Source organism: Pistacia vera, unplaced genomic scaffold (assembly GCF_008641045.1).
Source record: "Pistacia vera cultivar Batoury unplaced genomic scaffold, PisVer_v2 Contig570, whole genome shotgun sequence".
Taxonomy (NCBI): domain Eukaryota; kingdom Viridiplantae; phylum Streptophyta; class Magnoliopsida; order Sapindales; family Anacardiaceae; genus Pistacia; species Pistacia vera.
In genome coordinates, this window is record NW_022196413.1 from 2,269,058 (window position 1) to 2,341,146 (window position 72,089).

Consider the following 72,089-nt stretch of genomic DNA (forward strand, 5'->3'; position numbering starts at 1 on the left):
TGGGATTTGCTTCTTTCAAAATTGGCATATGTACCTGCACAGTATTTATCAAGTGATTTTATTGCATCTCCATCTAGGTGGAAGCCTGACAGTTCAGCTCTTTGGATCGTCATCTCCCTCAGACTCCATTGAAGATGAAGAGAGAAGTAAGAAAGGTGATCAAGTAGAAAAGGGTTTATCCACCTCTCCAGTTGTCATCAGCCCCAGAGAAGATGTTCCTAAGCTATGAAAAAAGTAAGCCACATTTTTAGTAATTCCTTCCCTCCTGTTTCCAGAAGTCAATTTTGTATGCCTGAAGGCTTTCAGCCGTATATATGTATATATGTGTGTATATTCACAAAATGGAGCAATCAAAGAACTTCAGCATCCATTGTCGTCTTTACTTAATTTCTTACATAATCTTCATCCTTATCATCAATTGCTGAATAATCACAATTTGAATCACTATACATCTACAGTGAGAGTGGCGTAATAATCACTATTTATTCATCAATGACACTAAAACTTACTTAAAATCTGGGGTTACCATTAAAATTAATTTAAAAAAGATGATCTGGCATGATTCAAACCTAATTTTTATTTTTTTATTTTTTTATTTTTATTTTGAATCGTTTCATCTTTTAATCTTGATAATTTCACAGTTTTTTCTTATAAAATCTAATTTTAACCCATATTATAAGAAACTCATAGCTTATATTGAAGCATTCCAGCTCAGCTCAATTCAGCAGACTTCAGCAGCGTCAATATTCTAGCTCAGCATATCAGTCCGATATTGACTGAATGGTCAAAGAAGATAGTTAGCTATTTTGACTATTGTAACTATGGTTAGTTGAAGTTAGTTAAGATTGTTACTTGAGTTAGTACTACAGTTGAATTAGTACAAAAGTTGCATGTAAAGTAGTCGACTGCAATTTTTTCACAATCTAATAAAATCAACTTTCCCAAAATTCTCTCTCCAAAATCTAATATGATATTAGAGCTACAGGATTATTTCTTGAATATGCAGCAGGAGATTCAAACTAGGAATGTTTGACAGTTTGCTTGACTGATAATTAGCTAACTCAGCTATTCGAAGGTTTGTTCGATCTGCTAGCTCAAGTTGATAGATGTTTAATTGTTTGTTTTTGCTTGATCTAGGTCAGTTCAACAAATTAACTCCAACTTAGTTTACAAGTTTGGCTACAAGATTTGTTTCTTTTGCGCTATTGTAGAAGAAATTACACGAAATAATGAACCCTAGTAGTGAGATGACAATGAATCCTATAGATTCAAACTCTCCACTATAGATCCACTCATCGGATACTCCAAGATCAGTATTAGTGACAGAGCAACTCACAGGAACTACAAATTATGGCATCTGGAGTAGGGCCATGACAGTATCACTTCGAGCCAAGAATAAATTGGGATTTGTCAATGGTTCATGTAAAAAACCAACAGATTTAACCCTTGGTGTGCAATGGGAAAGATGTAACTCACTAGTATTAGCTTGGATTTTCAACACGGTGTCGAAAGAGATTTTCAATGGAATAGTTTATCCCATTAGTACACATCAAGTGTGGCAGGATCTTCAAGAGTAGTACTACAAAATCAGTGGAACTAGAATTTATGGAATACAGAGGGAGATAGTTAATCTGACACAAGGAACCATGTCAGTGGCAATCTATTATAATAAGCTGAAATCCTTGTCGGATGAGTTGAGTTCATTGATAAGCTTACCACCTCCAGACAGTATAGCTGCCAAGGCTTATCTTGATCACTTGAATCAACAAAAATTGTTGCAGTTCTTGATGGGGCTAAATGACACTTACTCTATGGTAAGTAGCCAAATATTATTGATGTCACCATTGCCTTCAGTGAAGCAAGCTTACTCGGTTGTTAACCAAGATGAAATCCAAAGGATTTTAACAAGGGCCAACAATGTTGGTCCAGATGTGACTACTACCTTATATGCTCAGAACACGCAGAAGGCGCAAAATCATAATCCAAAATATAAAGGCAAGAAGCCTTACATAGAATGTGACTTTTGTCATTTGCCAGGGCATAAACGTGATACTTGTTACACAGTCCATGGCTATCCAACATGTAACAAAGGGAAAATGAATGGATCCAAGAACAAATCATTAGCAAATCAGGTGCAATTTGCTGTTCAAGGAACTCTTGTTTCGAATACTCCTATAGATTCATCAAAAAGATCTTTTGGAGCCATTCTCTCAGCTAAAAAATACTCTCAACTTCTCCAGTTACTTGGCAAAGAAAATATGCCAGCCTTAGCAAACATAGCAGGTAATACAACTTCACTTTTGTCCTGCTTAAATGAAACTGATAGTTAGATAATAGACTCAAGGGCAACTGACCATATGACCAGTAGATTATATAGTCTAAACTCTCCTATTGATATGGAATCCAACCCAAATGTCTATGTTGGCCTACCCAATGGAACCAAAACTAGGATTAGGCACACTGGTTCTGTTAAATTGGATGACAAAATTAGTCTTGATCATGTTTTGCATTTACCTAATTTTAAATATAACAATTTTTCAGTTTTGAAATTTACTTCATCCAATAATTGTGTTGTCACATTTTACCCTGGTTTCTGCTTAATCTAGGACCTCTGGAGTGGCAAGTTGAAGGGGATTGGTAAAAAATTCTAAGGCTTGTACTCCATGTTCCTCTTACACAACATTTATCACACACTCTGGATGTTCATGCACTTGCAAAAATACTTTCCTCAAATGTAGTTTGTAATGCAGTAGTAAATAAAGGTTTAAGTCCTAGCACAAAATCTATTTTTTCTAGTTCACAAACTATACCACATCCCCTTAATGAACCTAAAGCATTAAGCCCATCTAATCTTATTGAACCCAAACCCTTAGTGCAATCTAATCTTGCACCCTTAAGAAAATCAACCAGGCCTACAAAACCACCTATTTGGACTACTGATTTTCATTGTCCAACCATTTCCTCTACCTCACAAACTCATTGTGTACAATACCCAAGTATCAAGTATGTCTTAGCAAAATATCCTCCTTAACTGAACCTACCAGTTTTTACCAAGCTTCTAAAGATCCAAAATGGGTTAAAGCTATGTCAAAGGAGATAAAGGCTTTAGAGGACAATCACACTTGTTCTTTGGTTACTTTGGCTCCTGGAAAAAGTCCAATTGGATGTAAATGGGTGTACAAGTTGAAATTCAATGCTGACGATACTTTAGAAAGGTATAAAGCCAGGTTGGTGGCTAAGGGTTACACACAACAAGCAGGCATTGATTATGAGGAAACATTTTCCCCTGTGGTTAAGATGGTGATAGTGAGAACCATATTGTCCATAGCCTCAATTCATGATTGGCCTTTATACCATCTTGATGTTGACAATGCTTTTTGCAAGGTGATTTAACTAAAGAAATCTATATGTCTTTGGCTCAAGGTTTCCATAAACCAGCAAGACAACATATTGTGTGCAGACTCAACAAATCCTTATATGGTTTAAAATAGGCCTTTATGGCTTGGAATTTCAAACTGACTTCTGCATTGATTAAAGGTGGTTTTATTAAATCAAAATCAGATTATTCTTTGTTAACAAAGATCATCGCTAACCATCAACACCAAATTGGTACAATTTTCATACCAAATTGGTATGACTTTTAGTGTATTTTACTATTGCATCTCCAATCCATTGCACCAAATATTATACTAAAAAGAATATTCTATTTTTTTCTATTAATAATCAACAATTAATTTATTTCACTAATTATTTGTGTATATATTAATTAAATATTGGGAATGATATTTTTATTAAATAATAATAACTTTGAAAATTATACTAATTTAATAAAATTAAGCATTTATTTAATCAAATAAACATTATAATTAATGTAAAAAAAATTACATCTAACACAAAAAAAAAAAAAAAAAAAAACCACAAATTGGTGTGGATTCCACACCAATTTAGTGTGATACTATTCATTCACACCAATTTGGTGTTGGATTGGAGCAAAATTTCTACACCATTTTGGTATTTTACACCAAAATGGTGTTGGGTTGGAGATGCCCTAATAGACATTGTACTCAAATTGTGGTGGTCCTAGTATATGTTGATGACATAGTCATCACTAGTAGTAATTTAGCCTTGATTAATGCTGCTAAGCAGTTGCTTCAGTCCAATTTCAAGCTCAAAGATTTAGGACTACTTAGGTATTTTCTTGGTCTAGAGGTTGCCAGGTCAATCAAAGATATAACTCTTTCCCAACATAAATATACTTTGGAATTGATTTCTACTACAGGTTTATCTAGTGCTAGACCTTCCATCATTCCTCTTGACCAACATGTGAAGTTTACTTCATTAGATTATGATAAACAGTTTGACATTTTTGGAGACCCTTTGTTGGCAGATGCTTCCATTTATCAGTAACTCATAGGCAAGCTTCTTTACCTATGCATGACTCGACCATATTTGAGTTATTCAATAAACTTACTAAGTTAGTTTATGCATGCACCTAAGGAATCTCATATGCAAGCAGCCTTAAAGATTGTGAAGTATATAAAATCTGCTCTCGGTTTAGGTTTGTTCTTTCCATCTGATAGTTCTTTATATCTCACTGCTTATTTTGATTCAGATTGGGCCTCTTGTTTACTTACTAGAAGATCTGTTATTGGTTTTTGTGTATTTTTGGGGAATTCACTTTTGTCCAGGAAATCTAAGAAACAGGTCACTGTTTCTTGGTCTTCTTCAGAAGCTGAATACAGGGCACTGACCTCTGTAGTTTATGAAATTGTATGGATAGTGTAATTACTTTTAGAACTGGGTTATCCTCCTTCTTCCGCTGTTCCCCTGTTTTGTGACAACCAATTTGCATTTCATATTGCTTCCAATCCAATGTTCCATGAGCGTACCAAGCACATTGACATTGATTGTCATCTCTTTCAAGAGAAACTTCAAGTTGGTCTTATTACTACCAAATATGTTCCCAGTAATGAGCAACAGACAGAGCTTCTCACCAAAGCCCTGGGCAGTCATCTACATCATCATTTTTTGTCTAAGTTGTGCTTAATCTTTATCACTCACCAACATGAGGGGGGTATTGAAGCATTCCAGCTCAGCTCAGTTCAATAGACTTCAGCAACGTCAATATTCCAGTTCAGCATATTAGTCTAATATTGATTGAATGGTCAAAGAAGATAGTTAGCTATTTTGACTATTGTAACTATGGTTAGCTGAAGTTAGTTAGGACTATTACTTGAGTTACTTACTACAGTTGAGTTAGTACAAAAGCTGGATGTAAAGGCAATTTTTTCACAATCTAATAAAATCTACTTTCCCAAAATTCTCTCCCTCCAAAATCTAATAGCTTATATTTTACTTTTAAGTACAAATTGATGAAATATTTTAGACAATAAAAGAAAATGAGTGAAGATGGATACTAGGAGATCAACGAAGTGGTGAAATTAATTGATGGACGGAGGTAATCAATGGGGAAGAGATTTAGATCGATATAGATGAGTTCGTAGTTTTGATTCTTATTGATAGAGATAGTTTATCGTTTTGATTAGAAACTTACGGCCATAGCAGTGGAGTTCCTCTTGGAGCATAATATGCTTGAAACATCTCCTGTTAATTGTTAGTTAATTAGTTGAAGTTTGTTATTTTAGCTGTACATCAAGTTAGTTTTAGTTTGTGACATTGATAAGTTGGATTCTAACGGATTTCAGTATATAAACCATAACTTCTCTGTTTTTCTTCATAAGTTCAATAAAAGAATTTATCCAAGATCTATTTTTCTCATGGTATCAGAGTGCTTCTGCTCCCTTGTCTTCTTCTTCTTTGTTCTACTATGAATTCAATGGCGAATTCAGATCCTACACAGAATTCGTCAAGCCATTATTATCTTCATCCAAATGAAAATCCTGCAGTTGTCTTGGTTACACCTGTTCTTAATGGCACCAACTATCATTCTTGGGCATGCGCCATGAAAATGGCTTTACTTTCCAAGAACAAGCTGAAATTTGTTGATGGAACACTCCGAGCACCTTTGACTACTGATCCAATGTTTTTAGCTTGGGAAGGATGTAATACAATGGTAATTTGTTGGCTTAATCATTCTCTTGCACCTTCAATAACTAGTACCATGTTGTGGATTGATAAAACATATGAAGTTTGGGAAGATCTTAGGAAAAGGTTTTCACAGGGAGATATTTTCAGAATTTCAGATCTCCAAGAAGAGATCTATACTTTCAAACAAGAAGATCGAAATGTAACAAATTACTTTACTGAGCTTAAAATTCTCTGGGATGAGTTACTAAATCTTAGGCCAATTCCTTGCTGTTCTTGCACGAATCTGTGTTCTTGTGGTGCTTTAACTAAGATCAAGACTTATCAAAGCAATGATTATGTGATCAGATTTCTCAAGGGCTTGGGTGATCAATTTGCCATAGTAAGATCCCAAATTATGCTCATGGAACCATTTCCTTCCATAAACAAGGTATTTTCTTTGGTTGTGCAACAAGAGAGACAAATGGTCTCAGGTGCATCCAAAGTGTTTGTAAGCAAGACTACACGAGAAGAAGTGCAGAGTTCCTCTAAGCAACGAATCAAAAAATCAAATCAATCACAGCACAATGGGGATAATAGGTTCTGTACATTTTGTGGCAAACTAAGACATACAATCGAGACATGCTATAAAAAGCATGGTTATCCATCTGGGTACAAGCCAAGAAATCAAAACTATACTGCTCATAATGTCATTTCTGGAGAGGATACTGAAAGACCTGATGAATCTTATCAAAATACTGCCACGCCAGAAGGGATTCTTGAACCTGGTGATTCTTTTACTCAAGAGCAATATCAATAATTGCTTGCCTTAATTCAGCATTCTGGTGTTGATAAGTCATTGCACATTACCAATCAAGTTACTGCTCAACCTGTTCTTGCTGCTAATTTTTCTTCTTCAACAGGTAACCATTTTTCTTTGCATTGTTCATCCAGTTCACAACTATGGGTTGTGGACACGGGAGCTACCGATCATAAAACCCACTCTTTATCATTTTTCACATCTTATAAACAAATCAAACCAATCTTTGTCACTTTACCAAATGGCACCAAGGTCAAAACACAATACTCAGGCACTGTCCATCTCACTGAAAATTTAGTTCTCACATATGTTCTCTTTATCCCTGAATTTTCTTTTAATCTGATCTCTGTGACCAAACTTACCTCACTTCTTCCATGTTGCCTCATTTTTAAAGATTCATGTTGCATTATACAGGACATGAATTCGTGGAAGATGATTGGTTTAGCTAAGGTGGAGAATGGTCTTTTCTTAATGAGAAAATTAGCAGTCAAAGTTCCTTTGGCCTTTTCAAAAATTTTAGCATCTACTACCAATATAAGCTTGGATCTTTGGCACTATAGGCTTGGTCACCTTTATGATTCCAGACTTAAACTCCTTGCACCATACATTCTGATCTTAAGTTTTTGGATAACTCAACTTGTACTATTTGCCATTTAGCCAAACAAAAACATTTGCCCTTTCCTGTAAGTGTTACAAAATCCAATAATTGTTTTGATATTGTACATGCTGGCATTTGGGGGCCTTTCTCTACACCTTCTGTTCATGGCCATAGATATTTTCTAACAATTGTTGATGATCATTCGAGATATACATTGATTTTTCTATTCAAACATAAGTTTGAAGTGAGACCTATTATACAGTCCTTTTTTACACTCATTGAAACTCAATTCTCTACTAAGATTAAAATCCTTCGTAGTGACAATGGTCTTAAGTTTAATCTTCCAAGTTTTTACGCCTCTGAGGGAACAATACACCAAACATCTTGTGTAGACATCACATCAAAACAGTGTGGTGAAGCATAAGCATCAACATATATTAAACGTAGCTTGATCACTATTATTTCAATCTAATCTTCCTAAGATGTTTTGGAATTATGCCACTTTACATGCTATGTATCTCATAAATAGGCTTCTTTCTCCTCTTATTGAGCACAAATTTGCCTTTGAAATTCTACACAAATGTATACCTGATTATGCCACCTTAAAGGTATTTGGTTCCCTTTGTTTTGCCTCTACTTTGTCTGTTCATTGCACTAAATTTGATCCTTGTGCCAGAATGTGTATCTTCCTTGGATTCAAATCTGGTACGAAAGGGCTTTGTTCTCTTGGACATCTATTCTAGGGAGATATTTGTTTCACGTAATATTGTTTTCCATGAACATATTTTCCCTTTTGCATCTTTAAAAAATGATTATGTTCCTCTTGTTCGTGAATCTTCGTTACAATCCTCTGATTTTTCTCCTGTTACACCATCATCTACATCTTTTTTACCTTTGGTTAATCAACCTTCTATACCACTTATACCAGGTCAATCTACAAGAGTGTCTAAACCTCCTTCATACTTGGCTGATTATCATTGCCATTCTGCTACTATAGCTACAACTAGTGATCTGCACTCAGGTACTCCTCATCCTTTGTCCTATGTTCTCTCTTATTCAAACTTATCTCCTTCTTATTTATATTTTACACTTGCTGTCTCTGCTTCCTTTAAACCAAAATCTTATCAACAAGCTGTAAAATTTCAATGTTGGTGAGAGGCAATGCAAACTGAAATCAATGCACTTGAGCAAAACAAAACTTGGGTTCTAGTTGATCTTCCTATTGGCAAAACTCCCATCGGATGTAAGTGGGTGTATCAAGTTAAACACAAGGCCGATGGTAGTATTGAGCGCTATAAGGCGCGTTTGGTTGCCAAAGGATACACACAAACTGAAGGCATCGATTACTTCGATACTTTTTCTCTTGTTGCTAAACTCACAACTGTTAGATTGTTACTTGTTTTAGCAGCCATACATCATTGGCACCTTAAGCAGCTCGACGTCAACAATGTTTTTCTTCATGGTGATCTCTATGAAGAAGTTTACATGGTGTTGCCTCTTGGATTCCATTCTTCTCATTCTCATAAGGTTTGCAAGCTTCAAAAGTCCCTCGATGGGCTTAAACAAGCTAGTTGCCAATGGTTCTCAAAACTCACCTTTGCCTTGCTCGCATTGGGTTATGTTCAGTCCTCTTTTTATTATTCTCCTTTCAACAAGCACCATGATAGTTCCATCACTGTCTTGCTAGTCTATGTTGACGATATAATTTTAGCAGGCAATAATCTTGGTGAAATTGATCTTGTAAAGAGGTATTTGGATGTTGCTTTCAAGATAAAGGACTTGGGCGATTTAAAATTTTTCCTTGGCTTAGAAGTCGCTCGTACAGCTGCTGGTATTGCATTATGTCAACGTAAATATGCTCTTGATATCTTATTTGATGCAAGGTTCTTGGATTCTAAACCTGACAAGTCTCCAATGGATTGCTCCTATAAGCTTAGTCAATCTCATGGTAACACCTTGCCTGATGTTTTTCCTATCGTCGACTGATTGGCCGTTTACTTTACCTTACTTCAACTCATCCTGACATCTCTTTTGCCATCCAACAATTGAGCCAATACTTAGACAAGCCTACCTCTTAGCACCTTCAACCATCCCATCGAGTTCTTGGCTACATCAAAGGTTGTCCAGCTTATGGTCTTCTTTTTTTCCTACTAGATCCTCTTTAGCTCTTCAAGCCTTTAGTGATTCTGATTGGGCGAGATGCATTGACAGAAGGTGCTCGGTGACTGGTTTTTGTGTCTTTCTCGTATCATCCTTGATCAGCTAGAAGGCTAAGAAGCAGCCTACTGTATCATGTTCCTCTTCAGAAGCTGAGTATCGTGCTCTCGCTTCCACAACTTGTGAGTTACAGTGGCTGCATTATCTTCTTCAAGATCTCCATGTTGATCACCCTCAACCTGCTTTGATTTTTTGTGACAATAAATTGGCTCTCCAGATTGTTACCAATCCGATGTTTCATGAACGCATAAAGCATATCGAAATAGATTGCCATCTGGTTCGTGAGAAAGTGCGCAATGGTCTCTTTCACCTCATGCCTTGTTCCTCAACTGATCAGCTAGCTGATTTTTTTACAAAGCCGCTTGTTGTCGCTCCTTTTGATGCAATTATTTCCAAGCTAGGCATGTCAAGCATACATTCTCCAGCTTGCGGGGGGGTCTTGGAGCATAATAAGCTTGAAACATCTTCTGTTAATAGTTAGTTAATTAGTTGAAGTTTGTTATTTTAGTTGTACATCAAGTTAGTTTTAGTTTGTTAAATTGATGAGCTGGAGTCTAACGGATTTCAGTATATAAACCATAACTTCTCTATTTTTCTTCATAAGTTCAATAAAAATTTATCCAAGATCTATTTTGCTCAGTTTCCGCTATAGACTTCCGGTTGTAGAGAAACGTAAAAACTAAAGAGAGTTGTGAGTTTTGAGTTTCAACAAAACATTTTTATTTTTAAAATTAATTTTAATGTCACTTCAGATTTTAAGTTTTAATGATATGTCAGCAGTCATCCTAATCAAAACTTAACTTAGATTTGAGTAATCTTATGAAAATTGACCCTTTTTTTTTTTTTTTTTTGTGTCAATAAGTGAGAATTTAATTTGAAATCGGTGATAAACTAATGGGAATTTTTGTATAATGATAAAAAAAATTCACAATCTGGAAATGACGATAAATATTTATTAAAAATTATTGAAAGTTATCTGAATGAGAAAAAAATTGATTTGGTTGACAATTGAACTTTTATAACTGAAAGAACAAAAAAAATACTAGAAATAATTATAGTTATTAACTGTTATGCCTAAAGAATGCAGGCCTAACGTAAGGTCCAGTTAGCGTGCAAAAAGTCAGAACATGGGTACACCCGCAGTCGAGTCGCGTGGGAAAAGGAGCAGCATGCTTTTGTCAGAATAGTGGGTGCGTGCTAGACCAGCCAGAAGTTGTGGTGCTCCCACATGTCCAATCCCTACTCCAAATCTTGTAAATCACTCTAGAAGGTGGGCAATGTGACATAAAGAGGGATTTGCACGGATAATCCCACCAACTCACAGATTCAGTAATGATAACTTTAATCTATCCCACTATAAATTGAGAGCTCCTCTCTCATTGAGGGGGATTCGCTATTCTCTCCCAAGAATATATAGTATTCTCTCTCTTGTATTATCATTTGTAAGTCATTTGTAAGTCAGTCTGCTAACGTGACCTGACCTCTATCATTAATACAAACATCAGTGGACGTAGGATTTGCTTCCTTAGCATTCGAACCACTTTAAAAGCTGTTCCCATTGCATTTATTCTCATTTTTCTTGCATTCACGTGTATCTTCTGGGCCAGCTCAGCATTGCACACGTGCGTTTAGTTGGTGTAAAAATCACGCATCAACAGTTTAGCGCTAGAAGGAGGGCCTGATTTAGTGTTCATCCTTCATCAAGAGAATCTCTAACTTACCGGTCCTACAATAGTAAATGGCCCGCCAACCTAAACTTGAGCGAACCAACCAGAGTGCTGAAGGGATCCCCCAAGTCCAGGGAGACACCTCTTCCAAAATACCTCCAGTTTCGTAAAATGCTGTGGGGGATATCCCATCAAGTTCATAACTTGACCCTGCCATTAGAAGCTACTTGGAGAGGTTCGACAATACTCTCCAGATGGTCAACCGAAGGTTAGACCGTTTAGACCAAGGCGTGCCAACCAAATCAGCTTGGGCGGTGCAACCGCCAAAAACGCTTGCAGGTTATGCGAAAGCGCAGCAAAGGGAGATAACCTGTGTCGTAAGCACTGCAGCGCGTTGACGAAAGGGTAAGCAAGTGGCAAAAAATGGGCATACGGGCTCCAAAGGGCCAGCGAACTCTGACCATGTCCCGAGCAGAATACTAGTGACGTTAAGACTCAGTGAAAGGACGTAGCTCGAGCTGTCCCATGCCACATCGCAGGTACACCCCCGTAAAAGTGCTGGGCAGGGTGATTCTTATCACCGCCAGCAAAACCATTTTGATCCTCATCAGGCGGGAGGTTCCCACACTTCGCGGGGTGGTTCGTACCACTGCGAAGGTCGTGAAAATACCCCGAATTATCCATCGCCATCACATGCCTCTAGCCAGCGTGTGTCGAGAGCGGCCGGGGCTGCCAGCTGAGGCAAAGAGGAATTCGACCTCTGGACTTTCCTCAACCATAATCACGAGGGTCGAACTCGCATGGGTGAAAGTAATCCCCAAGTGACTCCATTGCCTCAGATTGAAGAACTGCAACGAGCTCTAGACCGATTAAGAGCTTAGCAAAATGAGCAAAGGCAGGTCGTGACCGCGTCCCCCTTCTCTGCCAAAGTGCTAGCCGCTCCACTCCCACTGGGATTCAGGATGCCTGACATGGGGGCGTTTGATAGAAATTCTGATTCGCAGGATCATTTATATGAATTCAACGACCTGATGGAGCTTTACCAGGTCTCGGATTTAGCAAAATGCCGTTGCTTGGCAGTAACATTAACCTCCCATGCCAAACGGTGGTTCAGGTCACTCCCAGCGGGATCGATCAATTCGTGGCCTCAGATGAGCGCCACATTCCTAAGGCACTTCCAAGCGAATCGAAAGTTCTCAATGCTTTTGAGCTACCTCAACAATATAAGGCAAGAAAGGGACAAATCCCTCTAGTCTTACATTGACCGATTCCACAGAGAACTCAACAAGGTAACTCATACTCCAGAAGAGTCTGTTCGGACTCTCATCATAGCGGGAGTTCATCCACAAACCGACTTGTGGAAAGAGCTACAGGCTGAGGATGATGTTTCCCTCACCCAATTCTATAACTTCGGATCACATAGCGCATCTCGCTGAGCTGTTTGATATCCTCCGACTATATAGAATGAAGCTGAATCCCCTCAAGTGCTCGTTCGGAGTATTCTCAGGAAAGTTCCTAGGATACATGGTTAACCAGTGGGGAATAGAGATCAACCCCGAGAAAATTCAAGCTCTCCTCGATATGGAAAGCCCGACCAGCAAAAAGCAGGTCATGAGCCTTAATAGGTGAATAGCGACGCTAACTCGCTTTATATCGAGGCTAACAGATCGCTATTTTCCATTCTTCAATGTTCTGAAGGCTAATAAAAAGTTCGAGTGGACTCTCAAGTGCGAACAGGCATTCCAAAGTATTAAAGAGCACATTGGGAAGCCACCTCTCTTGTCCAAGCCTCTCCCGCAAGAGATCTTCCTCTTGTACCTGTTCGCCTCTCAGTTCGTGGTTAGTGCAGCCTTAGTTTGGGAAGAGGAAAAGGTCCAATGGCCAGTATACTATGCGAGCAAGCATCTATTGGATGCTGAGATGCGGTATCCGAAAATGGAACGATTAGCCTATGCCCTGTTGATCACTTCCAGAAAGCTACGACCTTACTTCCACGCCTATACAATCCATGTTATGACTAATTATTTGCTTAGGCAGGTCCTCTAGAAGCCAGAGGCATTGGGTAAATTGCTTAAATGGGCCATGGAATTGAGTCAGTTCGATCTAAAGTACAAACCAAGATCGACTATCAAAGGGTAGGCTGTTGCCGACTTCATATCAGAATTTTCATATCTTCCAAGTGAGTCAAAACAACAGCCCAGCGAAACCATTCAAGAAATTGCTCAGAATCTGTCGACTTGGAGCCTCTACGTCGATGGATCATCGAACAGAAAGAGGGCCGGCGTAGGTCTTCTCCTTTTGAGTTTTGAAGGGGCTCGCGTTCATGGCATTCTCCGGTTCAGGTTTAAGGCAACCAACAATGAGGCCGAGTATGAAGCTTTGCTTGCTGGATTTCAGTATGCTAGAGAAATGGGCACAACCGCGATCAGTATCCACAGTGACTCCATGCTGGTCGTCAACCAGATTTTAGGAGAGTACCAAGTCAAGGAAGAAAATATGATCTGTTATTTGAAAGAAGCTAAGGCCACACTCGAGCCATTCAAACACTTCGAGATCACGCAGATTCCTAGAGATAGCAACTCTGTGCCGGACGCCCTGGCAAGGATAGTCTCATCGTTGGACTCAGAAGCACCAGATAGCATTCCTGTTCTATTCATCAAGGCCCCTAGTATTAGCCCGATCGAACAGGCCATAAACGTAGCAAAATCTGATTCCTGGATGACTCATATCTTCCAATACCTCAAGGATGGGACCTTGCCTGACGACAAGGTCGAGGCAAGGGTCCTACGAACAAGATTTGCTCGTTACGTCCTCATCGGAGACCAGCTGTACAGGCAAGGATTTAGCGCCCCTCTTTTCCGATGTGTAACCAACGAAGAAGCAGATTACATCATGAGAGAAATACATGAAGGGATCTACGGTAATCACATCGTCGCACGATCTCTTGCGAACAAGATTGTTCGTCAAGGGTACTATTGGCCCCGAATCCAAGAAGACACCTACAACTTTGTCAAGAGGTGTGACAAGTGTCAGTGGTTCGCGAACATACCGCGAGCTCCTTCCCACCAACTGATAACAATAACCAGCCCCTGGCCATTCTTCATGTGGGGAATCAATCTCATTGGCCTCACGTCAGTCGGTAAAGGGGGAGTCAAATATACTATGGTCGTAGTAGATTACTTCACCAAATGGGTAGAAGTCGAGCAGCTAGCCGCGATCACATCCAAAAAGCTCAAGGACTTTGTTTTCAAGAATATTGTGTGTCGCTACGGGATTCCTCATACCCTCATCTTAGATAATGGGAAACAGTTCGACAACGTGGAGTTCAAGAAGTTTTGTGATGAGCTGGGCATCCATAAAAGATTCGCCTTAGTCGCAAGATCGCAAGCAAATGGCCAAGTTGAAGCTGTCAACAAAACCATCAAGTACACTCTAAAGGCCAAACTTGGCGCAGCCAAGGGGAATGGGGTCGACGACCTCCCCGAAGTCCTATGGGCGTACAGAATAACTTTGAGAACCTCTACTTCAGAAACCTCTTTTTCGCTAGCATACGGTTGCGAAGCGATGATCCTTGTAGAGGTAGGGACTGGTTCGCTACGGAGGGACTTGTACAATGAAGCCGACAACGAAGCACTTATGCGAGCAAGCCGGACCTTGTTGAAGAACATTGCAGCAAGGCTTCACTAAGAATAGCAGCCTATCAGCAACGCGCTGAAAGGTTCTTCAATCTAAAGTCAGACGAAGAGACTTCCAGGTCGGCGACCTTGTATTAAAGGAAGTTCTCCTTGGTACTAGAGAACCAAGTGCGAGAGTGTTGGGATCGAACTGGGAAGGCCCATACTACATCACCAAAGTAATAAGGCTAGAGACTTACCACCTAAAAAGGCATAATGGTTCCATAGTGCCACGAGCTTGGAATGCTAAACACCTTCGACCTTATTATCAGTAATTCCGAACTCACTTTTCCTTGTAAAGAATATTTTTTGATCTTTGTAAATGTAAATCAGTATTATTTTGTTCACTTGTAATAGTCTTTACATGTAATTTTGTTCGTAAAAACGTGTTATTATGTTTGCAAAGACTTGTCCCAATGTTATGAGCACTTAGAATGTAAACTCATGTATAATAAAGCGAACATAAATTTTAAAAGCAAAATATATTTTATTAATGAAAAGAGTATAGCAGGTAAGACGGTACGACTGTTAGCCCTACTCTAACTCCTAGAGGACCGACCTCATCATCCTAAGGCTGGTCGGCTGAAGGCTTCTCCGAGGCATGTCCCGAACCCTCTGTCTGATCAGATTTTTGAGCGGCCGCTGCTTTATCATCCTACCGCACCATGGACATGAGAGTTTCATGCCAGTCCTCTAGGAGGTCAGACATATCAAGGCACGGATTCTTCGGCTGCAAGGCATTGACAGATTCGATCGCCCATTCGGCAGCCTTCTCCTCGACCTCTGCTGCCTGATTCTGTATCTCTTCGATCAGGGAACCAACTTTTTCCTGACTTGCTTGGAGTTTGGCCTCGAGAGCTTGCCTTTACTTCTCGGAGGCATCCCTCTCTTGTTCTGCTCGTGAGGCCCGCAGAGAGGTCGTTTTCAGCTCCTAGTCCCTATCTCTGACCTCCTTGGAGAGTCTGGCTATAGTCCTTTGGAGCTCTTTTACTTCCTCCGCATGCTTCTCGAGCTCAACTTTTTGGAAGTCCACTGTGCGAAGAGCCGCGTCCCTTTCGCTTAGATACTGATTTGTTGATTCAGAAGATAGGTTTTTTTCTACCTCGGCGGCTTCCAGGCCTTGCTTAAGCATTGCGTTCTCCTCCTTCAGTGCGACCTCCCCCTTTGCAACTCCCAACCGAACCTTCTCTAAGGACAGTTGCATGGAAAGTAAGGCTTGCGAACATGAAAAGATATCAAGTTAGCTTATCAAAAGGAACTAAGGGAAGTCCTCGTCGAGGACAGTTCGTTTACCTTGCTTAAGTGCTAGAGCGATGTGGACATTAGGTCCACGTTGCTGGAACCTACAAACTGCTCGAATGCTTCCGAGAGTCTGCACTCCAGCAAAGCGTAGACTATCGGCTGCAGGTACTTCGGCAGGTTCCCCAGCGAGTCTAGCATGGAGTTTCCTTCTTCGCGCCTTCCGCAAGGGTCGTGTCGCCCTCCGATTCCTTACTCGACGTCTTCCCGATGTCTGGCTGCGACCTCCCAGGTTGATTGCCCTCGGATTCGGGCTCTGACTCTTCGACCTGAATTTGCCTTTTCTTCTTCTTCGCTCGCTGAGCCGTTGTCTTTAGCTTTGGGCGAACAGCTGATTGCTGGGAAGTTTTCGTAGGTCGGATTGGTGCATCTTCCGAAGGCTGATGCTGAGAAGTTCCAGTAGGTTGCACCAAGGGGCCCGATATGGCACCTTCCGTCGAGGGATCAGTAGGAGCAGCATCGGTTGCCTTGGCAGTCCTTGTTCGCGGAAAGTTGAATTACCTTTGTAGCAGCGGCTCTGACTTCTTCGAAGGCATGGTCACTGTATGCAAGCATCGTTAGCAAAAGTATTTCATTTCACGACCAGAAAAGAACCAGTTAGCAAGACTTACTCAATAGGGGCTCTAAAGACGCGTTTGCATTGAAGAAACTATATTTTCGTAGATTCGCGATCATCACGAGCTTCTTCGCATCGCGACTGGCTTTAGGCAGGAAGCCAAAAGATACGATCCTATCCGGGTCGAAGAGCAGCCTTAAGTCGGTCGTCTTGTTAACTGCCAGAAAAGAAACAGGTCGTTAGAAAGAAAACGCATTCCAAATTTAATGAGTTCGCCAAGGGAAAAGAGCTTAGGCGGGTCCTGAAAGTGGCAATGGCCGTCGTAATGAAAGAAGAAAAACTTCGTTTCGTAGGCCCCCGCGTTGCTAGGGTAGTTGTGTATCCCCTCGGCTATGGTAGGTCGCTTGGACAAGTAATAAGAATCCTTGTCCTTGCTCTTTTTCAAGAAATACGAGCAGCCGAGCTCCGTCGCGGTTAGCTTGCCCAGCCCGTTCTCACGACACGCGATGTACATGGTAACAACAATAACATAAGCGTTCGGAGTGAGCTGCATTAGCGCTATCCCGAAGTGATCCAAGATCGACCTGAAAAAAGGGTCGAAGGGGATCAACCCCCCACCCTTGATGATCTCCTCGGAGATTGCAGCCATCCCACTTGATGGGTATCGCAATGAGTGGGCCACATCGTAGAAAACTTCCACCTCGATACCATACTATTTTATTACCCTCTCGAGCTTTTCCCCGGTAAGTATCAAGTAGACCTCAGGAGTGAAACTCGGAGCACCCTACAATGATGAACCGGTTCCTTCCTTGGATCTGGTCGTTAAGAGGTCTATTCTACTGGTTTGCAAAAGCGACAAGCAGGGGGGTCATTTAGCCATTATACGCTACTCCGTACAATGACGTGGAAGGAAACAAACTCCCTAAAACCTAGAGAAAACCCTAACAGAATGATTCGAGCCGCCATTCATGGCTCGAACCCGACATGAGCGTCTTGTCTCCGATTAGCTACTGGAAGACTAACGCCATTTACCAACCACGGGAATAAGAAAATAAAAGCAGAGACAGATTCTTACCTCTCGGAACACGAAAATGGCTCATTCTGCCTCAAATATTAGAAACACGCTGGTTTGGAAGGCAAGGGTTCCAAGCTTGCGAAAGTCTCCTGTTCTCTCTGAAAGAGACAAGTTTGGTGACATTGCCTGAGATGAGTCTTGAGTTTTTATAACGCATGAAACGACACTTGTTTTTCTCGGAATCAAAATGACGTCTGGGCGGCAAAAATTTCTCACCGTTGATCACAACCACGTGTCGCAGATCAGTGAGAAAGAGTGAGCGTCACGATTAGAGAAAACCAAACCGTTATCCTTTTCTGTTGAAAAACTCAAGCGACGGCACTCTCTCCCTCAGCATTAATTGCACCCCAACCTGCATTCAATGCTCTGATAAGGGGTGTCGATTCAGCATGCCATGCATTTAATGTTTTGATAAAGGATATCGTGTCAGCATATCACGCATTTAATGCGCCTGGCTGGCACTTATTACACACATGACACGTCTGTTAGAGCATGAGCTGTTTCATTAAATGCATCCATATTGAAAATGCAACAGGCAACGCTTGACGAAGTTAGGTCGCTCATCCTTAACAAGCAATAACCATGCGAGGTCGCGTTCATAAAGGGCACTACCCCAACCAATTTTCAGGCAGGTCGTAGTCACCAGAATTTCCCAAAAGAATATAGTCGCGGCATGAATTATAGTTTCCAAGGTCAATCCTCAAACCATAAAAACTAGGAGACTTTTGTTATGCCTAAAGAATGCAGGGCTGAAGTAAGGTCTAGTCAGCGTGCAAAAAGTCAGAGCATGGGTGCACCCGCAATCGAGTCACGTGGGAAAAGGAGCAGCATGCTTTTGTTAGAATAGTGCGTGCGTGCCAGACTAACTAGAAGTTATGGTGCTCTCATGTGTCCAATCCCTGCTCCAAATCTCGTAAATCACTCTAAAAGGTGGGCAATGTGACATAAAGAGGGATTTGCACGAATAATCCCACCAACTCACAGATTCAATAATGATAACCTTAATCCATCCCACTATAAATTGAGAGCTTCTCTCTCATTGAGGGGATTCGCTATTCTCTCCCAAGAATATATAGCATTCTCTCTCTTGTAATATCATTTGTAAGTCAGTCCGCTAACGCAACCTGACCTCTATCATTAATACAAACATCAGTGGACGTAGGATTTGCTTCCTTAGCATCCGAACCACTGTAAAAGTTGTTCCCATTGCATTTATTCTCATTTTTCTTGCATTCACGTGTGTCTTCTAAGCCAACTCAGCATTGCACACGTGCGTTTAGTTGGTGTAAAAATCATGCATCAACATTATCATTATTATTATTAAATATTAATCATAGGAGAGCCACCCAAATCTAATTTCTAATATTTTGACCGAAATGAAAATGGGGGTGAATAACCACCAATGAGTGGCCGAGTGGTCAACTTAGACTCGTGGGTGTATTATTCTAGAAGTCTTGAATTTGATTAGCCTCGGCCACTAATTGGGGTAGCTATTAGACCTGACCGGTTGTTCTAGGGTCTTGAAGAATTAGTTAAGGTGTGTGCAAGCTGACTCTGACACCCTTGGTCATTAAAAAAAAAAAAAAAAAAGGGCAAATTATGTTAGTTCTAGGTAGGGGTGGGTAGGTCTAGGTACCCACCCTTTTTTAAGGACGGTTTCGGTTCCTAGAAACTTGGAACTAGAACCTGAAACATAGGTTCTAGTTCCATGTACTCGGATCTTGGTTCCGATTTTGGTTCCGGGTACTCGGGTTAATTTTAATTACCTTCATACTTTTTAAAAATTACAAATATACCCAATAGTTTATAAAAATTATAATTTAGTCACGGTTCCTACCTGAGTACTAGGACCTTGGTTCCAGTTCCGGTTATGGTTCTCAGTTCCTGCATGGGTGGAACCAGAATCGGAACAGCATAGTGCCGATTCCAATTTTTTAGAACTGAAACTGACCCTGTGAGAGCCGGTTCTAGGTAGGAACCGAAACTAAAACCCTAGATCCCCGCCGATTTCGATTTTATCCTAATTTTTTGTTTACCCCTAATTCCATATTGTCGGAGGATTAGTTGAGGTGTGCGCACGCTGGTCTGAACACCCCAGCCATAAAAAGGAAAAAAAAAGGGGGCGAATTATTTTATCAAGTGTTAGAAACTAAAATATATTATCTTCTTTCTTATTTATGATGTTGTTATAAAAAATATTATCTCAGACAGAGCTAATTAATTGTAATTAATTGCATCTGACATCTAACACAATAAATTCTTTTTAATTCCATGTTTTTTGAAAACATGCAATTATTATTGACATGGGCAGCGATTAATTGAGCAGGCTTTGATTGAATTAAAATCCTATATATAGGAGGGCAAATTTTCTTCTTGAAGCACAGCCTCTTGTGTAATCTTTTTAATTAAAGCTTTGTTAATTAGTGTGTGAGATCGAAGTGAAATCAACAATGGCAGGTCTTACTGGTAAGGTGGAGAAGGAAGTTGAAATCCATGCTCCTGCTGAGAAGTTCTACAAGCTCTGGAAATCTGAATGCTTTCATCTCCCCACGGCCTCCCCTTCCAACATTCAAGGTGTTGAGGTCCATGAAGGTGACTGGGAGAGTGCCGGCTCCATCAAAATATGGAAGTATACCGTCGGTAAGACCAGTACATAATCTTATATTATACATATAAAGTTATATTTACAGTTTGTTTCTTTTGTGAATGTCTGTATTTTCTTAAAATACCAACCTCATTTACCTAAACTGCGAATATCAGTCTGCATTTTCTTTTAATTCAAACTTCATTTCAGACAGGTTTTTTGTATTGAAAATTGTGAAAATTAGAGTTCAAATCTACTATTGAGAGCTTACATTTGAAAAGAAGTTAAAAGGACATAACCCTTCGAGGTTTGATTAAATAACAAAAATATCCCTACCATTAATTAGATGTCAAGAATTACACTATTATGACTTAATGAATATTTACATAATTATTTTTGGACTGTTTATTATATCGCTTTAAATTTAATGGAAAGGAAAGGGAAGGAGATTTTTGTTATTTTAACTCCATAAAAAATGCTGATGTTTGCCGGCAGAAAAGCTTGTTAAAATGCCAAATTAAGAGCTGCATGCATGATTCTATATATATTAGCATATTATAAACATATATACCCTCATTTACTTATGGTATTTGTGAGATACTGAACTCAAAACCCTACTTTATAATCATAATACTGTATTATTTTTCGTGTATGGAATATTTAACTAACAGAAGGGAGAGCCGAGACTTTCAAGGAGAAAATTGAAGCAGATGATGAGCATATGACAGTAACTCTCCACGGCATTGAGGGAGATATCTTCAAGAACTTCAAGTTCTGGAAACCCGTCTTTAAAGTTGCACCAAAACAGCAAGGCAGTGGCAGCGTTGCGACGGTGAGCATCGAATACGAGAAGCGAAACAAGGACGTTCCTGATCCAGTAGCCTATGTCGATTTCATGGCGAGCATGACCAGAGACGTTGCCTCTCATATTATGAAGGCATAAAATCAAGGGCCAGCAAGCTCTGTTCAATCTCTCTAGCTTACTATACAATAATAAGCTGGAGAATTTGAGTGGGTTTAATTCTATGTGTGGTGTGTGTTGTGATGTGGGATGTGTTGTGTGAGATAAATGGTAATAAATATGAATAAAACTACCAGCTCCTTATGTGGTAGCTGTTTCCTTTCTTCTTAATCATGGCTCTCTCTTTTAATTGTTATTATTCAAGCTTTAAAGAGATGCAAGCCATACAATTAATCAAGTCCTTGAACATTTATAATTTATTTGTAAATTTAAACAGCAAAAGAGATTAATTTAGTATTTAACTCTAAGGTTATAATCCCGGACCGAAACAAAGATTGAAGGCAAAAGTCAAGAGTATATTTCTTCTTTGTGAATTGAGTCTGGTAATATAATATTGTGTATGATAAATAGAAAAATCACTGAATATGAACTTTGGTATGTGATAAAACAAATTTTTCCTTTTATATATATATGTGTGCTGCTCTTGTGCTAGGTAAAACTATTTTTATTTTTCTCTTAGTTTTAAATAAATATTTCAGACTGCAAAATGAGAAATGGCTTTGGAATTGACATAACTACAATGTTAAATGGAATAAGTATATAAACAAAAGTGGAAACAGCAGAAATACTATCTTTTAAATTTGATTTGCAGATATTTTTGTGGGCATGCATGGGCTCTTTCCAAACTTACCTCTTTATGTTCCAATATTTATTTTTCTCTACATTAAATTGTGGTTGGTTTTAATGACTTTCTTCTATGGTTTGCTTGCGGCACAAGGACACTTATGCACACATGTGCTCACTCACAGACACCCAAAACTGTTAGACTAGGAAGCTCAAGACTTCGCGTTTAAATCAATTGCTGATGCGGATGTGCCTGAAAAGATTTGGAGAGATTTTCTAAGGAAACAAACAGAAAATTTCAGAGAAAACGGAGAACAAGAGAATTCTGGAATTTAGATTTTCCTTAAAATGAATTTATTCAATTACAAAATACATCACTTTGCTCTTATATAGACCTTGACAGGCCAGAATTAACAGAATGTGTAAATCATGGTAGAAACGACAACATTAGTAGCATCCAGTTGCACAAGTTGGAGGCTGAGACTCACGCACAGAGAGTGGAATATCTTCAAGTTGTGAATCTGTAAGTTTCAAAGGTAGAAAACCCTTCTTTCAGTTTTAAAGAACTCAAATTAACTTCCATCCAAAAATCCTTCTTTTACAAACTTTCCATTAGAATCTGTTAACTTACTAACGGAACTCCAGGAAAGTTTGACTTGGATGCGTTTGGTTTATTATTTTGGATAGGATTTTAGGGATAATATTGGATAATTGAATATGGGAGTATTACGAGGTAAAATTTAAAAATTTATAAAAAAACCCCCCAAGTTTGTTAATTTAATAAATACCCCAATATATATAAATATGTAAAATGACAAAAAGACCCCCACCACCTGCAGTGCCAGATTCCGGCCACCACCATCGGAATCTGGCCGAAAAATTGCATAAGCACACAGACTGGCCGGATCTGGTCGGTATGGTGTCGCTATGGCCTTTTTCGGCTAAATCCACCACGAATCTGGCCGGAAAAGGCCAGATCTATGACCATATATGGCCGTCGATGGCCAGAAAAGGCCAAACAAGACCATCTTTAGCCGTCAATTAGATATGGCCGTCGTTGTCGGTCAACGACGACCATTTCTTTAATCTGGCCTTTTCCGGCCCACTGTGGATCTGACTGGAAAAGGCCAGATTGGTGAATTACCAGCCAGTTCTGGTATGTAATTCACCGTTATGGCAGATTCTGGCTACTACCAACGATGGTTGCTGGAATCTGGCAAGTATGGGTCATGGGGGTGTTTTTGTTAATTTTTAAACTTTTTTTCAGGGGGTATTTAATGAAATTAATAACCTTATGGAGTCTAAAAGTAATTAAAAAAATAGGGTAATATTTCTGGAATAATGTGTCAAACATTATTTGGAGAATAGGATTGAGAATATGGGCAGAAATAATACGCCAAATGCACTCGACTGTTTTTCATTTTTATTTCCAACATAGCCTATTAGTACATTTTAGGTTCAGTATATTATCTGACTTCTCAGTCTTTGTAATTCATTCTGCCAAATTAATAAAACAGAAATTCTGTTTCGACTTCCGTAGAAATTTGTCTCTTCATCATAATGAAACTTGGAAATTAGTTCTTAAAGCACCTGGCATGAAAATTGTTGGCCGTAAGTGGGTTTTTATGGTGACATATGAAGCACAAAGCCAGATTGATTGTCAAAGGTTTTCTTTAGATAACAAGTATTGCCTTTTTTCAAAACTTAGAATTAGTTGTTAAAGCTATTAGAATGATGATTATTATAAGTCTGTCTGTCAAGTGTGGCTGGGATAATAAACAGGTAGATGTGGATAGTGCCTTTCTTAATGGCACACTCAGGCTATTTTCATGGAATAAGCTGAAGGTTTTGCTGATTTTAGGTTTCTTAACCATGTATGCAAATTTGATAAAGCCTTATATGGCTTGAAGCAGGCGCCTAAAATCTGGTTAAGAAACTACGAGAAGCTTTTATTGAATGGGGATTTTAGAATGTTAAATCATATATATCTCTGTTTATTTTTAAGAAAAAAGCTCATATTGTTATATATCTTGTACATGTGAATGAAATTTTCTTACCAGAATTAATAAGGGTACAATTTTTCAGTAGTTTTTTTTTATCTTATAATCTTTTAAAGCCGGTTAAATCTATGGTTTTCCCTTACAGAGTTTGAGTCTCCTTGTGTCTATATAATCAAATATTATTGTTTTCCTCACAACTTTAGTTTCGAATTAGGATTTTCAAAAAAGGTCGGCAGATCTCTAAATTATGAAAATAAAATAAAATAAAAGCTTATAAGAATGAAATTACTTCCAAACTTTTGACAGAGGTGTCCAGACTAGCTTGTGCTGTTGTGCACACCTCAATTAATCCCTCAGGACCTTGAAGTGGACAACTGAGTAAATCTTCTTAGTGGCTACCCTATTAGCAACTTAGGTAAATCAAACTCAAGACCTCTTGAATAATACATCCAAGAGTCATAATTAATCGCTGAACTATCTAGTGGTGGTTATCCTAACTTAAATTGTTCTTATCTAAACTTTGTTGAGAAATCAATTATTGCATAATTATAATTAAGAAAACTTGTCACTATCTGTGTAGCCCTCTTATGATTAACTGGAGACAAGGTCTGAATCATTGTACATCTACAATGAGGGCCATCATCTTTTATGATTAATTTTATTTACTAATTTCGTTGATTAATTAAATTTTATACTGGACGTGGTTATACAATTAAACCACAACACCGGAGTTGGTGATGACTTCTACCGATTACAACATATTTATTAAAAGGGAAGTTGGAAATTATTGCCAACTGAAAAAATTTAATAAAAGAAAATTGTCATTTCAACTGGTAGTTTTTCTCTTAAATTAATGCAAATCAAAACCTAAAAAAGATTTGGCTAATCTCATGAAAATTGACGTCTTTTTTTGGCCAGTTATTGAGAATTCGAATTTAGAAGTCGGTTATAATTATAAACCAATGGGATTTATTTGGTGTTAACATAATTTGTAAGAGATCGATGACAATAATCATCCGATTGAAGATAAGAAGTCACGTGTTAAAAAAAAAAAATGTTATCTTCTTTCTTTTTTTGTAGTTCTTATAAAAATATATATCAGATAGAGCTAATTAATTGTTATTAATTGCAACTAACATCTAACTACAATAAATTCTTCTTTATAATTTGTTTCATAAAATATTTTCATAAGGGTACCCGTTAACATGACCTGTTCTTTAATTTAATTTTTATAATTATAATAAGATATTTTCTTCGATTGTAGTCTGTCTTCCCTCACTGAAAATTAATGAACGTGAAACATGTGTTAACATATAGATACATTCTCCTGCTGCTAATGATAAGAACATGGAATTACTATTGACAAAGAGGGCGATTTGGCAGGATTTGATTGAATTGAATTTCTATATAAAGGGAGGCCAAATTATCTTCTTGAAGCACAGCCTCTTGTGTAATCTTTTTAATTAAAGCTTTGTTAATTAGTGTTTGAGATCGAAGTGAAATCAACAATGGCGGGTCTTACTGGTAAGGTGGAGAAGGAAGTTGAAATCGATGCTCCTGCTGAGAAGTTCTACAAGCTCTGGAAGTCTGAATGCTTTCATCTCCCCACTGCCTCACCTTCCAACATTCAGGGTGTTGAGGTTCATGAAGGTGACTGGGAGACCGGCGGCTCCATCAAAATATGGAAGTACACCGTGGGTAAGACTATAATCGATCTCATATTATATATACGAAATTATATTTATTAACGTCCGATCTCTTTTGTGAATATCTGTATTTATAAACAGATTTTTTATTTTATCGAAAACTGTTAAAAATTTGTCATTTAAAGTTTAGTACTGCCATCTTTTTATATACACCATAGTCCATAGATCATCTGTTAAAATTGTTTCCTAGCTCCCCTCCGCGACGCGGGACTGTGTCGTAGTTGGTAATCAGAGGGACGCCGTTCTGCGTCATCCTGTTTGAGATGAGATTAAGATGCAACGTCGTAATCTCATTCCAAAATGCTGAGGCAATGTTGGTGTCGGAATAGATAGCGTATTACGTCAGTTGTTGCGCCGGGAAAGGCGACGCTAGTATAAATAAATTTTTAGTGGTGTGAACTTAAGGTCCTAATTTATAATCAAGATATATATTACAATGAGCTTAATAATATATTACTTCTCATGCATATATATACAGAAGGGAGAGCCGAGATTTTCAAGGAGAAATTTGAAGCAGATGATGAGCATATGACAGTAACTCTCCATGGCATTGAAGGAGATATCTACAAGACCTTCAAGTTCTGGAAACCAGTCTTCAAAGTTGCACCAAAACAGCGGGGCAGCGGCAGCGTTGCGACAGTGAGCATCGAATACGAGAAACGGAACAAGGACGTTCCTGATCCAGTTGCCTATCTCGATTTCATGGCCAGCATGAGTAGAGACGTTGCTTCTCACATTATGAAGGCATAAAATCAAGGGTCATCGAATTTGTTCAATCTCTCCAGGCTCCAGCTACTATGCTATACAATAATAATTAAGCTTGAGAGTTTAATTCTGTGGGTTTAATTTTAAGTTTGGTTCTATGTTGTGTAAGAATTAATGTAGTATAAAATTGTGCTTGGAATTACGCATGCTTTTTCTGTATGTAAATTAAGTTGTTCTTCGTGTTGTGTGCTAAAATTAATATGAATAAAACTAGCTGCTCCTTATGTGGTAGCTGTTTGCTTTCTTCTTAATTATATGCTTTCTCAGTCTATAGTTAATTAATTCTTGTTATGCAAGCCTTATAATAAATAAATTCCTTGAACATTTAAAATTTATTTGTAATTTTAAACAACAAAATGGATTAATCTAATATTGACTCTAATGATGATATACTCCCACACCGAAAGCAAGATCGAAGGCACAACTTAATTTGAGAATTTTTCGTCATATAATATTGTATACAGACATTTCCAAAGCTCAATTTTAATGCACATTTTTTTTTTATATATATATAAATGTTTTTATTAAGAGTTTATGGTAGGTATCACAAATTAATATATGTAAATAAAATAAATATTCGGTTCAATAATTATAAATCATATTAATCGTAAATATGGGCAGAGGCAGAACATAGCTTAATCCTCCTAAAATATTTTGGAATTTTAAATATAAATAAAACACTTTCATTCCTAGTAGTTTAATTTGTTATCTTTGGTCTTCCTTATTCGTTAAACTTTATACTTTGACCTTCTTAAATGTAATTTTTTGGATACGTTTTTCATATTTTGACCTCTCCTTTGAACATTATATTTTATCCCTCAAATGCAATTTCCAAGGTTTTGCTAGCTGTTGATGGGAGAATATCATGGACTATCCTCAAGGTTTCCAAAATTATCAATTGGATGACAACTTTCGCATTTTTAAAATGGACCCTCAAAATTTGAAAAATGTATTATGGATACCCCTTTGCTTTAACTCTGTTATATTGTCGTTAGCTTAGTTAATAAATACTGGTAAGCAAAAAAAAGGTATGAGAATTTTACAAGTATGATATGGTAATTGGCACAAAATACGTTTGTGAAAATTTGGTCATAAATTTTGGATGCGAGAAAAATATGATACTAATATATACGTGTTTAATACGATACATTATCAATAATATATTTTAAACAAATACGGTAATTAGGAAAGAACATTTCATTAGCATATTAACAAAAAATCCATGATTTAATTTTTTTAAAAGAATAAAATTATGACAACACCTCTAGTCACGGGGTGGGTGTTACTTTCTCAAATATTTTTTTGAAAAGAAAAAATAATTAGAATGGTAAAAAAATACGTGGACTTAAAATTGTGGTTAAATTATGGTTGAGCGGCTTGAGCCTTTGTATACTTGTTTATTTACTTATTTTCCTGATGGGTAAAAATGAAACGGGGAGTAGAGTAGGGACACGTGAAGGAATGTTCAAATTGACAGTGACCATGCAGGATAATGTGTTGATTTCATCCCATCATCCCGCCAACACGTGAACACCATTGGCATTTTGAATCTGGATATTATTTCCAAGTGTATGAATGAAATTGGTGCATGAAGGAGCATCTTATTAATTAATTTTATGAAACTAAAAGAGGTGAGAGAAAATAACTCTTCTATATACTAAACACATAAAAACCATTGGAGTGATTGATATAACAAATAATTACACTACACAGAATAAGTACAAGCAGCATTTTTTATTTTTTGGCTGATTATACGCGAACATATAATTCGCGGATGAATCAACTGCACTGATAAGATATGGGAATTCATAAATTATATACAAATTATACGATTGGACGGATAATTCAGGTATAAAATGTGAATTTACTAACTAAGACCTTTAGTAATAGATGAGTCAAATGGTAACTACGGTCTTGCAAGAAAATATTGTGGAAAATAGTAACCTTTGTCATATAAGAAAGTGTTTTATAAACCTAACGACAATGTAATTAAGTTAAGACAAAAAGGTATCTTTGATATAAGTTTTTAAACTTTAACGGTTCATTTAATACAAGTATATCAGTGATATATTTTTTTTCAAACTTTGAGAATCCATTTGATAAAATGTTTAAAGGTTATCATGCCAGTGATCTCTTCGAAAACCCTTAGTTAGCATTTTGTTCAGGGAATATTATATTATTGAGAATGTTATATTAATAGGAAGATAAATTACCTTCAAGATTACTAGAAGTGTTATATTAAATGTGTTTGATTAGATTGGTGGGTATAAATAATTAATATATTTGGTTGGAAGGAATAAAATATTATTGAGAGAGACTTTTATTGAATTGTCCTTCCTTTTTAATATTATTATTATTATTTAGAGTATTTTTTACCCCTTATATTTGAGAACTTAGCTAAAACACCCCAGCCACAACAGCAAGTTTAAAATTTAACAAAACACCCCCAACCACAGAAGATGACTCATGGATGTTGCCCACCACTGCCGGTCGTCGTTGGTAGTCATCAGAATGGTGCACGATCGACCAGATCTCGTTGGTTGTGCATCGATCTGACAATTTTCGGTTAGATCCATGATCGAAAATAAACGGTCGATCCATGGATCTTGCTAAAAACGACCATGGATCTAGCTGTTGTTTTCGACCATGGATCTAGTCGAAAACAACTAGATTGGCGCACGGTTGTGTATTATTCCAACGACTGTCTACAATAGTCGGTAGTCGTCTTCGGTGGCCGACTTATTTTGGGTGGTATTCATGTAAATAGTGAGGGGTATTTCTATCCAAAAAAATTAATTTATAAGGTTATAGAAGTCATTTCGTATATTTGGGCTAATTGTTATTTGATAGACATATCAGGACACTAGTGTTCAAAATATTTATTAATTAAGGATAAAATAGGAACAAAATTTGGATTACCCTAGTAATAAAAAAATAACACCCTTTTACTCAGAAATTGAATTACCCCTATATTATTTATAATAATTATTATTGATATTGAAAGATTATCAAATTTTTTTATAACTTGACGACCAATGATAATGGCCGGTTTAAAAGACAGATACCGAAAGTATCTTTTATTATCCTGAAAGAGACCCAGCAAAGATATCTTCCATCTTAGTCTTCGTTAAGAAAATCATCTCTAAATTGCTCTGGTACCTATAAGACAAGACATCAAACCTCCATCACATCAAAGATCTAATTAAATTATTCAATAATATCTTTGGATAATCCTCCACAAATTCTAAACTCATCTGACAAATACCAAATCCGCCACACATTTATAATTAATTATATGCTCTCTCAGTCTATTGTTAATTAATTCTTGTTATTGAAGCTTTAAAGAGATGCAAATCTTATAATAAATAAAGTCCTTTGAACATTTATAATTTATTTGTAATTTTAAACAACAAAATGGATTAATCTAATATTGACTCTAATGATGATATACTCCCACACCGAAAGCAAGATCGAAGGCACAACTTAATTTGAGAATTTTTTATCATATAATATTGTATACAGACATTTCCAAAGCTTAATTCTAATGCACATTTTTTTTTATATAAATATTTTTATCAAGAGTTTATGGTAGGTATCACAAATCAATATATGAAAATAAAATAAATATCCAGTTCAATAATTATTAATCATATTAATTGTAAATATAGGCAGAGGCAGAACATAGCTTAGCCCTCCTAAAATATTTCGGAATTTTAAATATAAATAAAACACCTTCATTCCTTGTAGTTTATTTTGTTATCTTTGGTCTTCCTTATTCATTAAACTTTAGACTTTGACCTTCTTAAATGTAATTTTTTGAATACGTTATTCATATTTTGACTAGGGGTGTAAACGAGCCGAGCCGAGTCGAGCTTTTGGCTTATCGAGCTCGGCTCGTTTACAACAGTGTCGAGCTCGAGCTCGAGCTCGAGCCTAGCGAGCCTCAAAATTGAGACTCGAGCTCGAGCCGGCTCGTGAGCCGGCTCGATATCGAGCTCGCGAGACTTGTCGAGCTTGACCGAGCTCGAGCTCGAGTCTCAATTTTGAGGCTCGCCAGGGTCGATCAAACCACCATTTATCCGGGTTTGATCGAGCCAAGTTCCCCTTTTTTATAACAATCTGCTTGCGTACAGCATTTCATATTTACATCCAATGTTGAATTAATCATGATAGTTTTGAACATTACAAAATGTCTATTACCTTACAAAATCAAAAAATAGTTCTGAATATATACAAATAACATTCCTAGGAGATTATCGATTTTAGAGTGTCTAGTTCGCGATTTGAGATTTAGGGGTCTTTGATTGCGATTTGGGATTTAGGGCAACTGGGATGGGAAACTGAAATTGAGTAATTGACACTCTGTTTTGGTGTATCATGTTATTTCAAATTTGCACTTTAGGGGGGGAAACTGTCATTTTTTAAAACTTTTTTCACTGAAAAATATCAGTTTAATACCTAATAGTTTAAAAAATCACCAAAATACCCTATTAAGTGTACAGTGCTTAATCGAGCCGAGCCGAGCCGAGCCGAGCCAGGCTCACGAGCCCACGAGCCGAGCCAGGCTCGCGAGCCCACGAGCCGAGCCAAGCTCGCGAGCCCACGAGCCGAGCCAAGCTCGCGAGCCCACGAGCCGAGCTTCACTGTGTTCGAACTCGACTCAGTAAACGAACCGAGTTCGAGTCGAGTCGAACCGAGCCTTATCGAGCCGAGCTCTAAACGAGCTTTTATCGAGCCGAGCCGAGCCGGCTCGGCTCGTTTACAGTCCTAATTTTGACCTCTCCTTCCTTGAACATTATATTTTACCCCTCAAATACAATTTCCAAGGTTTTGCTAGTTGCTGATGGGAGAATATCATGGACTATCCTCAAGGTTTCTAGAATTATCAACTGGATGACAACTGTTGCATTTTTAAAATGGACCCTCAAAATTTGAAAAATGTATTATGGATACCCCTTTGCTTTAACTCTGTTATGTTGCTGTTAGTGATAGATGAGTCAAATGGTAACTTTGGTCTTGTAACAAAGTATTGTGGAAAAATAGTAACCTTTGTCATATAAGAAAGTGTTTTGTAAACCTAAAGAATATGTAAATAAGTTAAGACAAAAAGGTATCTGTGATATAAGTTTTTAAACTTTAAGGGTTCATTTATTAAAAGTATATCAGTGATATATTTTTTTCAAACTTTTAGAACCCATTTGATAAAATGTGTAAAGGTTATCATGCCAGTGATCACTTCGAAAACCCTTAAGGTAGCGTTTGGTTCAAGAAATATTGTATTACTGAGAATGTTATATTAATTGGAAGATAGATTACCTTAAAGATTATTGGGAATGTTATATTAAATGTGTTTGGTTAGATTGGTGGGTATAAATAATTAATATATTTGGTTGGAAGGAATAAAATATTATCGGGAGAGGCTTTTACTGAATTGTCCTTCCTTTTTAATAATAATAATATTATTATTTAGAGTATTACATTTAACCCCCTACATTTAAGAACTTCTAAAACACCCCAGCCAAAACAAAAGTTAAAATTTAACAAAATACCCCCAGCCATCAAAGACGACTGTCGGACGCTGGCCACCACCGCCGACATCGTCGGTAGTCATCGAAACGGTGCATGGCCGATTGGATCTGGCCAACCGTGCACTGATTTGGCTGTTTCCTGTCAGATCCATGGCCGAAAATCAACAGCCAAAGCCATGGATTTGGCTAGAAATAAACGGCCGATTCATGGATCTGGCTAGAAACGGCCATGGATCTAGCCATTGTTTTCGGCCATGGATCTAGTCGAAAACGGTTAGGGGTGCATTTGTTTCCCTATTTTTGCCCTATCTTATTCCTATCATTTCCAAAATACATATTTGTTTCCCTATTCTGAAAATATTATTATATTTTATTCAATTATTTTTAAACCCCCTAAGTTTTAAAAAGTTTAGAAATTGACAACAACACTCCCACCCACCCACATTTGCTAGATTCCGGCCACCACCGTCTGAAGGTGGTCGGAATCTGGTATAATGACGCACTACCGATTAGATCTGGCCAGTAGTGCACCGATATAGTTTTTTTCGGCCAGATCCACCGTAGATCTGGCCGAAAAAGGCCAAATCTTTGGTCATAGCTAGTAGTCAACAATGATCAAGATATGACCATCGTTGACGACTAAAAGTGGCTATATCTGGCCGTCAATAGCTAGATTTAGCTGTAGATCTAGTATTTTCCGGTCAGATCCAATGTGGATCTGGCTAGAAAAGGCCATCTCGGCGCACGACCGGTTACATCCAGCCGATCATGCGTCGATACGACAACTCCAACCACCCTTCGACGGTGGTGGCCGACTATCGGTATTTAATGGGTGGGTGTGAGTGTTTTTGTAATTTTTAATGTTTTTATTACATGGGTGTTTAGTAAATTAACAAACCTAGGGGGTGTTTTTTGTTAATTTTCAAATTCTACCTCGTTATTAACACCCAACTCTTACTTTTTCAAAAATATTATCCAAAGTACTAAAACAAGTGCACCCTAGATTATTGCACGACTAACCAGATCCGCACAGTTGTGTGACGCTCTAGTGACTGCCTATGGCAACCAATAGCCGTCTTTGGTGGTTGACTTATTTTGGGTGGTATTCATGTAAATAGTTAGGGGTATTTCTGTCCAAAAAATTAATTCATGAGGTTACAGAAGTCATTTCGTATATTTGTTATTTGGTACACATATGAGGGCATTGGTGTCCAAAATGTTTATTAATTAAGGATAAAATGGGAACAAAATTTGGATTACCCTGATAATAAAAAAATAACAACTTTTTCGTCGATAATCGGATTATTCTCTATATTATCTACAGTAATCACTATTGGTATTAGAAAATTAACAAAATTTTTTATTACTTGATAACCAAAAATAGTAATGGCGAAATTAAAAGATAGATTATGAAAGTTATTTTTTATTATTGTGAACCAAACGGACCATAAAGATAATCTATATTTTGTTATTTTGAAAAGGATATTTTCCATCTTAGTTTTTGTTAAGAAAATCATCTCCAAATTGCTCTAGTACTATAAGACAAGACATCAAACCTCTATCACTTCAAAGATGTAATTAAATTAGTCAATAATATCTTTGGATAATCATGGACAAATTCTAAACTCGTCCGACAAGTACCAAATCCTCCACACATAACATATATAATAATCAGATAATCACCTTACAAAAATTAATGAATCATCAACTGCAGGTGCTCATAATGATAATATCATATATTTTATATTATTATTGCTCAATTAAAATAATATATAAATCAATTCACGTATCTCGGTTGGCTCATCTTATTATGTGTCGGTCAATTAAAATAATCTGCGTTTTATTTTATGTCAACAATAATTAGAAAAAATTTCTTCTATTTAATCATTGAATAACCAATCCTTGCACTAATTATCATCATTGTTATGCCTAAAATAAGGATTGACATGGGCTAACATCATCAAGTACCAATCAGTATCCAACAAACTATTATACCATCTAGAATATGATGCGTCTCCAAAGAAAAGAAGAATATAGTTGTAGCCCAAACCGACTCAAGAATTTGTGTCTGAGTGAATTTGGTTTGCACACCTATCCTGTTGTCCAAGCCCCATTTAATTTAAGGATATACTTGGAGTTCTTAACGAATGAGAAGGTAGGAAGGATCTTCACAGTATCAAGCCACTTGCAAAATGTAATCATTACCTTGAGCTAAACGTGTAATAACTCCTTTATGCTAGGATACTCATAGAAATATATAAAGTAAAATACATTTATATCGACAAAAGTAGATGAACCCAAAATTTTCTTTTATTACATATAAACATTCTTATTACCAAATAAGATATCATTTTACAAAAGGTTATCAAAAACAGTGGACAGTGTAGCTATTGCTCCTCACTTGCCGACACCAATCCGACCGCGTCCTCACCCAGATCTTGTAAACACAAAGAAAAACAACGGGTGAGCACAAAAATAATGCTCAGTAAGTAAATCCTCTACTCGTCTGTCCCCGTAACTCTTTCTCTTAATTCTTTCCTTATACACTTCTCGTCTCATTTATTTTCTCTTTCTGTTTCTCTTTCACACAACTCTCTTTTATTAATTTCTATTGTAAGTCATGGCCTCATCTTACTGGAGGCACGACTGGATGGAGTTCACAAAGCATCAACCCGCTCTTCGTGACTCTACTCATTCTCTTTTTATTCTTTCTCACTTGAATGTCACGACCTCATCTTACCGGAGGCACGGCCGGGTGGAGTTCACAAAGCACCAACCCACTCTTCGTGACTGCCGGGTGGAGTTCACAAAGCACCAACCTACTCTTTGTGTTTTTCTCATTCTCTCTACTCTTAGAGTAGTTCATTCACAAAGTTAGGTCATTCACAAAGTTCTCTACTTTTTCTCAAACTACTTCTCAATGCACAATTAATGTATAAGGATGGCTCATGCTTAAAATTTCTTACTTAATGCACTTATGAAATGCACAAATGCAATGTTGCATCAAGATAGTCATTCTGCACAGGTCACACTCAAGAAGGCATAACTTGAGCTATACGCATCGGATTGCTACGGTTTTGGCCTCTTTTTTAAAGCTTAGAGACAGGATTACAACTTTCATGTTTTGGTCTCAACCCAGTTCAATCTGTAAGGTGCCCAAAAATCACTCAGAAGGTCACAGCTGTGACAGGGCAACCATGGTAACATGTTCTCACTTAGGCATTTCATCAAACAACAATTGTGCCTAAACAAACCCTAATTTAATTATCATTCAATTTGTTTCCTAAACCATCCAAAATGAGAGAAAAACTCTCTTGTATCATCACCATAACCCAAACACTCCCACAATACTTCTCCAATTCTTTTAATTTCATCTCAAACTACATTCTCATCACTCAACAACACTTCTCATAATTGAAGTGTATTCAACAACCACAAAGCAAATATTCATCTCAACTCATCTCAATAACATAACATACTTATACGTACATAAATCTCTACTCAAAGGATTTCTCAAATCTCAACTTGGGTTGGATTTATTTACCTTGTAATGGAGAGATTTCACTAACACTTTTCCTTTCCTTTGATAGCTTGTCTCTTCTCTACAACTTTAAACAATAAAACCATAAGACTTCAATATACATATATAAGCAAAACTTCACATCTAAAGCAAGAATCCTTACCTTAGGATGCCTTAGATTAACTTTCTACCCCAAACTGCTCAAAAAGCCCTCTAAAATTCTTGAAATATTGAAAGAAGACTTGAGAGGAAGTGGTAAATGGGAATGGCGGTGGAGAAGAACAAATGAAGGGTTTTCTAAACCCAAACCCTTATTAACTTTCAATTAACACATGCCTTCCCATTTTTCCCTTGCTTTTTCTTGGAAATTTCATCTATGTCCCTTAGTCAATTACAATAATGCCCTCATTTTTATTGCATTCTCTATGGCATTCTATCTCTTTTTACTCCTCAATTTTTCAACTAATTTTGAGTGAAAAGACCATTTTACCCCTAATGAAAGTTTAAGGGATTTTCTTCACATTTTTCTCAAAATAACTTTAACAAAATTCAACTAAGGGTATAAGAACATAAATTAAATTACATATATCCATGTGGGCGTTACAAAACGAGTATAAATAGATACCTTCCCCTCATAAAATAGAAGTTAGACACACGCAAATTAAACAAAGAAAATAGCAAAGACAAACTACTAGAAAGAGACTAGCTTAACATTCTCTTAGAACACAAATACTTGAAACCACAAATCGTAGCTTGTGACCTCTTGTAATCTTGTCTAGCGATCAGAAAGTAACCTTTATATAAACAATCACAGTAGATGTAGGATTCGCTTTAAGCATCTGAACCACTATAAAAATCTTCTTGTCAACTTTTATTTTATGTTTTTGCATGCTACTGCTGACCAATGTTGACTTTTACATTTAAGGACAAAAGTGTAAAAAGGAGAAACGATGTCATTTCTCTCTTTACTTTCCTTTTTAATGTTCTTCTCTCTCATTCACTCACTTCTTCATATAAAAGTGAGTTAAATCATTTTGTACAGTAACGATCAAACAATAACAGAGCATTCTCTCTCAAATTCTTCCATTTCTTTCTAAGTTTCACATGGTACCAGAGCCCTAGACGAACGTCAATGGCCAAATCGTTAGAATCAAATCAATTTGTTGTCAATAAACAGCAGATGTCTCACAGTTTCAGTCACAATTTCACCTCAGCTTTTCCTTCGAGTCTTCAAGTCATAAGCCCCAAATTGACTCGCGAAAATTACAGAGATAACTACTGCTTTTAGAAGTTTCAAGTACTTTCAGCTGTTGGAGCTCATGAATTAGAAGATAATCTCATAGGTCTGATTTCTTGCTCTTCTCCTTTAATCAGTGTTGAAAATAAGGTTGTTAGTGAATTTGGAGAAGTTAGTTTGAAAGATACATTGGTTATGTTGCATGGAAAATGACTAATAAATTTTTAGTAACCTGGCTATTAGCCTCAATATCTGAGTGTATGTTTTCATATGTATCAAAATGTCAGTCTTTAATTGCTATTTGGTTAACCCTTGAGAATGAATTCTTAAATGATTCAAAAGCAAGAGCTCTGCATCTGAAAAATTTACTGCAAAATACACAAAAAAGAAACCTAAGTGTTAGTGAATACATTAAGAAAATGAAAGGGATATTTGAAAATTTGTCAGCCAGTGGGCAACCAATTCCCGATAAAGATTTGCTCCAATATATTCTTGATGGTCTAGGACTAGAGTTCGATGCTGTTGTAGTTAATTTGACATCCAGGATTGAGTCCAAGTTTGATTCAGTTACTCTTAAGGAAGTGCAATACTTACTTCAAAAGTTTGAGATGAGAATTGAAAAGTTTAATTCTATTGATTTTCAAAGCTCTGTTCATCTTGCTTCCATTAGTAATCCAGGACAACAACTAATTAGTCCAAATGTTGCTTATAATCCAGCACTTTCTCCTAACCTAACACTGCAATCTGCTGTACCACACTCCTATCTTACTAGTACTCATCCTTTTACCAATTCACTATCATATCAACTACATCCTTTACAACCTTAGATTTCTCATCTAGAAATCGGTCCCCAGTATTCCTTTAATAATCCCACTGATCACTACACTTACTCAGCTCACATAGGACAATATAGAGCACCTTTTCCACCAAATAATCCATCTAGTTTTAATCAGTTTGGAAGAGGCAGAGGAAGAGGTACTAATAGCAAGGGAAGACCAGTTTGTCAAGTGTGTAATAAAATTGGACATACTGTAGTCCAATGTTATGACCAGTACAACTCTACCTATAATGGTGTGCCACCACCTACAGGAGGTCACATTGGACATCCACCTTGTCTCATCACTAATTTTTAGCAGTCCAGTACACCATATGGCCATCAGCCGAATAATCACACTCAACCACATAATATATCCCTTGGTTCTTATGCTGCCAATAATATGCAGCCTCAATTTGCCCACCATTCTCAACAAACACAATACAATGCCCCTACTACTTATGTACTTGATCAGTAGCACATTCGACCACTAGAATTTACTAACAACTTTCAGCCACAACAGAATTTTGCCACATCATCAGGAGTAAACTCAATTGGTTCCTCATACTCTGCTCCTATTTCACAAGGGTTCAAAATTCCTAGTGAGCAACCTAGTGGTTCTAGTCAAGCATATATGGTTGCAAATTAGACCTTTTCTGGTCTTGCTAACAAAGGATGCTTCTTGATTGTCTCTCCAACCACTTGCCAAGACCTTGCTTGGTACATGGACTCAGGTGCAACTGACCATGTCACAGCTAACCTAAACCACCTCAACATTAGCCACAATTATGATGGAGCTAAGCAACTTCAAGTAGGTAGTGGTGAGTTTCTTCATATCTCTCATGTAGGACTTACTCTCTTACCTAGTACTCTTAAATCTAAATGCCTTTACCTGAAAAATGTGTTGTGTGTGCCTAGAATTACAAAAAACTTACTCAGTATATTTAAATTTACCAAGGATAACAATGTTGTGGTTGAGTTTTCTGCTGAGAGCTATGTGTGGTAAAGGATAAAATTACAAATACAGTGTTACTGCAAAGAGAACTTAAAGCTGTGCTGTACCAGTTGAATCTATCCTCTGTCCTGCCCTCCAACTCACCAAAGTTTGCTCACCTTCTGTTTTTCCTCAGCTGCTAGTCTTTTCTGTTTCCAAGACTTATGCTAGTACTATTAAGCCAAATTGCTAGTCTCTTATGTTAACTTGTATCACTTTAGACAAGTCTAATAATGTTGCATCTAACTATTTTGGTGATGTTTGTAGTTATTTTGTTGCAAATAATTCTGCATCTGATATGTCTATTAAATCAGAGGCATCAGCTTGTAATGCCAATACACCTTACTCAAGTACTTGTACTTCAGATTTTGTTAATAAAAACTTGGATTTTTCTACTTGTTTAAATGACAACTCTTCAATGTTACATCATAACAATACTGATTGCTCACAAACATCTAATAATTTTAAATATAGCACTACTGCTCTACTTCAGCATTGGTCACTAACACTGATTCTTCTCTGGCTCTGCTCTTATGACTTGGCATAATAGACTAGGTCACCCACATGCTGAAATTCTTCAGAAAATTCTCCTACAAATACCCAGCTTATCAGTGTCCAGAAATAAATCTTCTATTTCCTTTTGTGATTCTTGTCAGCTAGGAAAAACTTCATAAAAACTATTTCCCTATCTCACATTCAAGAGCTACAGCTCCCTTAGAACTTATTCATAGTGATATTTGGGGGCTTGCCCTAGTGTTATCCTTAGAGGGTTTTAGATATTATGTACAATTCATTGATGACTTTAGTCGATTTACCTAGCTCTTTCCATTAAGAACCAAAGCTGAAGTAGCTTCTGTTTTCATCAAGTTTCATCACCTAGTAGAAAGACAATTTAATAAAAAACTTAAGTGTCTCCAATCTGACCAAGGGAGTGAATATAAAGGCCTAATTTCCTACATAACAACTGCTGGAATTCAGTTTAGACACTCTTGTGCTTATGTTCACCAACAAAATGGTAGAAGTGAGAGGAAACATAGGCATTTAGTTGAGATAGGCTTAACTTTGTTAGCTCATGCATCCATGCCCATGCATCTTTGGTGGTGTGCATTTGACATAGCAATTCTCTTAATAAATATAATGCCCTTATCTGTGTTAAACTTTGTTTCACCTTATCAAGTCTTATTTGGTTGAGTCCCTCTTTATTCCTCCTTGAATTTTTTTGGTTGTGCATGTTTTCCTTATTTACATGACTTTAATCATCACAAATTTAGTTTCCATTCCTCAAAATATGTGTTTATAGGCTATAGTCTAGTTCACAAGGGCTATAAGTGTTTGTCTTCCAATGGAAAAATTTTCATTACACCAAATGTCAAATGTCAAATTCAATGAAAATAAGTTCCCTTATATGAGTATCTTTCACCCTCCAGTTTCCTCTTCTTCACCTGCCACTGTCATAGAACTTCCCTTATCAAATTTTCCTTTTGTCTCTCATTCACAACCTCCAACATCTTGGAATCATACTGTATTAAACCATACTTTTGATCCTACATTCTCCAAACCTTATTCTCAAGCTAAACACATAGATGCATCTCCTCACATCAACTCAATTCCAGCTGAAGTCTCTCCTGCAACAACTTGTCCTGTAATCAGTCCTTCACCAATTGTTAGTAAGTATAATTCTTCCACAGCATCTGATATTCCTACTTCCTCATCATCCTCATTAGTTTTACAACCTGCACCTTTAACACATCCATCCTACCGCTTGGAAGTTGACCTCACAGATGCCTAGCTTGTTAATTCTTCTTTCTCCCCACATGCTGAAACTCCACTACCCTACCATCTTGAAGCTAATTTATCTTCATCACAGTTTCCTTCTTCCTTATACCCTTCTCATTTCCCTACAAACACTCACCGTATGGTAACAAGAGCTAAAGCTGCCCAAACCAAAACCGCCCTTCTTACATCCAATGAACCACCTATTCAACCTGAACCTATTTCAGTTAAAGATGCCTTAGTCAGTGATGAATGGAGAGTAGCCATGAAGGCTGAATTTGATGCCTTTGAAAGGAACCAAACTTGGACCCTTGTTCTAGCCAGTGCCGATATGAACATAATGGGGGAATAAATGGGTATTTAGAAGGAACTTCAATGCAGATGGCTCCCTTCAGAAGTATAAAGCCAGGCTTGTAGCCAAAGGATTCCAACAAACCCTCGGCCTAGACTACTTTGAGACATTCAGCCCTATTGTAAAGCCATCCACCATCAGAATTATCATCATACTTGCTGTTTCTAATGGGTGGGAAATACAACAAATTGATATCAATAATGCCTTCTTAAATGGCACCCTTAGTGAAGCTGTTTTCATGAAGCAACCAAAGGGCTTTGCTGACTCACATCTTCCTCATTTTGTATGCAAATTAAATAAAGCTCTTTATGGTCTCAAACAAGCACCTAGGGCTTGGTTTGACAAGTTGAAAGAAGCTATTTTAAGTAGAGGTTTTTAGAATTCCATTTTAGAAACTAGTTTGTTCACTTTGCATGATGATGGCCATATGATCTATCTCCTTATATACGTAGATGATATCTTGATTACTGGCAGCCATACTTAATTTATACATCAGTTAATTCATGATTTGAATGTAAAACTTAGAGAATAATCGAAAGAAAAACTAATCAAAACTGAATCTATGCATTTCATTTAATAATTTGTGTTACAATGAAAAACCCCTTTTTATACAGTGAGCTTACAAAGAGAAGAGAGAACTGATTGAAGGTTGAAGACTGCTGAAGACAATAACACGATTCAGCTTAAGAGAAAGACTGCAGATTACTGAAACGACATCGTTTCAGTAATATTACAAATAAGCCCCACATCTTTTGACTGCTAGCAGTTTAGTCCTTCTTATTCTAACATTCCCCCTTGAGCTGGACTGAGTGTGCTTTGAACATGCTACCAGTTTGTTTTGGCCGTATATTGACATTGAATAGCCAATTTTCTCTAAAAGCTCTCGGTAAAGTTGAGTATTTTCTTGTTATTGAAGATTCTAGAACAGCTCAAGGTTTACACCTTAAGCAAACCAAATATATCTCAGATTTGCTGGCTAAAACAAAGATGTTTGGGGGCAAATCTCATTCAATGGAGCTCCAGAAAACAAATGGTAGTGGCTTTATCATCTACAGAGGCTGAATACTGGGCTTTGGCTTAAACTGCAATAGAAATTGCTTGGCTTCAAAGCATGTTTTTGGAATTGAAATTATCTTTTCATGACTCCCCTGTTATATGGTGTGATAATCTTAGTGCAGGAGCCTTGGCTGCAAACCCAATCTTCCATGCACGCACCAAACATATTGAGCTGGATGCTCATTACATTCAGGACCACGTTATTGCTAAAAAGTTGGCTGTGCAATATGTTCCTTCTCAATTATAGATTGCTAATATACTCACCAAACCTTTATCCATTACTCAGTTCCAAGCTTTAAAGGCTAAGTTAAACGTGGTTGATGTTAATAGCATACAATAGCACTCAGCTAAGTTGAGTGTTGGTTGAGATTGAATGACTACTCTTTCCTCTTACTGAGTAACGATGGTTCTACAAGCACAAGGGAAGCTAACTGCTCTCTGCATGATTGGTACTACAACAGTTATTAAAGTTGCAAGATAAATGCAGTTGATTGTTTTTAAGCAACATCAGTTTGTTATTAGTTATAGTTGTTTAATTGTTTTTAATCCGAAAAGGGGTAATCTCTTGATTAGTTTGAGAAGATTGTGAATCAGAGAAAGAATAAACTCCCTGCCTAGCTTGAGGGGGAATGTGAATAAGAGAAAGATTGTTTTAGTTAAAGTGCGACATATTAGCAGAATGAACTTCCTGCAGCAACAACTAAAAAACAGTAGCATTAGTGTTTTTTTTTTAGTCAAAGTGTAGTAGATTAGCAGAATGAACTTCCTATAGCAGCAACTAAAAAGCAACATATTTGTTTTAGTTAAAATACAGCATATTTGTTTCAATTAAAATGCACCAGATTAGCAGAATGAACTTCCTGCAACAGCAACTAAAAAGCAGAAGAATTTTTTTAGTTAAAATGCAGCAGATTAGCAGATTGAACTTCCTGCAGCAGCCACTAAAAAGCAACAACATTTTTTTTGTTTGAGTTAAAATGTAGCAGATTCTTAGCAGATTTTTCATCTCCTTTGTGAGGGAATGTTGTTATGTATTGAAATAGCATGGGAAGTTAGAATTAGAGTAGTTTGGTTTGAGGCAGCATGTTGACCAAGGTTGACTTAGCTAGAAATGGCATGAGAAGTTGGGTTCAGAGTAGTTTGGTTTGAGGGAGCATGTTGACGAAGGTTGACTTTTACATTTAAGGACAAAAGTGTAAAAAGGAGAAATGATGTCGTTTCTCTCTTTGCTTTCCTTTTTACTGTTCTTCTCTCTCGTTCATTCACTTCTTCATATAAAAGTGAGTTAAGTCATTTTGTACAGTGACGATTAGACTTGGCAAAATAGGCATGTGGGCTGGGTTGGGGTCGGGTCATCACCGGTACGAGTCCCATGGGTATGGGCCCAATACGGGTCGAGATATACGAGTCCAAAATATTGGACCCGTACCCTACCCTATGCAGGTACGGGTGGACCCGCAGGTGCCCCTTTTTTCTCTCTCTAGTTTTAGTTTTTCTGTTTCACCCCCAATAGTTTTTAATTATGACAGTTACACCCCCAAAATTCACTCCTAACAGCTGTATACACATGAAGTCAACAAAACCATACATTCTAGAAATAAAGCTCCTCCTAAGAGATCAGTAGAATCAAGCTTCAGATACATAAACATAAGCATTCACCCTAGGAATAACTTTTGAAAGTGCACAAAAAATCCCAAACTCACTCCATCGTCCTTTATTTTTTTTCATTCATGCATCCACACAGTTTGCATCCACACAATTCCTACCGATACTAAGAATCAGAGGCATCTTAGTAAACCAAAGAGACCAACAAGGATCCTAAATTCATTGCAAGAATTAAATGAATCATCCTACAAACAAAATGGGGCAAACTATGGCTAGAGCACACAGCTGCAAACCAAACAAAATAAAAAGAACAATACAATAAAGCCAAATTCACACAACCCCCATTTATTTTATTAATCCAATTATTCGCTATACCAACAAGTTCAGATCATACACAATCCTTCCCACCCAACACCCATATAACTTTAAAAAGAAACACGACCAACAACTGGGTACTTAGCTTCAAACTTCTTCTCCCAATCATCAAGAACACCTATCTCTTTCTCAGGCAGACCATCGAGAGAAGGAGTGATATCCTCGGATAGACCATCAACAACTGGGTACATAGATATCAAGACTTTTGAATCTTCTTGGGGCTCACTAACAGTTGTATACTGGAATGAAAAGCTCATGTAAGGGTAAAAAAAGTGTGCATGTGATTCTAAAGTAATAGCAAAACCCAAATAGCAATTGACAGAATAAGAAAAACCCAGATGTAAAAAATGAATAAAAATACAATCTTTGGTAAAAACTCACAGATTTGCAATGGTGGAGGTGTGATGGACTCAAAATGTAAAGTAATGAAGAGTGGAGATGGCCACGGTGACGGTGATAGTGATAGTGTGAGAGAGGAGATGTTGAAGGTGACAGTGACGATGTGAGAGAGGAGAGTTGCATTTGTGTGAGAGGGAGGATAGTTGGTGACAATGAGAGAAGAGAGTTACGTTGCGTCTGTGGGATGAGATGAGAGCAGGAGGGAGGACAATCGAACTAATAGTGATAGACTTTTAGGATATTAGGGATTTCAAAATTTTTTATTTTTTTAAAATAATAAACGAGTACTCGTGGGCACCCACAGGTTTACTTGTCTAACCCGTTGATAATATGGGTCGGGTCGGGCCGGGTACGGGTCGAAAAAAACGGGTTCAATTTCAAGGACCCGCACCCTATCTTTTTTTCCTGGGTATAGGGTAGACTCGCGGGTCTGGACCTGTTTTGCCAGGTCTAGTAACGATCAAGCAATAACAGAGCATTCTCTCTCGAATTTCTTCCATTTCTTTCTAAGTTTCACAGCTACTGTTATCACAGTACCTCAACCACTCACTATAACCATCTCACGTGTGACTTTTTAACATTTTACATGTTTGAAGTCGTTGGTGTCAAAATCAAGCATCAATAATCATTAATACATTCATAATCTTTGTCATCATAGTTATAAAATTTATGAATTATAAAATAAAATGAATCACGATTATCCCTGTAAACTATAGGCAAATAAATTTTATTCAAATATATATGAATTGATTTGAAATTGAAATTTGATAAATTTTAAAAAGATTGACATTTTTTTATTATCAATTTTTGATGCTGATTCACTCTTGCATTAACAAATTATCTAAAGCATTGAATCATTGGATTCTTTTTATTAATTGCAACTAACATCTGAACACAATAAATTCTTTTTATTTCCATGTTTTTTGAAAACATGCAATTATTATTGATAGAGACAGCGATTAATTGAGCAAGATTTGATTGAGTTAAAATTGTATATAAAGGGAGGGCAAATTATCTTGTTGAAGCATAGCCTCTCGTGTAATCCTTTTAATTAAAGTGAGAGGTTTTGGGTAAAACAAAGAAAATTTGGAGGGAAACCAGAGAAAGAAGCCAAGAAAATTTTGGCAAATGTTGGTATATTCTCTTAAAATCAACAAGTGTACAATGATGAACTCTTTATATAGAGTTTTAACAAACTGAATTGTAATAGAATTGCTAACTAATTGTTACAACTAATAGTGACTATAACAATAGCTAAAATAGCCATAACAACTTCTTAACTAACTTCCATTCTTAAGCCAAACTTAGAGCAATTTGACTTTCCTAACTTTACTAACATCCCCTCTTCAATCAAGTTGGGATATTCTTGTCAACTTCCCTTACTTTACTAACATCCCCTCTTAAACTAAGCTGGGAATTTTTGTCAGTCTTCATTGCTTTACTAACATCCCCTCTTAAGCTAAGCCATGCATCCACTTATGCTGAACTTGTTAAAGCATTAGTCTCCTTCTAATTAGAATAGAATATGTAGGCCAGAACTCCAGCTCAATCGTTAGTGAGGTAACACTTTAGTCAAAGTATTAGGAAGGTGGTTCAATCAAGAGAAAGCATAAGAGAGCAGTAGAACATAAGTGTAACTATACCAAGTTAGCAATTGAATGCATCAAATAAACCTTAGCAACATCAAAGAAACCTTAGCAACAGTACTAGGATTGATAATAGTTCAACACTTGGATGCAACCAACCAAAAAATCTCAGCAACCTACAGCAACATTGAAACATAGCAGAACCGAGACAAACAATAACTGTAGAACTAAAAAACAAGCTGCAACCTGAAAATTTTCAACAACATTGAAACATAGTAGAATCAAAACAAACAATAATTGCAGAACCAAAACAAGCTGCAACATGCCAGAACTTATCAGAACCTAGTGATCAGCTATAACTTTGGAGGTCTGGATTGTGAGCTGATTTCTTAGTGCTTCAAATCTTGCAGTTGAGAGAGCTTTAGTAAAAATATCAGCCTTTTGATGCTCACCAGGTACATACTGAACTTTCGATCGATTGGCCGAAATTTGTTCTCTTATATAATGAGCATCTAGCTCAATATGTTTAGTCCTTGCATGAAAAATAGGATTGGAGGCAAGGGAGCTTGCAATCTGATTGTCACACCAGATAATGAAAATGACAGCAAGAGATAAACCAATTTCAAAGAAAACCAATTTCAGAGAACAAGGACTGAAACCATGCAATTTCAGTTGACCCCTGAGCAATGGCTCTATATTTTGCTTTAGTAGAGGAGAGAGTCGCTACTTTTTATTTGCCGGAGCTCCACTGAACCGGATTTGGACCTAAGAAGAGACAACATCCACTGGTAGACCTTCGATCATGAATATTGCTAGCCCAATCAGCATTCGTAAAACACTCTTGAGTCAGTTTTTGTGCTTTAGTGAATTGTATACTATAAGTTGGAGTACCTTTAATGTACTTGAGAATTTGTTTGAATGCCTGCCAGTGTAGAACAGTAGGAGCCTTCAAGAATTGGCTAAGTTTGTTTACTGCATAGGAAATATCAGGTTTGGATAAATATCAAGTCCGGATAGTGTTAAGTACTGCAGCGCTCCAATTGTACTCCTATACAAGGGTGGCTTACTAAATGCTTCATTATCTTCAAAAGAAAGTTTGGCGCCTACAACCATGGGAGTTGAACAAGGTTTCAAGTCCATCATCCCTGCTTTTACTAAGAGATCCTTTGCATACTTCTCTTGACTGATATATAATCCTAGTTCAGTTTGGAGGACCTCAAAGCCCAAAAAATATTTTTAAAGAACCAAGAATCTTGAGTGCAAATTGTTTATTTAGTTTGTGAACCACATCCATAACCATGTCACTGTTGCTGCTAGTAAGAAGAATATCATCTACATAAATGATAATGTAGATAACTTGCTCTTGACTTCAAAAAATAAAGAGGCTGGAATCTGCAATTGAATTAACGAATCTCCAACCTAGAAATGCAGTCTTGAGCTTCTCAAACCAGGCCCTAGGGGCTTGTTTCAAACCATATAGAGCCTTGCTTAGTTTGCAAACATGATGAGGCTTTGTAGGATCAAGAAAACCTTCTAGTTGATCCATATAAACTGTCTCAGCTAATTCCCTATTAAGAAACGCATTATTGACAACCATTTGTTGGATGTCCCAACCATAAGTGACTGCCAAGCTCAGGATAACTCGGATGGTTGAAGACTTGATAACGAGGCTGAATGTTTCTAGGTAATCTACTCCAAGGGTCTGTTAGAAACCCTTAGCTACCAACCTAGCTTTGAACTTTTGAATGGAGCCATCAGGATTATGTTTAACTCTAAAGACCCATTTACAACCTACAATATTCATATCAGCTTCAGCGGGTACAAGTTGCCAAGTGTTGCTAGATACAAGAGCATTGAATTCAGCCTGCATAGCAACTTGCTAAGAGGGACAGGAAAGAGCTTCACTCATATTCACTGGCTCAGTAGTATCAAGAGGAGATGAAAGAGATGGAGGCAGGGAAGAACTTTGTTTGTAGGATACAAAGATGGTGTTTGAAACTTTAGACTTGGACCTAGTAACCATAGGATTTGTGTTTATGGATTGAGAAACAGGTTGATCAAACGGCAATTCGACAGTGAGATGAATGGAATCACAAGACTGATTAGGTGGTATAGGACGCAAACCTTCGAAAGACTTGGTAAAGGAGGATGAATGAGAGTCTGCTATAGGTGAACTTTGCTAATCCTGTGCAATTAGACTAGGAGATGGAGAGAACTGAGATGATGTAGAATCAGTAGGCAAAGATGAGGAATTATGGTGATGTGTTGTATGACCAATAGACATAGGTGGTGTCGAATTAGTAGGCAAAGAGAATGAGTTATGGTGAGGTGTTGGATGAGCAGTAGATACAGGTGGTGTGGAATCAATGGACACAAAAGAGTTAGGGAGATGAGGAATGTGCCAAGTTTGAAAGAAAGTAGGTTAGTAGTTGAGATTGGAGAGGAATCATAACTTGAGAATTGTTTGAACAAAGCTGAATTAGAACTGGTAGATTGGGTACAAAAAGGAAAATCCAGCTCATCAAATTTTACACTTTGACACACATACATTTTGCCATTAGAATCTAAGCATTTAGTCCCTTTGTGATGAAAACTATAGCCAATAAATGTGCATTTTATTGTATGAAAATCAAATTTATATGAGTTGTAAGGCTTGAGAAAAGGATAGGTAGCACATTCGAAGACTTTAAGGGCTAAATAATGGGGAGCTTTCTTGACCAACACTTAGAAAGGAGACATATTTGACAAAACTGCAGAAAAGAGTTTGTTGGTAAGGTAAGTGGCAGTTTGAAAAGCAAGCCACCAGTATTTTAATGGCATGTTGGCTTGAGCTAAGAGAGTTAAACCTTGTTCAACTATTTGTCTATACTTTCTCTCAACTTTACCATTTTGTTGGTGAGTATGAGGACAAGGGTGTCTAAACAATATACCATGATCTTGAACATAAGAAACCGGACTTCTGAACTCTCCTCCTCAGTCAGTTTGCACACACTTTGTCTTAGCATTAAATTGTCTCTCAGCTAATCTGTGGAATTGTTTGAAGAGTGTTTGAGTTTCAAACTTGAATTTTAAAGGGAATATCCATGTGAAATGATTGTAATCATCAAGAAACTGGATGTCGTATCAAAAGCATTCAGGTGAGGGTATGGGAGAAGGTCCCCACAGGTTAGTGTATAAGTTCTAAAGGGGCAGAGGCTCGTGAAGAAGATCTGGGAAAAGTGGACTGATGGAGTTTACCTAATTGACATGCTATGCAAAATGTCAAATCAGACACAATGGCAGGGTTATTGTGAAGGGATTTTAAGATTTGTGAGAGTACACTAGCATTAGGATGGCCAAGCCTTTTGTGCCACAACATAGCATTAGTTTTTTCAACTTGAAAAGTATGAAAATTGCTCATTTTATTGGCTATAGTTGCATAATCAGTACAACTGATTTTATTAGGAGTAGTTGCACTATCAATACAATTGGTTACAAAAGAAGACTTCTGAATTTCAGAACATGAAGATTTAGTTTGTGCAGACTCACGACTTAGAGATTTAGTACAATCATTATTGGAAACATCAGTATTAGAAACATCAAAAAGTACAGTAATACTAGTAATAGGCACTAGCGAAGAAGAAACATCAGGAGTAATAGGTGAATGAGAAGGAGGATTGGCTGAGCTGTCAGGAACTTAAAATTGGTATAGACCAGCTTTAAGTCTTGTCTTTGGTAAATTTAGATATGTTTAGGAGATTCTTTGTAATAAAGGACCACACAAAACATTTTTAAGATGAAAAGATCTAGAAGAACAAGGTAAAAATTTAAAGCCAACGTGTGAGATAGTGAGCAACTCACCATTCCTAACCTGAAGATGGTTGCTGCCTGTATAAGGAGAATTCAGGGCCAGTTGAGACAAATCTGAAGTAACATGATCCGTAGCTCCTAGGTCCATATACCAGGAGGTATCCTGCACAATAGAGGGTGTAGCTATATAGCTGGTAGTAGTGACAGGATTAATCTGTGATTGTGTTTGAGCCAAGAGTGCTTGACTATGCATGTGAGAAGCTATCTGAGATCCATTATTGACTGAAGACTGACTCGAGACCAGATTATTTTGAGAAGGGAAATCTGTTTGAGCCGGTGAATGTTGTGTACTAGGACTAGAGTAATCTAGAGTTGAAAAACCAACATTGTAATTAGACTCTGGATTCAGATTTGAGCTGATAGGGAATGGATGAGTGTTTCCAACATAGTACTGTGGTGGTCGAGAATAATTCAGTGGTATAGCATTAGGCCTAGCCAATGAATTATTGGTGGTGAAGTTGATATCAAACCTGTGATAACAGTTTAAGGCCAGGTATCCAGTTTGCCACAAACTTGGCAAACAAACTTACCTCTTCCTCCTCCTCGACCTCTGCCTTTGCCACCAACAAATTGCTACTGATAAAACTGATTTTGGGGTGCAGTAGCATAGAAATGATTTTGTGGTGTAGTAGAGTAGTATTGAGGTTGACCATTAATAGAGTTGTGAGGAGTAGAGGTAAAACCATGAACTATCGGAGTCTTCAAATTTTGTAAACTGTTGTATTGAGGCACACCTCCAGAAAATTGTACTTGTCCAGCTTGTGACTTTAAACTTGTATTTTCAGAGGAAAACTTTGCTATATTGACAGAACCTCCATGAAAGTCGCTTGTATAGCTGAATTGGCTACTGAATTTTCCTTTTCCAATCCGAGTTCAAGTCTTTGTAACACAATTTGTGCTTCTTTATTTGAAATAGGGTCCATTCTTGACTCTAACCTAGAAGCTATATTGACTATAGCGGCATTGAAATCAGAACAAAGGCCATCCAATATATAGTTCAGCAACTCTTCATAAGAAATTATGACTCCACGTGCTGACAATTGTTCAGCATATCCTTTCATTTTAACAAAGTAGGCATAAATACTGAGGCCTTCCTTTTTAGTGTTTTGTAACAAACTTTTAACATGTAGTGTTTTTTACCATGATTCAGGGAGAAATTCTTTCTCTAGGGTTAGCCAAATATCAGTGGAGTATTGACATTTTGATACAATAGTAAACATGGATTCAGATATAGAAGCAAGTAACCAGCTTACTAGTAGTTTGTCGACCTTCTTCCACAGTGTATATTCTGGATTTGGTTTAGTTATCACAGTTGAATATGAGCTTGCATCTTCAGATTGTACCTTAATGAATAAAGCAGGGCAAGGAGAAAGTCTTGTGAGATGATCTTCAAGATCATGTGATCCAACAGCAAACATCACTTGTGATTTCCAGAAACGGTGATGGTCTCTTGTCAGTTTGGGAGAGATGATTAGAAGTGCTGAGGATGACATTGAGTGAGAATTTACAAGGTTAACTGAATCAGAACTAGCTTTGTAGCTTGTGTTTGTTTCAGAATTGTTAGACAAGGAAGAAGATGAGTAAGGATTAGCCATTATTGATGTTAGTCAATGGCTCTGATGCCATGAGATTTTTTGAGTAAAACTAAGAAAATTCAGAGGGAAACCAAAGAAGGAGGCCAAGAAAATTCTAGAAAATGCTGGTATATTCTCTTAAAATCAACAAGTGTATAATGATGAACTCTTTATATAGAGTTTTAACAGACTGAATTGTAATAGAATTGCTAACTAATTGTTACAATTAACAGTGACTATAATAGCAGCTTAAACGGCCATCACAACTTCTTAACTAACTTCCATTCTTAAGCCAAACTTAGAGCAATTTGACTTTCCCAACTTCACTAACATAAAGCTTTGTTAATTAGTATGTGAGATCGAAGTGAAATCAACAATGGCGGGTCTTAGTGGTAAGGTGGAGAAGGACTTTGAAATCAATGTTCCTGTTGAGAAGTTCTACAAGCTTTGGAAATTTGAATGCTTTCATTTCCCCACTGCCTCCCCTTCCAACATTCAAGGTGTTGAAGTCCATGAAGGTGACTGGGAGACTGGCGACTCCATCAAAATATGGACGTATACCGTCGGTAAGCCAATATATAATCTTATATTATACATATAAAGTTATATTTACAGTTAGTTTCTTTTGTAAACATCTATATTTTCTTAAAATACAAACCTCATTTACCTAAACTGCGAAATGTCATTTATGTTTGCATTCAAATTTGAGATAGAATTTTTGTATTGAAAATTGTGAAAATTAGAGTTCAAATCTATTATTAAGAGCTTGCGAAGGTCTGGATTTGAAAATGAGTTAAGGACGTGACCCATTGAGGTTTGATTAAATAACAAAAATTTCTTTAAGGTTTTTGAAATAATGAAAATCTCTCTACCGTTAATTAGACGTCAAGAGTTATGTTATTAAGACTTAATGAATATTTATATAGTTACTTTTTGAAGTTTATTTTAATACTTTAAATTTAATGGAAAGGAAAGGAGATTTTTGATATTAACTCCACAAAAAATGTTGATGTTTGCCAGCAAAAAAGCTAGTTAAAATGCGAAATCTTTTACATATTAATATTTAATATTAAGAGCTACATGAATGATTCTATATATATTAGCATATTATATACATATACACCCTCTTTTACTTATGGCATTTGTGAGATACTGAACTCAAAACCCTAATTTATAATCAATATACTCATGTATGGAATATTAGTTAACCGAAGGGAGAGGCAAGACTTTCAAGGAGAAAGTTGAAGCAGATGATGAGCGTATGACTATAACTCTCCACGACATTGAAGGAGATATCTTCAAGAACTTCAAGTTTTGGAAACCCGTCTTTAAAGTTGCACCAAAGCAGCAAGGTAGCGGTAGCGTTGTGACGGTGAGCATCGAATACAAGAAGCGAAACAAGGACATTCCTGATCCAGTAGCCTATGTTGATTGCATGGCGAGCATGACTACAGATGTTGCCTCTCATATTATGAAGGCATAAAATCAAGGGCCAGCAAGCTTTCTTCAATCTCTCTAGCTTACTATACAATAATAAGCTGGAGAATTTGAGTGGGTTTTGAAAGTTTTAAACCTTTATCATGTTGATTAAAACTTATCCGGAATTAAGATACTTGTTCACGTTGTGCTTAATGAGTTGCCAAACTAATGATTAAACATATAAACCATCCACGACATAAAATAAAGCACACAACTCAATTTCACATGGTTCGGTAATCTTACCTACATCTATGGGATCAAGTCTAAAAGAAGCTAATCCACTATAAAAATTATGTGATCAAATACAAAGTCAAGAATAAGTATTAGTTGCAAAAACTCCCCGTTTGGACAACACTTCAATCTTCACTCTTTGGTTGAACCTCAAACCTTAATAGTTTAGCTTCTCCTCCACGGGACCATCAGGTTGCACTTGAGCTCCACTCAAGTTTCAACAATGAAGAATTACTTTGGTAGCAGCAGCTAGAACACTTCCAGATCTTAACATGAAACAACGTTTCAGAATTAACTCATGCAAGCAAGAGATAGAACACTATAATTCAAACCCTATCAAAGCATATCAAAAACCTACAAAAACTAAACAACCTCAAAGAAAATATTCAGAAAATAATGAAGGTAAATAATATGGCTTCCTTAAAAAGTCACAATAATAAAAAGATTATTTATACTTGAGTGACGTTGAAAGGAAAAACAAGAAATCAAACCTGTTTTGAAAAGGATTCTTGAGATCCTATACTCCTTTATTGGACATGATTCTTTAATCTATAATCTCCTTATAAGAAAAGAATTCTTGAAATCATAATCTTCTTTTATGAAAAGGATTATTTAAATCATAATTTAATAAAATCTTTTTCAGCTTACATAATACCTAATGTCCACAAAAAATCTTTCCACAACTGGAATTATAATCACATTTAATTAAGGCAGGTGCTATATGCATTAATATTAAAATAAAATCTGCCAGATGTGGTGTGATCACTGTGATTTTGTTTGTGAACACCTTTAAACTAAAACTAAATAGATTGTGAACTAATCTGAATGAATAAGTTGACAAAACCAAAATACTTACAATCTTTCCCTTTGTCAAAGTTATGAACAAAGCACAATCTTAAGCAAAACACAATCAATATCATCAATCAAAAACATTTGTGTATTAAGTAAAGAAAAACTAAACTGAATAACTCCTCCTCAATTAGTATACTCGCCCTGAGTAACTAAACCAAATCACTACCAAGCGATTAATAATCAAAAGCACAAGAGGGTTAGTTTAGTTCTCAATCAATCAATGTAAAGTCAGATCACAAACCAACTAAGTACAAAGACAATGACTGATTGATTCATTGCACATGAAAGAAACAACATCAGCAAGTTCAATAAGGATCGGCAAACACAATAAATAACTTGCATAGGTAACCACAGTTCATAAAAAAAAGTTGAGCATCAACAACTTTTTATCAACATGAAAACATAGAAAACTCCCCCTGTGTGAAACCAACCAAGGAAACACAACAAACACAAATAATTCTCCCCCTCTTTGTTCATAATGTTTGGCAATCCTAGAAAATTTAGGAACCTGAACAGTGCATGGATCGTAAAAATCAATGTGGGGACATGTAAGATCGAGGTGAGCACACCAAGAGTCGTTTGAGCAAATTGAACCAATTTAGACAGTTTGTGGTGACCGTCAACACGCATGTGAACACAGTGAATCAAGGAGACAACGTCACTCTCAAGGTGGAGACATAGGTACAAAGGCGATAGATTTTAAACACTTATTCTATTTTAAGCAAAAAATAAATAAATAAATAAAATAAAATATCATGAGATCAATAAAAAATTCATCAAATTTTAAGGAGGCAAATGATACACATATGTACATATGACATTTTAAACAATTCTCAATCTTTAACAGAGATGCATAAGAATAGTCTCTTCCATGTATTTCAACAATCAAAGTTTCATAACTCAATACATACATGATAGCAATCAGCAAGAAAACTTGATCATTTGTGTGTGCTGTGTCCTCAAGGGGGTGAATCATGACACATTGGTCAAATTGAAACAATATATATTATATATCTCCCCCTTCCCTCATGCCCTTTTCGTTTTTTTTTTTTTTAACAAAATCTCAAAAAATTTGAATTCTTTTCCATATCAATTGAGATTAAATGGGCAAATTCTCTCAAGAAGTAATCAAGTGTAGCTTTCACACTTGCAAGGAGGTAGCCCTCTAAATTGTAGATTTTCCAAAGACATAAGGCTCTCTACATCCTAGAAAATTACTCAAATATGACTTTCACACTCCAAGCAAGGTGATGAGAATCAAGCATTATGCATTCAAGGATGTAAGAAAGTCATTATACTTTAAGAGATGAGAAAAACAAGGTGGACACCACACTTATTGCATACATTTCAAAGAGAGAAATATTTTCAATGACACTACATAGATCAAATACACTTGCAACTCTAAAACAAGAGAATTTTCTCATGATCTAATAAATAAAAAAAATTCTTCTCAAGTTGAATCAGCCCAATGGACTTCCTCAATTTCACTAATGTTTGAAAATCCAAAGCCTTTGCAAACAAGTCTGCCGGTTGAGAGTTTGTGATTACATATGTTTCTTATAAAGTGAAGCCTAATGTGTTTGGTTCTAGAGTGTTCTACAAGATTCTTTGAAATATTTAAGATACTTGAGTTATCACAAAACACAGTCACAGACTCTTGATCAAAACCATAATCACACAACATGTGTTTAAGCCACAAAACATGAGTACAACAACTCCCTACAACAATGTCAATATGTTCAAGCTCCTTATACACAACAGCAACCCAGTAGTCATCTTCAAAAGCTTACTTAGCATTCTTTGGTTCTGCAGAAGAAACAAAACACAAGTTATTAATCTCATTCATTCTTTCTATAGCAATGCAGTTTCTTTTTTACCAATAAAAGCAAAGTGTTATTCCAATGCTGGTCCTCACACGGTTGGTGTTGGCTTGAGCTCTGAAGCTGTTCAACTTTCTAGTTCAAGATTAGAGAGTGTTGTTAACTCTACTATCTGTAGTTTCAGTTGTAATAAAGATACAAGTCTAGATTTGTCTTTGTTATGGCATGCAAGATTGAGGCATCCAAATATGAGAACCCTTCATGCTATGATGGAAAAGTTAAATGAAAAGCATAATGTGAGTAATAAAACAGCTATTTTTTGTGAAGCTTGTCAGTATAGGAAACTACAACAGTCTCATTTTCCAGCATCCAAATCCAAAGCAAAGGCTCCCTTAGAGTTGGTTTATTCTGATTTATGGGGCCCAACACCTGTGCTGTCTAGGGAATGCTACAGATATTATGTCATTTTTGTAGATGACTTTAGTAGATTTACTTGGATCTACCCTCTAAAACTGAAATCTAAGGCTTATGCTGTGTTTGTTCAGTTTCACTTGTTTGTGGAGAAAAAGTTGAATGAGAAATTGAAATGCTTACAAACAAATTGGGGTGAAGAGTTTAGGAGTTTTTCTGGATATTTACAACAAAATGGAATCATGTTTAGGCACCCTTGTCCTTATCTTCATCAGCAAAATAAGAGAGTAGAGAGAAAACACAGGTCTATTACGGAGTATGGTTTGTCTATTCTGGCACATGCTGGTATGCCTCTGAAATATTGGTGGTCAGCCTTTAGTACAGCTCCCTACATCCTTAACAGATTACCTACTTCAGCCCTTGAATTTGTCTCTCCCTATTATACTCTATACAATCAAGAACCCACTTATGATGAGTTTAGGGTCTTTGGTTGTAGTTGTTACCCATATCTTAGACCCTACAATAAATATAAGCTATCCTATCACACAAAAAATGTGTTTTCCTTGGGTATAGTCTATCTTACAAGGGTTATTTGTGTCTATCTTCTGCTGGTAGAATGTATATTGTCAAACAAGTGAAATTCAATGAAGCTGAATTTCCCTTCAAAACTGGGTTTAAGATGAATGTTTCTGCTAGTACTCTTTCCCCAAATTCAGTATCTAAGAACAACGCAACTCAACCTTGGGCTGTTCCTCAACATATTTTAAGAAACCTGGATAAATCTGGTTTCGAGTCTGATCCATCTGCTTCAGCTGCTCTTAACTCTGCTTCTAACTCATCAAATTTCACTCCTGGGGTCTCCACTATTCCTTCAAATGCAGCTACTATGTCTAATACAAAATATCCAGCTTCTGTTTCAGTACCACAGTCTTCTTCAAAGGACTTAAATGTCCTGCCTGATTTAGTGAATATATCTCTTGGTTTTGATACAGTGTGTCCAGTTTCTGATTCAGTACCATTGTCTTCTTTAGAGGACTTAAATGCCCTATCTGATTTTGTGAATATATCTCCTGATTTTGATACAAAGTGTCCAACTTCTGATTCAGTACCAAGCTCTTCGTTAGGGGACAAATTTTTAGGTATACAACTAGAGGTAGTACCACCTTGCTCCTCTAATTCAGCACTAAATGTTCACCTATGGTTACTAGGTCCAAGAGTCACATTACTACATCCAAGTATCAAGCTTTAGTGCCATCATCCACCATCCTTTCTGAGCCCAAATCTGTAATTGAAGCTCTGCAAACTCCTAAGTGGAAACAGGCCATAGAGAATGAATATCAAGCATTATTGAAAACTAAGACATGGGAATTGGTTCTGTATGAAGAAGGCATGAATATAGTTGGACGTAAATGGGTTTTTAAGACCAAAGTTAATTAAGATGGTACGTTACAGAAATATAAAGCTAGGTTGGTTGCCAAAGGCTTCCAACAAACTCCAGGGTTAGATTATTTTGTCACTTTCTCCCTTGTTATCAAGGCTGCCACAATTAGGATTATGTTGTCATTAGCAGTCCATCATAATTGGCCCATACAAAAGCTTGATGTTAATAATGCGTTTCTAAATGGGGATTTGTTGGAAAAGTTTTTATGTCACCTCCAGAAGGTTTTTCAGATTCAGGTTCAGGTTCTGCTCACACGAGACTAGTTTGCAGGCTTTATAAAGCCTTATATGGTCTGAAGCAAGCTCCTAGAGTTCCATACTTCATGCTTATGGAAGTTTGGTTTAAGGGGAGATGTTAGGATTAGTGTATAAACTGCCAAATTTGTAATTTCTGTTACTTACACGTGTACTACTGTAAATGGCAAGTGCTACTCACTACTACTCACGTGTATTGTTTGTACTTATAAATGAGTTTGTAAACTCTGTATTCTTTAATCAATTGAAAGATTCAACAGTAACAATCTTTTCTTTTTCTCTCAAATTCGTATTCTCAACTGGTTTGATAAGCTAAAAAGTGCTCTGCTTGACTGGGGTTTTGTCAATTCAACTTCTAATGTTAGTCTATTTTTTTACAAAAAAGAGTCTGCTGTGCTGTATCTTTTAGTATACATTGATGATATTCTTGTGATAGGTAATGATTCGTAGCTTATTTTGCAAGTGGTGACTGATTTGAACAACAAATTTGTCTTAGAGACCCTTGGTGAAGTCCAATACTTTCTTGGTTTTGAAGTAAAAAGGAATAGTTCAGGACTATTACTAACCCAAACTACGTATGCCTAGGATTTGCTACACAAAGCTGTATGCAGGACTATAAACCATGCTCAACACCTATGGCTATAGGTCTAAAACTTGGCAAGGAGGATGGTGAAGTTTTTGATCAACCAACACTCTATAGAAGTATTATTGGAGGGCTACAGTACCTCATCCTGTCCAGACCAGATCTGGCCTTTTTTGTCAATAAATTAAGTCAATTTTTATAGCATCCTATAGTAGTTCACTGGACAACATGTAAAAGAGTTCTAAGGTATGTTAAGGGTACTCTGGAGTGTAATATTCTATTTACAAGAGAAAAGCCTTTTACTTTGGAAGCATTTTCGGATGTAGATTGGGCTGGAGATGTGACTGATCGCAGGTTAACCAGTGGCTACAGTGTATTCCTTAATGGAAACTTGATTCAATGGTCTTCTAGAAAACAGAAGGTTGTGTCATTTTCTTCTATTGAGGCAGAGTATAGATCACTAAGTCAAGCTACTACTGAATTGGTATGGGTGAAACATTTGTTTACTGAACTTGGGGTTACTATAAATCATACTCCAGTAGTTTGGTGTGACAACATGAGTGCTGGAGCACTGTCATCCAACCCTGTTTTTCATGCCCGCACAAAACACATCGAGATTGATGTGCATTTTGTACGGGAGCTGGTCACCAGGAAGTTGCTAAATGTTCAGTATATTGCTTCCAAATATCAAATAGCGGATATTTTAACAAAGGCTCTAGCTAGTACTGGATTTGCAATGTTAAGAGACAAGCTAAAAGTCAGCTGTTCTCTGCCAAGCAACACTGACAGTTAAGAAGAATGTTTCTGGTTCAGAGTAACCTGCAGTGAATGTTTCTGGTTCAGAGTAACTTGCAGTGATTCAGAAGTAGTCTGTAGTGATTCTGGTTCAGAGTGACTTGCAGTTAATGTTTCTTGTTTAGAGTAACTTGCAGTGATTCAGAAGTAGTCTGCAGTGATTTTTTTTTTCTTAATGCAGAAAGAATGTGTGAATGTAGTATGCTGATAAGATTGTGTTGTGTTGATAAAAATCTGATGTAAGTTTATGGTATACTGATTAGGTGTCTACAGGCAGGGGCAGATTCAGCAAAAACAGATTTGAAAAAAAATTTATTAATATACAGGCCATAAAAAATTGTTAATTAACATTTATACCCAGACTCACCTTCAAAATTTAAAAAAATAAGAACTATTATACATGCTATATATCTAGGTCTACAAAAAAACTTATTTTATATATATTCCAAGCCCACATCATATTAAAAGTTTAAAACTCTCTTCAGTGTTTTTCTATACAGCTTTACCTGTTTTTTATAATTTTATCCCCAAATTCTTTACTCTGTCTCTCTTTCTCATGTTATTTGCTCTTAAGATTTTTTAAGACTGAAATTGTTAAATTTTCATTACTCAAGGTTTCATAATTAGCTCCGTTTTCTGTTTTATCGATTTTAGGTATGTGTATAGTTCATTTCAATTTAGTTTATTTAAGGGTTGAATCATTCTTTTTCTTTTTGAGTTTTTTTGTTCTAATTTGAGAGAAAAAATATATTGATCTTGTGAGTTTATTTTGTATTTTCTGTCTAAGAATAAATCTGCTTTCTCAAATTAAAACCTTAACTATATTTTAAAGGATGTTATTCTCCACCTTTCACCCACCACTTTTCTACATTTTAAACGTCACCGTTCAGTTGCTCAAAATTATTAAAGAAATTTGAGTTACTATCAATGTTTATACTAAAAAAATTTCCCCTCTTTTATTAATTCATATTAAAAGTCAGCATAACGTTGATTTGATTTAAGTTTTGATTGACTTTAGCTTAATTAGGCCATGTTTGATCAACGCTATGAAAATTTATATTGTAATATTTGAAAGCCAAAAATAAAAATATTAAAAAAAGGTTTTGTTTAAGGTTTACTCAACACTTTTACTCAAAATTTTGCTTCTCATAGATTTATTTAAGTAAGAAAATATTGTGTCATTGTATATTTTTTTTCTCAAGTTCTTAATATTGTATTATTTTTTTAATTAAGGTTTAGTGATTTTTTAATGTTTTCACTAGTTATTTGGCAAATAATGGCGGAGCCATGGAGGTCCCCCCTCGACAAAAATCCTGGATCCACCACTGTCTGCAGGGAAGTTGTATTGTGTTGATAGATTGTGTTGTGTTGATAAAAGTCGGATGTGAGTTTATGAATACTGATCAGGTGTCTTTAGGAAAGTTGTATTGTGTTGATAGAATCTCTGCAAGGGTTTTCTTTTTGAGAAGATTTGAAGTTGCAAGATGTGAATATGCTATGCTGCAGGGTTTTTCTTTTTGAGCAGATTTGAAGTTGCAAGGAAAATATTGCCATTATGAGAATGCTACAGAGTTTTTCTTTCTGAGTAGTTTTGAAGTTGTTGATTCACAAGGAAAATATTTCCATTATGAGAATGCTGCAGAGGTTTTCTTTCTGAGCAGTTTTGAAGTTGCAGATTCAGTAGCTTTGATTGATTGTTATGTTCAATTGTTAAGTTGATGAGATACACATTCGATCAGGGAAGATATCAAATATACCATTGTGAGAATGCTGAGAAGGTTGTTCAGTAGTTTTGGTTTAAGGGAAGATATGAAATATAGAGGCAGTTTAGTAGTTTGGTTTAAGGGAAGATATGAAATATAGAAGTAGTTTAGTAGTTTGGTTTAAGGGAAAATATGAAATATAGAGGCAATGTAGTAGTTTGGTTTAAGAGAAGATATGAAGTATATTTGGGGTGTGTCTGCAAAGTATCAGACTTATGTAACCTTGGGGGTGTGTCTATAAAATATCAGACTAAGTGTAAATGCGGTGCGTTTTAGCTTAATAATGTGTATGAATACTGTTAAGTCTTGTAACTGATTCATTTAAGTAAAAATTTCGTTTCTCTTCAGTTGAACCAGACTTGTTTTTCTCTCTTGGGTTTCTTGCTTCCTTTCTTGGTTTTTCTTCAATTCCTTCAATTCTAAACTTGAAATGATATTTTAATTAATTTTTCCCTAAAAATATATCTCAGATAGAACTAATTAATTGTTATTAATTGCAACTGTTGGAGTTGTCGACTACTTCAGCATTAATGGGTAATGGAGACGCACTCAGGGGTCCTGGGGGCAGCGCTCCTGAGGCCGTAGGTGGTTTTGGGCTTTTCCATGTATAACCGCTGTAGGATTTGTTTTAAGTTACTAATTCTTTATTGGGTTGGGCTTAAGAATAGGAATCCTTGTAAAACTAGGTTTAGTCTCTTAAACCTAGTATATAAACATACTTTTCTCTTGTTATGTGTGTGAGAGCAATTCATTCATTATAAACGAGAGAGGTGAGGCATATTGCAATAATATTGACTCAGCTGGACGTAGCCCACATTTGGTGAATCATGGTAAATTATGCGTATTATTTTCTTTGTTTACTATATGATTTGTTTTACTATTATATTTTGTTCATGTTGTTGTCTTTATTTCGTTCAGCAACTAGCATCTAACCACAATAAATTCTTCTTTATAATTTGTTTCTTAAAATATTTTCATAAGAGCACTCGTTAACATGACCTGTTCTTTAATTTAATTTTTATAATTATAATAAGATATTTTCTTCGATTGTTGTCTGTCTTCTCTCACTGAAAATTAATGAACATGAAGAACGTGTTAATTAACATATAGATACATTCACCTGCTGGTAATGATAAAAACATGGAATTACTATTGACAGAGGGCGATTTGGCAGGATTTGATTGAACTAAATTTCTATATAGAGGGAGGCCGAATTATCTTATTGAAGCACAGCCTCTTGTGTAATCTTTTTAATTAAAGCTTTGTTAATTAGTGTGTGAGATCGAAGTGAAATCAACAATGGCGGGTCTTACCGGTAAGGTGCAGAATGAAGTTGAAATCGATGCTCCTGCTGAGAAGTTCTACAAGCTCTGGAAGTCTGAATGCTTTCATCTCCGCACTGCCTCACCTTCCAACATTCAGGGTGTTGAGGTTCATGAAGGTGACTGGTAGACCGGCGGCTCCATCAAAATATGGAAGTACCCCGTGGGTAACATTTTTTATTAACGTCCGATCTGTTTTGTGAATATCTGTATTTTCAGACAGATTTTTTACTTTATTGAAAACTGTGAAAAATTTCTCATCTAGAGTTTAGTACTGCCATCTTTTTATATACACCATAGATCATCTGTTAAAATTTTTTCTTAACTCTGCGACGCGGGACTGTGTCGTTGTTGGTAAACAGAGGGACGCCGTTCTGCGTCATCCTATTTGAGATGAGATTAAGATGCAACGTCGTAATCTCATTCCAAAATGCTAATGCAGTGTTAGTATCGGAATAGATGGGGTATTACGCCAGTTGTTGCGTCGGGAAAGGGTACGTCAGTATAAATAAATTTTTAGTAGTGTGAACTTAAACCCTAATTTATAATCAAGATATATATTACAATGAGCTTGATTATATATATTCTCATGCATGCATATATATATATATATTTATATCTATATATATATATATATATATATATATATATATATAATATATGGATTGACAGAAGGGAGAGCTGAGACTTTCAAGGAGAAAGTTGAAGCAGATGATGAGCAGATATGGCAGCGGCAGCGTTGCGACGGTGAGCATCGAATACGAGAAACGAAACAAGGACGTTCCTGATCCAGTTGCCTATGTCGATTTCATGACCAGCGTGAGCAGAGACGTTGCTTCTCATTTATGAGGCATAAAATCAGGCCCATCGAATTTGTTCAATCTCTCTAGCCACTATACTATACAATAATATTAAGCTTGAGAGTTTAATTCTGTGGGTTTAATTTTAATTTTGGTTTGTGTTGAGTTAGAATTAATTTACTATAAATTGTGCTTAGAATTACGTAGCTTTTCTGTACATAAATAAGTTGTTCTTGGTGTTGTGTCCTAAAATTAAAATTAATAAAACAGCAGGCTAGCAGCTCCTTATGCGGTAGCTGTTGCTTTCTTCTTCATTATATGCGTTATGCTCCCTCTCAATCTATAGTTAATTAATTCTTGTTATTCAAGCTTTAAAGAGATGCAAGCCTTATAATAATAAAGTTCTTGAACATTTATAATTTATTAGTAATTTTAAACACAAAATGGATTAATCTAATATTGACTCTAATGATGATATACTACCCACACCGAAACCGAGATCGAAGGCACAACTTAATTGAAGAATTTTTTGTCTTCGTGAATTGACTTTGTTCATATATATTGGAGTTAACGACATGTTCCCACCAAAAAAATGGTCTATTAACAAATTCATACCCGCTCATTTTTTAAATACCCTTTCAATACCCACATATTTGTTTTAGGTGGAATATATTGATTTAAGAAACCACACGCCCCCGCGCGGCGCGCCCCCCCCCCCCCCCCCCCCCCCCCCCCCCCCCTCTCTTTCCTTTTTCTTCTCTTCTTAGCCTTCTTCCATTGCCGGCAATTGTCACTGTTGGATGTTGGGAGCTAGGTGTGGCAATAAATCGAACAGGTGGTGCGCGACTTTGGGGAAGCGAGGTTAGGGTGATCTAGGAGATAACGATGGCCGGAAAAACACAATGCCAACACAACTAATCAAAACCCACTAATCGAGCTCCAAAAACCCAACGATTTGTGGAGGAAACTGTCGCAAATTGCGACTGTCCCATGGTGGAAAGAGCTAGACACGGGTGGCAAATGGCAAGCACGAAGGGTTAGGGGAGGGGTGGGTTTTGAAGAGCAGAGGGTAAGGAGTCGAACGGTGGTGGCAGGGGGCGTTTTGAGTGACTGAATTGGCCAGGAAAAAGGCTATGTAAGTATTTTTGTCAACTTATGTCCTCTTGTGGGCACTTCAGAGTCTGTGTAATCATAACGCGTCTGGCAAATATTTTTTTCACAAAGCACATATCGCTTTTGATTTGCAAAGAGGCAAATATATTCCCTTTCAAGATATTTGTTGTGATCCATTTACACTTGTCCTCATATAATTTGATGTATTAGAAAAGTTGTTTTGCCTTGTTTGTGGTCCCAAAGATTCTTTTCTAAAAAGCAAAACGCAAAAGTTGAAATTTAACTTTTTTGTCCTCCAACCCTAGTCACCCATTTCTCTATATATTCTCTTGTTTGTGTGACTTTGTTTAAGAAGCCTGAATACTCCTTTGATAATTCTCTACATTTTCTTTGAGGTTTCTTTTGTTTTGAATCCGGTTTCATATGCCTTAGTTAGATTTACAAATACCTTGGATAAACTTTGTTTATTTGTTCATGGCTAGAATATGGGTTTCCATTGGTGATGCTTGATGAGATTTCAAGCTTCTGGAGCTGAAGTACGTCTTCGGTGTTGAACCTTGAGAGGAGCTCAAGGCTAACCAGGTGGTCTCGTGTGTGAACCTTGCTATGGTGGTTTGAAGTTCAACCAAAGAAGAGAAGATTGAAGTGTTGAAAACAGCGATGGTACTTTTACAACTATGTTTTTTCTTACTTTGTATTTGAACTCATAAGTTTACATAGTGGATAGGCTTCTTCTGGACTTGTTCCCATAGATGTAGGCATGTTGCCGAACCATGTAAAAATGAGTGTGTTCTTTTCTTGCTTTAATAGATGTTTCATTTATGCTTTAAATAACTCTTGTGCACAATATGAACAAGCAACCCATTTCACATAAGTTTTAATCACTTGGTAAATACATTAAAACTTTGGGGGCGAAAAGATGGGAAATTGTGCAAAAACTCAGGCGGCAATTTTCGGCGATTAGTAGGTGCACCAGGCTCGACGTGAACAGATTAAGGGTCAGAGAGGCTCGGGGAATAGGATGGAGGAGGCGGTGAGTTTCAGGGTGGATTTCTAACATCGGAAACAACCAAAAATCTAGCTTGAAAGTCGGCTGTGTGAATGGAGGTGGTGGTGGGAAATTGTGAGTGATGACGGCAAATGGAGGCTTGTGCTTTGTAGATAGCCGACACGGCACGACATGACAAAGCACGACACAAAAATATGCAGGCCATGCCGTGGGCCTTAAAAAAGGCATGTGGGCCGGCATGACACAACATGAAACAAATAAAATTAAAAGATTAAAAAAAGTAAAATTAACGACAGATTTCAAGCTTCAAAATCATGTTGTTGAAGATATATTTTAAGATTTTAAGAATTTAGAAATTAATAAAAATGAAGATGTATAATAATTCTTAACCTAATTTCTAAGTTTGTATTTGTAATTTATAATTATAACTTATAAGTAATAGAAAGTGTTAAAATTCAATTAATATTTCAACGTCTCATTATTTTATTATATTTCATTGTGATTATATATGTTTTTAATTAATAAAAATACAAAATGTCACTAAATATTGTATATAAAATATTTTTATAATAATTATTAATAATAAATCAAAATTACCATAATTTATAAATATTAAAATTAAATATTTTTACAAAGCACGTGGGCCAGCCCATGGCATGGCCCAAGGCACGGCCCAAGGCATGGCAGATAGATAGCGGGCTGTGTTATGGGCCTTTAAATTTGGTAGGCCAGCACGACACAATTTTTTGTGAGCCTTGACACAGCACGACCCATGGCATGATGGGCCTTGAATTTTTAGGCACGACACGACATAGCCCACCGCCACATTTATTTGTAAAGGAGGTGCTGAGGATTTTGTGGGTGGTCTCGTAAGTGATTTTGGACGTAGGGATTTGTCGAAAAAGGGCAAAAACCATCGACTACGACGCTGCTAACATGTGCCTTCCCTTTTCTTTTCTCTTCATCGACGGCCAAATGTTTGTTGACCATTCTGTCCTCACTAATAATGAACTTTTGACCATTTTGTGCTTCCCCACAACGAAAATTATAACAATATTGTGCTTTGGGTACTAAAAAGATATTTAAAAAGTGGGTGGGTATGAATTTCTTAATGGGCCATTTGTTTTGTGGGAACATGTCATTAACTCTATAATATTGTATACAAAAATTTCCAAAGCTTAATTATGATGCTTTTTTTTTTCTTTTTAATTAAGAGTTTATGGTAGGTATCACAAATCAATATATGTAAGTAAAATAAATATTCGGTTCAATAATTATTAATCATATTAGTTGTAAATATGGGTAGAGACAGAATATAGCTTAGCCCTCCTAAAATATTTCAGAATTTTAAATATAAATAAAACCATTTCATACCTTGTAGGTTATTTTATTATTATCTTTTATTGAGAATGCAAGTTGCACTCAAGCAACAAACAAAATGCTGGATTCTAGACTGCTAGTGACTCCTACTCTCCAACGAACTGAAGCTGCAAAATTCAGTTATGCTTCCCGTCCAGAGTCAAGTTTCAAGTCAAGTGGTATAGGTTGTTAGGCAAGTTGATCAAGTTGCTGGAAGTTGTTAAGCAAGTTGGTCAACTTGCCAAACAAGTTGATCTCCTTCCCAGCAAAATCAACGGCAATCAAGACCTCTCTGTTTTTCTGTTTTAATTCAATGGTTGAGATCATCTTCCATTATTGTTTAACCATTTGCAGTATAAAAGAACGTCGCCTGTACTTGAAAAATCAATGAAAAAGCAATTGCCATTTCTACTCTGGTTTCTTTAGTTTTTCAATCTTTGCTCTGCATTTTTTAGGTCACCAAATTTTCACTCTAAACAGTCTTTACATGGTATCAGAGCTATAGAAGACTAACGTCTACTATGGCAAACCTTGATCAGTCGACTCCAGTTGTCAAAGGCAATAACAACAATCAACTCCCAAGCTCAGGTTCTTCAATCATGGCGTCACTTCGAACTGTTACTGTCAAACTAGGAGAGAACAACTATGTCTACTGGAAATCATAGGTTTTTCCTGCCTTTGTTGCTTATGAATTGGATGGATTTGTAACTGGTAAAAAATCCTGTCCTCAATACTGCCCTTTAAAGAAATCAAATGAACAAGAGCAAGAAAGTAATCTAATTAACAATGAGTATAATATGGGGAAGAAACTAGATCAATTTTTGGTTAGTTGGCTTACATCCTCAATTTCTGAAACAATGTTTAGACACATAGCTCATTGTAGCCCTGCTTTTGATATTTGGCATACACTGGCAATGCATTTTGTTGCTAATTCAAAAGCTAGAACATTGCACTTGAGAAACATGCTTCAAACCACCAAAAAGGATAATTTGAGCATCAATAAATACATCTTAAAAATGAAAGAATTCGCTGGAGCCCTAACAGTAAGTGAAGTTCTGATTAGTGATGAGGAACTGATACTCTACATCCTAGATGGTCTAGGACCTGAATTTAATGTAGCTGTTGCAAATCTCACTTCAAGTAGCAGTGAAATTTCTCTTCAAGAAGCTCAGTTCCTGCTCTGTAAACACGAAATGAGGTTAGAGAGACAACAATTTGCATACATTGGATTTCATGAGGCATTAGCTTTTCAATCTGCTAAACACATACCTACAAATCAATCCTCCTCAGTTACTCACAGTCAACCAAATACTCACCAAACCTTTCCAAACCATATACCCCATCAACCTAATGTACCTGCACCAAATTCATACAATACTCAGTTCAATCGAAACAATTACAATCCAAACTTTAGAAACACTTATGATCACAACTTTAATCCGAATGTTGGTAGACGCAAAGGTCATGGTAGAACTTCTTCAAACAAAGAGCCATCTGCCAAGTATGTGGAAAATTTGGACATATAGCATTACAATGCTATCATAGATTTGACACTTCGTTCCAAGGAGGACAGAATCATGGAACCTTTTCACCTTTTAGAGCTGAAAGGTTGCCACAAAATATCTAGTTAGCTCACAAGCTTACTTCCTTGCCTCAAACATGAATGCTTTAGGAAATATAGCACAAGGTGATAAGTCAATGCACTTTGGATATGTTCAACCAAAGTTGCACAACTGGAATCCAAATAGTCACCGACAGTTCAACGACAATAATCACCTCACCAGAATCAGTACAGGGCTTGAATGTTGCATCTCAACAGCTTAAACCTTCCTAAATGTGGGACAATTTCCCTCTGGATCATTGTCTCAGTTGCAGAACATTGCCTCTCTAGCTACTGTGACAGATCTTAGCTAGTACATTGACTCTGGAGCCACACATCGTATCACTACTGATCCACAAAATCTTTCATTCAAAACTGATTACTCTGGAGCAAAAAAACTACAAGGTAGCAATGGAAAAAATATGTCCATATCACATACAGGTTTGCTTACTCTACGTTCCACATCAAGAAATAAATCTTTATATCTAAAAAATATTCTATGTGTACTTAATGTGAGAAAGAATATGCTTAGCATCTCTAAGATTACTAGAGATAATAATGTCTTGGTAGAATTCTCAACTGATGTTTGTGTTGTAAAGGATAAGGCTTTTCAAGAAATTTTGCTACATGGATTTCTTCAAAATGGTCTCTATAAGCTAGCTATTCCTACCCAGGCATCACCATCTGCACCTGCTGATTCCAGAAGAAAGTTTCAAAGCTCTCCAGTGAAGTCCTTTCTAGCATCATCTGAAATGAATAATGAGTAGTCTACTTGTAATAGTCCTATATATGTTCATAATAAGAAAGCATGAAATAAAACTATGCTATTATGGCATTGGCATTTGGGCCATCCTAATGTTGCTGTGTTGAAGTCTGTTATGAGTTACTTACATGTACCTATCTCTTAAAGCAATAAAAGAGAGATTTGTGAAGCCTGCATCTTTGGCAAACTAACTCAAGGATACTTTCCCTCTTCCACGACTGCTTCTTCAGCAGCTTTTGAAGTAATCTTTGCCGATGTATGGGGGCCTGCACCCATAGCTTCCTCTACATGATTAAAGATGGCTTCACTAGATACTCATGGATTTATCAATTAAAATATAAAGTTTAGATGTTCAACAGTTTTATCAGCTTGTTAAGCAACAATTTGACAACAAAATCAGAAGTTTTCAATCTGATTGGGGTGTAGAGTTTGGACCATTGCTCTCTTACTTTGCCTCTCATGGAATTCACTTCAAACATCCATGTCCCCATGTACATCAACAAAATGGCAAGGTAGAGCACAAACATAGACATGTCACTAAGATAGGTTTGGCTCTTCTTGCTCAGGCTTCTATGCTACTCTCCTCCTGGTGGTTTGCGTTTCATACGACTGTGCATCTCATCAATAGAATGCCATCGGCTGTGATAAATCATCAGTAACCATTTGAGAGACTGTTTCATAAATTACCCAGCTATGAGTCATTACACACCTTCGGATGTTTGTGTTATCCCTTCAGAAGGCCTTATCAAATAACACAAATTTTCATTTCATAGAGAGCAGTGTGTGTTCCTTGGCTACAGCTCTCATCATAAAGGGTATCTTTGTTTGAAAAAATCCAACAAGGTTTACACAGCCCAAATTGTCAAATTTGATGAAGACACCTTTCCTTTTGCAAATGGTTTTTATCTCACCTCTACCAACTCAACTTCATCCTGGCAACCAGCACAACTCCCCTCTTGGACTATTCCATCATCCTTTCCTGATGTTCAGAACAGTGCATTAGATAAATCCTCTGCACCATCTGTCACTATTACCCTAGGATCACCACTCTCTCCTGCTATTGCCATGCCTCAGTCTCATAACTCCTCTAGTAGTATTCAGTCCCCTCAAATAATTTCCTCTAGAAAATCTTATCCTAGCATTCCCTTATACGCAAACTTACAAATTGCTACTAAAGTTGCTAAACCTACAATTCAGAATCATCATCCTATGATTACTCAGGCTAAAGCAACTACGTTAACAGCCTTTTCTTCATCTTCCTCCTTTCTTGAACCTGCTTTAGTTCCAACAGCCTTACAAGATCCTAATTGGCAACATGCTATGGTTGACGAATACAATGCTCTCTTAAATAACAACACATGGTATCTAGTTTTATATTCAGATGATATGAACATTGTTGGGAATAAATGGCTCTTTCGAGTAAAATATAATGTTGATGGGACTCTACAAAGGTACAAAGCAAGACTTGTGGCCAAAGGATTTCATCAAATTGTTAGTGTATGCCCTAGGAACCAATCGTGTTGTCGGTTTCAGCACATTATATCTTATAAATGTATTATAAATAAAAGAAAGTGTTCTTATTTCACATGTTGATTTACTGCTTCAATTATATTATATTTAATATTGTATGTGAAATGTCCAGATGACACGGATCTTCAGAAGATCAAATCATTGAAGAATTCCCTACGCAAGTAATGTTAATTGGGCAATAACATTGCATAGTAGGCATGCTGAATATCTCCATTGAATATCATGTGATGGTATTAGTGTGGTTGATTATATATAAGAGGTATGTCACTAAGACATTAGCATGGATAAACAGTTAGTGAACTATTTATCGAAAACGACCGATTACGATGAATCACATGGATGTGGTCAATGATGCATCGTAGGATCGTGCTAATGTACCACTGATCCTTAGACTTGAGACATCACAGTTGAATTCAACATATGATGCATATGGTTCATATGGTGTATAAGCACGAGACTAGTCATGTCTTGTGTAATAAGCTAGTTTGGTCATATGTTATTCATTTGCGAGGACAAGTGATGGTCAAGATGAGATTTGTTAACTCAAAATAGTCCAATCTCGAGTTTCCAGACGAATGTCAATAAACATTGGAAAAAGGAAATCTCTGGCTAGAGTATAATGAATGTCAGATAAAAAGTAGTTTCATGTTGACGTGTTCCATTGTATCAATTGACAATTCGATTAAAGATTAAGTTAAGGGTTTTGACATACCATGAACCATTCTTAATCGGGATTAGATAACGAAAGGATTTTACTACACGGTACGTACGATCAGAATAGGTTCATTGGAGTTTACACTTCATTGTGGTTTAGGGGTTATGGAACATTGCTAGACGTCTACCATAATCAGTGGGAGTTTCGATTATAAAGAGTTATAACAAAACTTATCAAAATCTGATATTGGGCCCACGGCTAGATCACAGTGAACCAAAATGGTCACACATAAAACCAAGCTCAAAAAGAGAGTAATACATATCATTGATCGGATTAATGATGTTTGGACGTAAACATTTGCATCTGAAATAGTGTATTGGTTAGAAATGATTATCCATGGATAGCTAGCACTAACTAAGGGTAACAAGGATTTATTAAATATTATTATTGAATTGGATTCAATGATGGGGAAAAAAGTGCGTTGGTTTTATTCTAAAGAGTTAGAATAATTAATAGGATTAAAATTGGGCTAATTATGAATTAACCATAAAACCAAGGACTTGACATAAATGCTCTTTCCCAAGATTAATTTTAAATTGTTTGAGGACTTCCTAAGACAATTTAAAATTATACTTTGTGCCCATGGTATATAAATCAAGTGTTATACCATTTTCATTTAATTTGCAACAATTGAAAACAAAAGGCACTCTCTAACTCTCTCAGCTCTGTCTCATCTTTGGCTTGGGTGGATTACATTTTGAGTTTCTTCATTCTCTTTTGAAGAATATAGACTCGAAGTTTTAACATCAAGCATTTAATAGCAAAGGAGTAGGTAGTATACTATTCTTTTTCTTTAAAAATTGCCATTGATGTTATGTTTGTTTTCTACCTTGCATCTATCATCTTGTTCATCCATTTCACACCATTTCCATGTCCAAAATGCATGAATCCCAACACAAACACCTGAATTGGACTATCTAAAGACTTTCTCTCCTGTCATTAAACCCCTACCATCCGCATTATTCTTTCCTTAGCAGTTACTCATGGCTAGAAAATCAAGCAAATTGATGTCTATAT

General features: G+C 36.7%; 5 protein-coding genes across 7 annotated transcripts in view; all 5 read left to right on the forward strand.

Moving 5' to 3' along the window:
• LOC116109038 overlaps positions 1-854 on the forward strand; it is a 4,189-nt gene extending 3,335 nt beyond the window's left edge. Inside the window, exons 7-8 of one of the 3 annotated variants that reach the window (XM_031395293.1) lie at positions 78-234; positions 703-854. In XM_031395293.1, coding sequence (XP_031251153.1) covers positions 78-229 — 152 coding nt within the window. In that variant the 3' untranslated portion in view covers positions 230-234; positions 703-854. Of the gene's footprint in view, positions 1-77; positions 371-702 lie in introns of those variants that run through there. The other 2 variants (XM_031395292.1, XM_031395291.1) reach the window with 2 other exon arrangements.
• Positions 855-5,836: 4,982 nt separating this feature from the next.
• Positions 5,837-6,844, forward strand: LOC116108971. Its single transcript, XM_031395207.1, has one exon. The coding sequence runs from the start codon at positions 5,837-5,839 to the stop codon at positions 6,842-6,844; it is 1,008 nt and encodes a 335-aa protein (XP_031251067.1).
• Positions 6,845-20,321: 13,477 nt separating this feature from the next.
• LOC116108876 (MLP-like protein 328) lies at positions 20,322-21,646 on the forward strand. The gene is made up of 2 exons (XM_031395114.1): positions 20,322-20,570; positions 21,186-21,646. Exons 1-2 carry the CDS (start codon positions 20,381-20,383, stop codon positions 21,455-21,457), a joined length of 462 nt encoding a protein of 153 aa, XP_031250974.1. The 5' UTR covers positions 20,322-20,380; the 3' UTR covers positions 21,458-21,646.
• A 3,863-nt stretch (positions 21,647-25,509) lies between these two features.
• LOC116109046 (MLP-like protein 328) lies at positions 25,510-26,824 on the forward strand. The gene is made up of 2 exons (XM_031395302.1): positions 25,510-25,797; positions 26,284-26,824. Exons 1-2 carry the CDS (start codon positions 25,608-25,610, stop codon positions 26,553-26,555), a joined length of 462 nt encoding a protein of 153 aa, XP_031251162.1. The 5' UTR covers positions 25,510-25,607; the 3' UTR covers positions 26,556-26,824.
• A 24,784-nt stretch (positions 26,825-51,608) lies between these two features.
• Positions 51,609-52,715, forward strand: LOC116108972 (MLP-like protein 28). Its single transcript, XM_031395208.1, has 2 exons — positions 51,609-51,798; positions 52,447-52,715. The coding sequence occupies exons 1-2, from the start codon at positions 51,609-51,611 to the stop codon at positions 52,713-52,715; spliced, it is 459 nt and encodes a 152-aa protein (XP_031251068.1).
• Positions 52,716-72,089: the final 19,374 nt, after the last annotated feature.

Coding starts and splice junctions, on each gene's coding strand:
- LOC116109046 (XM_031395302.1), top strand. CDS start 25,608: ATGGCGGGTCTTACTGGTAAGGTGGAGAAGGAAGTTGAAATCGATGCT. Junction 25,798..26,283: donor AATATGGAAGTACACCGTGG/GTAAGACTATAA, acceptor ATATATATACAG/AAGGGAGAGCCGAGATTTTC.
- LOC116108876 (XM_031395114.1), top strand. CDS start 20,381: ATGGCAGGTCTTACTGGTAAGGTGGAGAAGGAAGTTGAAATCCATGCT. Junction 20,571..21,185: donor AATATGGAAGTATACCGTCG/GTAAGACCAGTA, acceptor TTTAACTAACAG/AAGGGAGAGCCGAGACTTTC.
- LOC116108971 (XM_031395207.1), top strand. CDS start 5,837: ATGGCGAATTCAGATCCTACACAGAATTCGTCAAGCCATTATTATCTT.
- LOC116108972 (XM_031395208.1), top strand. CDS start 51,609: ATGGCGGGTCTTAGTGGTAAGGTGGAGAAGGACTTTGAAATCAATGTT. Junction 51,799..52,446: donor AATATGGACGTATACCGTCG/GTAAGCCAATAT, acceptor AGTTAACCGAAG/GGAGAGGCAAGACTTTCAAG.